Genomic DNA, 60,948 nt, shown 5'->3' with positions numbered 1-60,948 from the left:
GCCTTCCTCTAGTCCACGTGAAGAAAGCAGAGAGTTTTGAGCATTCAGCTACTCACCCCAAAGCCCATTCTAATGCCTGTCTTCCAGAGCACCTCTTTACGAAGGCTGCCCAACTGCTGCCTCCTCCACTGCTGAAAGCCTTTCTTGGGTAACTGTATGACAGAGAGGACCCATCCAGGGAGTTCACTGATCCTCTTTTATTTTCTTTCGTAGAATGATCTTCATCAGACAATAAAACCGCAATAGCTGCATTCCATTCTCTGCTGTCACCTACTCTCATATTTTGATTTCTGAGGGGAAAAAAAACAAACGGTCTTAGGAAGTTAGAGGTCATTCAGCTTGAGCATGCACTAAAGGAAACACTTTATCTTAAAAGAAAGTTAGGTTTCTTGTTCTCCTGTTCTCAGTGGAAAAGGTTCCAAACTGTTGTTACTTTTGCAGTTTGAAAAAAATAATTATATAATTCTCATTAGGCTTTACAAGCATCTCCAGCTCATTTATACTCACTGGCTCAAATCTTAGATTTTACCCTTTTATTACTTAGTTCTCCTTTTGTGTATAACTCTCAAATGCATCGACAGCAACCACACACCTCTTGTCAGCAGACTCCAGTCAGCATCTTTTCAATTTTTTGGTGCCAAGACAAAGGTCAAGTCAAGTGTCCAGGAACTTCTCACTTTTTCTCTGTGGAAAGAAACTAGGAGTTTCTGTGGCTTAAAGCTGGGTTTATTGCAATACAAATACCATTTAGAAAATAATACATTACAAGCAAATAACTGTCAGGTGAAATAGGCAGGTCTACTCAAAGATGTGGAAATTAGTCTGCCTCCCACTCTCTGGTGCTGGCAAGGCAAAAGCCGGGCAAGGCAAGCAGGCAGCCATCTTTCCCCCTACACCACTTCTTACAGGGCAAACAGGGAGCTGTACACGCAGCTCTGACGTCAAGGCATGACGTCCCACACTGGTCAGAAAGCACATCTCTGACGTGGATAACCATTTCACATGAGCTTGTATGATGATATACTTACTTCTTCTATCTCCACCAGCGCATCCTAGGATCACATCCTCTTTTACCATGAAGGAAGATATTAAAAAACTCGCTTCCAGATGAGTACCTCCCCTGGGCCTCAACAGGTCCCTCAGCCACCTTGTAGCTCTTCTGCTGACCCTGATCTCCATCTTCACAAGTTCTTTCCCATGGGACATATGTCAAATGCTTTACTGAAATCAAGGCAGGTCATCTGCACTAGGTTTTGTTTAGAAAATGAATTCTCATTACACACAGACGTTAACATAGTCTGGCAAATCTACCTTTGATAATGTGTGTTCTATTTTATTAAATTTTCCTTTTATCTCATGACTTTAAATATTCTCTTCTAATTTATTTAAAAAACCTTAAACACTAGTGAGATCAAACTAACAGCTCCTGACCGCCTCCCTTCCTACTTCTTAGATGTATCTACTACATTCTACTCCCCCTCCTGCAACACCCAACCCAAAGTTACAGCAGTAAATATAGTGAAGAGTGAAGGGATGATTTCCTGTACCAGCTCTTTCATAGTTTCAGTTCACAAACTACCCTCTGTCTAACTTCAGCACTTTATATTCCTTTAATGTAGCTTCTCCTGCAGTAGAGCATTCCTCATATCTAGCAAGCATTCTGGCTTGACTACCACTTCCAGTATAAACATCTTGATATCAAAGTGCTCCTTTAGTTTTTGGGTTCAGTATGTTTCCTTATCACATAAGGAGCCTACCTCTATCCTCACTCTTTTTAGTAATACGACTTTAAAAAAAAAAAAAAATGTTAAGTGTTAGGTAAGCATTGCTCATCATCAGCCAGTTTGGGGAGTGGTCAACACTATTTAGATCTTTAATCACAGAATCACAGAACGTTTGGGGTTGGAAGGGACCTCTGTGGGTCATCTAGTCCATACCCCCTGCCAAAGCAGGGTCACCTACAGCAGGCTGCACAGGACCTCATTCAGGCGGGTTTTGAATATCTCCAGAGAAGAATCCACCGCCTCCCTGGGCAGCCTGTTCCAGTGTTCCATCACCCTAAGAGGGAAGAAGTTCTTCCTCATGTTCAGATGGAACTTCCTCTGCGTCAGTTTGTGCCCATTGCCCCTTGTCCTGTGGCTGGGCACCACTGCCCCATGAGTCTGGCCCCATGCTCTTGACATCCACCCTTGAGATATTTGTAAGTATATATTAGATCCCCTCTCAGCCTTCTCTTCTTCAGGCTAAACAAGCCGAGCTCGTTCAGCCTTTCCTCATAGGAGAGATGCTGCAGTCCCCTCATCATCCTCGTAGGCCTCCTCTGGACTCTCTCCAGTAGCTCCTCATCTTTCTTGAAGTGGGGAGCCCAGAACCGGACACAGTACTCCAGAAGGGAAAAAAGTGGAATGCATTTACTAATAATCTTCCCCCAATTTCCAACTCCATCTACCCTTTCCCAGTCTTCTTTTCCTAATTACATTCACTCGCTACAATTAGTAATTTTAATACAAATAAATTCTAGTCTCCAGTTCTCCTACTAGCAATTTTCTGCATATCATCCTTTAGTAATGACAAATCTCACTGTACTTCTGCCAAATAAAGACTAGATGCCTCAGCATCAATGTTTCACGACATAATCTATGGACTCATGACTGGTATATACTTTCTAGTATATTTTTGGTAGATCTCAAAGTGATTTGCAAAGAAGGTTAGTGCGGCTGAGTCGATTTCACTGACGGAGAAACTAAGAAAGCAACTTGCTGAAGGCTGGATAGCAGATGAGTAGCAAAGCCAAAAAGAGCACACAAGTCACCCACCTTTGCAAGTGTCAACCAGCCAATACCAGACTCCAAAATTATTTGTAAATGATACTGTCACAAAGTAATTTGCTAAACAAATGTATACATGAGTTTATTACTTTTGAACCATTACTAAGTACAAATACATGTGGATGCCTATCTATTTCCCTATAGAGATTAAAAGCCTCTCTCCATCAACCATGCCAGGCAGTGAGCTCTCATTGTCCTCGACAAGCATTACGACAGTGCAGTATCCTACAAGGCCAAATCCTATGATGACTGCTATTTGGTAAACTTATAAATAACTTTAATATTTCTAAGATAATTCATAATTACTTTGGCAATTCCACTTAAGTATGCTAGGTAATTTATCGTTAGAAAGCTGGTTGGTAACACAATCAAAATTTAGTCTAATCAAGGTGAAATTTTGTCAGGTTTTCTCCATAGGAGACAAAATGGGAGAACTTTCCAGGACGCTATCATAATGCTTGATGGCTTTTTCATGCTTCAAAAGTTTTTCTTCAGGAAGACTTCCTCTGAATTCACTTGTGTAATCCCGATTCAGATTGTTGTATCTGGGAGGTAGGATAAGGAAGGAAAATACTGAAATAATTGTCCTTTCTGGTATTAGCTTCACCCATTTTTTATTAGGTAATATTTTGCAAGTTACAGTGCCTTCTGATTCCTGGACTTCTAAGCAGCCAAAACAATATGACAGTGATATGCGTTTTTCTAGAACCTTTCAGAACTTCATGATGAGAAGTGCCAAATGGCATGCAGGTGTTAATAATAGTTGTACTGCGTAATTTTAACACATCTTAAAAAGAAACATGTTTTTTTCCTCAGAGAAATTTTAGTATATTTTTTCTAATTCAGAGTTTAAAAGCCCGATTTCCCCTCACCCCTAAATCAGTGTTTATCTGAATAGTCCTCACCCTTTTTTCTCCCCTGCGGGAGAATTCTTATTCAGCACAAAATGAAACAATTACATTTGGCCTCAAAAAATATATTTCATGTAGATTTTGGTTGCCTTACTGAAAAACGAGGTACCTTGATTTTGAAGTGAAATCATAGAATCACAGAAATACCAATTTGAAATAAATTTTGGGGTTTTTTTAAGGAAGACTGGAGGTCAACAAATTTCCTCTTAAAAATCTGTTAATTTGTGGTGAAATTATTTGTGGAGTTGAACTCAAATTTATGGCCACTTTTTGGCAGCCAAAACCTTTTAGCTTTCTGCAGTAAATGTCACAAATGAAAATTTCATTTCACAGAAGCATAAAATCCTATTTTATAGAAGGAAGGCAATGTACATGTAGGAGAAACATTTCTAATCAGAACTCAGGTCACATTTAAAACAGAATCAAGAACTAGCCACTGGAATAAATGGACACTTGTGTCTCAGGTTACATTGAAATGGACAAGAGGTTACAGTAATCTTTGGTGCTACAAAGCTAGTGCTATATGTAACAGAAAAAGCAGTATTTTTCTCAAGAGTTCTAGAAGCACACTGCCCTTGGAAATTTTCTGTTATTGCCATTATCAAATGACTACTTCGTTAAGGTTTCTGACGTATTTCCATAAAACTGCAGCCCACTGTCTACGAGACAATGCCACTTGTTCATGACCCTTCCCACTCGCGGTGGTACAGGTTGCTTCCATCCCTGTTCTTGACTACGAGTATTACTTAAAACACTGACAAGATAAAGTGAACTGTGATTAAATATTCTGGAATACAGGAGGCAGACTAACTTTCAAACCACCCTGGATGTAAGAGGGCACTGCAGTGGTGAGTTTCTTGCATTTTACAGGCAATATACAGGCATTAAACATGGGGTCTAGAGGTGGCATAAAATTGCTTCCTGTGGGGGAGCTAACTGAGCAATTCCATTGTCTCAAGCAGAAAGTTGCTTTTCTCTCATTGCGCAGTAGAGTATCAGAAAATATTTCAGGGTTATTCTGCTGAATCTACTCCGTACAGTATTAACCAGTAGCCATCTGCTGTGGAGGTCAGTTCCATGACCAAGACATCTTGGTGCTGTGATCTAAACTCCACGCCAACACATTTATGTCCTTCTGTAAAGAACAGGATGTTCTTCTTTCTTCAAGGCATTTTAATATTAATAACACCCTTTAAATACTTAAGGCTAATTACATCAGGTTTTTTTTTAACCTTAGCACATAATTATTGCTGTGAAATCTCTCTCCTCGAGGCAGATGAAAAATACTAAAGTCTGAACCCTGAATGATAACGTGATCTATCACTACCTATTCTTTATTACACACTAGGTTACAGGTTTTGCAAGACTCTCTACCCACATCTACAAATGAAACATCAAGCTTTCATTTTCTCACGCATACCTGTGTGCAATGGTCCAGAACCCCAGGGTGTTCACCATCATTAAGGAAGCCAAGAAGAAGAAGAATCTCTCCAATTTACCTTCATGCAGCAAGTGTGGAAACCAGTTGCCTGGCAAAGCAGATATTTGAAGCAGAATTAATTTACCTTGCAGGTTGAGATGTGGCTCATATGAAAGACAGGGAGATAACTTTGTGTAAGACACAATCACAGCAGGTGCTTTGAACCCTCGCCTGTAGCTATTTATACAGACTTAATTCTCACAGCATCTCTGTTTTTTTTGAGTCTACAGTGTACTTTGCTCCTGCTTCACAGACAGGCAACAGACATCTAGAGAGGCTAAAGAACTTTCCTAACAAATGTGAAGTGTACTGGAAAACCTAAGTCTGCACAGCTCCTACAGTAATGATTGGGCCATCTTCCCTCTATATTATGCTGTGCACATAGCTAAGTGAATGTCAAGAGTGAAAATTTTAGGAAGAGCTAGAACTAAGGTGGTCCATAGAAATCCTTATTCACATCTCTCATGCTTTTAATAGGCCCTTCTTAAGGAGAAAAACAAAAAAAACCAGAAAAGAGCAACACATAAAAAGCATTTCTTCAGTGCCTTGGATGGTGCTCCATTACCAAGATTCTACCTGACATTTTACTTTATGTTTCTTTAGGCCTTTAGCCGTGAGTCTGCAATGTGTCCTTGTCTTGCACACAGCGTTTATTTGCATGAATCAGGCCTTTTTCTACCAAGGCTTCTGGCACTAGTATCTGGGACATTTTGGCAGCTTAAACTCCGTTCAGCAGAGGATGGTACCACCTATATACACCAAGAGCCTTCCCTGTTTGTATTCTTCTGTGCATTAGTTTGCAGCTGTATTGCTTCCAATGTTGTCCATTGAAATCAGTCTGCAAACAAGCTTAGGTGGTAAATGATAGCTATGGAAATAAAGATGCTTAAAAAGAAAGTCAGCCCCAGTCAGTCTGCATTTGAAGACAATCAGCACCTGAAGTACCATAATCAGCTACAGCAAAAACACGAAAACCAAGGTGAAAAAGGAGTTACACTAGATACAGAATATCAGAGAGAGCTCTGTAGTGCTGTAATGGCCCTTTACATTATTTGGGAATACAGGATATTTATTGTCTTTGAAAAAGAAAGAGAGAGACTGTCTTCATTAGCAAGTAGTAAAGTGCAATAGCGGCAAATACAGAGTGTGAAACAGCTGGCGCGGAGAATGTGATGTCCACACTGTACACAGCTCTGGGGGTTCACAACAGACCGGTTCCCACTAACAGCAGGGACACATCAGGCATGAGCGTTTTTTTGGTTTAATCCCATCCAAAAGGAATGCAGGTTCTTTTGCTCCAAGATCACTATGTGATGCAAATCAGAGATGATCAGGAGATTCATATCAAAAGACATTCCTGATCTGTACTAAAACACCAGCATCAACGTGCCCAAAATCACCTTTCTTTACTCCCTCCAAGTCTGGTATCAAATCCTACCCATCTAAATGGAGTGGCTGCTCCCCACCTGAATGACCTAAAATGGAGAGAAGCAAAAACAGCCACCTTTGCCATAGCTGTGCTGTACAAACCTGACAGCCTTAACCAATCCTTTGGCCACTAATTCCCTCTTTAGCCTTCCAATGCCATTCTTATCTTGTCAAAATTTTCTAATTAGAGAGAAAGAGCAGTTCCACAGCCCAGGAGAGCCAGCAGTCAGACGATTACAGCCCACCTCCCAATATACATATATTTACATTTTTCTGTTTCCTCCATTTCTTAGAGTTGTAAACACACTTCTTTTCAAAGCAGTTACTTTTAGCTCTCCTGGGATTAACGGAGAGCAGCTGCCGTCAGTGCCGCAGCTTTCCCCAATCTCCTCCGCAGCTCGCTCTGTGCCACGCTGCCTTTCCGCCCGCCGCAGAGCAGCACCACCTCACCTCTGCCTGCGCGGTTCCTTTCGCTGCGTTGTCTCAGAGCGAGTTTTAAAACGTATCATTTAACGTTGTCAGTTGACTGAGCTCCTAGGTGCTATAACTTCATTTTAGCAGCTTATAAACTTTTACTGTCATAATTCACAATCAGGTAGTTTTTCATTTCACATCCCCCAGTGGCCAATATAAGTCACGGAGAGAGCACGTGCATCTGATGAAAGGGAACGCACGCATGGGGTTCGGCGCTACAGCTTGTCAAAGCAGAGTTCACACTGCCTGCTAGGTTATTTACATCGGCTTAGGCTAACTATGTGAGCAGCAGGAGCTTCCTAATGGAACGGTGTTTACAATGGAACCTGAACAGAAAATACGTACTTAAAAATAGCACTGAGCAATAAAAAAAAAAAAAAAAAAAGGAATATAGCATCTTCTAAAAGAACAGAGTAAAATGGACCTCTGAAACTGTCTCAATGCTAGCAAAGGCTCCACATTGAAGTGTTGAAAGTGGGAATGGTTGGTTTTGTCAGGGTGGAAAGGCAGCCCAGCAAGCAGGAGATCTGGGTTCTGCCCCCACTTCACCACCAGTCTCCTCCATGGCTGGGTCAAAGATCATTGCTCTGTCTCCTCTCTGCTCTTCTTTTTTTCGTAATTACCAGTGTTTAAACAGTGAGGCAGGATAACGACACAAAGCCTTTGGAAAATCCCGCTTTATAAATGAGCAACAGCATAGGCAAGGTCAAAATTAGACTGGGCATGGTAAGACTCCAGTTCCCATAGCGCGTGCTCGCTCGCTCTCTCTCTCTAGTTCACTGCTCTACCCAAAGCAAGAGGTAGGAGCAAGGCTTTCTTTTTCTTTCAGCGAGGGGGCACAAGATTTGTCAGGGATGCCCTTCTCTACAGAGAAACAGGGGTGGCAGCAGTCCTAGAGATACCCAGGCTGTTATCCTACTATCAATACACATTTTCATCCGCGGATACAGCAAAGATTAATGCAACCATTTCCCATTTTCAGCCAAAAACATTTACTTCTCACATTTTTTTTTCCTTCTTCTTTTTCCTTTTTAAACGGAAGCTAGCTTTCCATGAAAGAGAAGATCTGGACTACACATACTTCTACTTACACTCACTGCACAGAGAATCCTCTGCAGATAGGAAGCCTTGGGAGAACAGCCATTGGTGTTAAAACATCAACCATGTGTTTCAGGCAGTGAAACTCCCTTTAGATGCCCTCACCCCACTAACACCTTCCACAAGCCGTCTGCAGACTCCAGCACCTTCCACTGACGGGGTTTGGGGTCCATACTTTCAGGACTTTGCTCTCTGCCTGGAACTTATTGGGCCAGTTTGTTTTTGCTGGAGTAAGACACTCCGGGCACTACTGTCCAGCACTTTCTCATCCTTGAATCAGCATGCAATATGCTAACAATTCACTTTCCCCCACAAGACACTGCCTTTGGGTTCTGTCAATCCTTTACTTTTCTATGGAGATTGCCAACAGAAGTGCCAATTACAAGGTTGGTTTGTCACATAGATAATTGCTCACTGGGAATTAACTTTCTACAACAAGCTCCTGATTTCCATTTTTATTCCGACAATGGAAATACTTTGTAGCATGAATCACCACAGAGAATAAGAAGTTTCCTTTAGCTGTGCATATTGTAAAGGGTCTTTTCTCACTGGTTAGAAGTGAATCGGCTATACATTTCATAGCAAATTTAGAATAAATTAGAAGATTAAGTGTAGGCAGACCCAGTTCCTCAAGCCTGCTATACCAATAGCCATTGAAATAAAATGCTTGCTAAACTTCCACTGACATTTTTCAGTCCTTTCAATTTTGCATCAAAAATGCTCAGGTAGCACAAGAAGGAGCAATATTATACAACACCAAGAGAAAACACCTGATTCTACCAACACAGGCAGAAAAGTAGGTGAAGCAGAGATTAGGACATGGAAAACACCACTTTCCTCTGCTGCTTCTGGTGGACGACCGAGAGTGACAAACTGCTGGCAACACTAGCCGTGAAAGAAGACTTGGAGAGGGCTGTAAGCCAGACTTTGACATCTCCTAGTGCATTCAAAGATATCTGTTACTATGATGGCACCCTTGGAGCTCTCAAGGGATTCGCAACAAAGCCCAAAGCTGCGTAAGAAGGTATTGAGTTTGTTTACTGAATAACACCATCATATTTCAGTATTGTGAAAACACAGAAGACAAAGCAAAATAGTCACATTTCAGAAGTTAGTCTGTTCTGTATGATTCCAGCACTTTTACAGCTATCCTGCAATCTAGACTACAATTATAGAAAAATTTAATTCATATCTTAGAAAATGATTGTATCGCCTTCCATCATTTCATCAAGGTAGTGGGTGTATATTTAGTGTTAAATCATATCCAGATCAAAGTCTCAGTCTGCCTCTAATCTTTATTAGCTAAGTAGGCACCAGTGGACATCACCATCTGGACTGTAAGAAATATCCTTTAGCTTTAGCTTTATCATCTTTGGTATTTAAACATCACACAAGGCTCCAAACTAAAAAAAAAACAACAACAACAACAAAAAACCAAAACAAAACACAAAAAAACCCCAGTTCTCTAAATACAAGCAGGAAAACTGTGCCTGGGGCAGCTTCGTTCCTCTAACTTTTTTTTTTTTCCTTCTTCTTACATATTTACATTAATATTTTTAGAGAAATGTATTCTGAAATGATTGGCATAGGAGGACAGGTTTTGTCTTGCATCTTCTTCCTTTAAAATGTTAGGAGAGGTAAGAGATCCAAAAGAAAGCAGTTTCCCAGCTTGTACTGAAAATATCACTGTCACCCGTCATCTGTTTGCACTCGTCAGATTTTTTAAAAAGTCTTATTTTATCACATTCACACCATCCTCCATAGATGCGTTAAAAATGATTAATGCAGCTTTGACTGTGACTGATATCTGATCAACTTTGCCAATAAAAACCCAAATAAAATTCTAAACTAGTGACATGAAATAGGATATAAAAATGTTTACATTTTGTCAACACCCTCTGTGCTTCAGCACTTCAAAATACACACTGGAGGATCGACTTCCCTGTATCCTGAATTGGTTTATGGCAAACATGGTGTCATTGCTTCGAGATGGGAGAACCAGAAATAGTCTTGGCTCAGGTTTTAGTGAAACAGGAATCATGGGACAAGACAAAAGCATCCATAACCCAAGAGTCACACACTAGGCTTTGTTAAATCTTACAAAACCATTACATAAACACTATCATCTTTCAGCAAAAGAGAAGGAACTTCGGACTTCCAATAAAAATAAATTAGTTCAGCTTTCTAGGGGAAAAAATTCTGATTAGTTTGCTTTACCCCCAGTTCCATAAATGGTCCAGACACTGAATGTTTTCCAAGCTCTTTAAACAAAGCTAAAAAAAATACCAAATGCGAGTAATGAAAGCTTAATTTGTGCCATTTGACCTTAATTAGACCCAAGAGAGGTCACAATTTCATTCTCTGAAGTGCTGTCTTCTTTAGAAGGTTCAACATGTAACCATCAGGTTTTACAAATTAAAAAATTATTGTTTTACTGATTGTAAGTTTTTTGTCACAAGCAACAAAGAACAATCTAAGAAACACAGCGGAAGAGTTTGGAAAAAATACAGATGAAACCAGAGAATTTTGTATATAATATTTCCTATCAAATTAGTAGAAAAAACAAAACCAAGCCTAAATGCCTCTCGTTTTGTTATAGTCTATACCCAGTTCCAGAATTCTGATCCCAAACCTACTCAGATTTACAAGTCAGCAGGATAAATTCTAGCTGGCATGAGTAGAGGAATACTCTAAGTCTTCAGCCTGAAGCATCACAACATAAATGAAGATATAGGAATATCTCCATTATTTGCAAGCTGTGAATTGCAAGAATTGTGGTAACTTGGAATAATTAATCTCATTCAACCAGGGAACACTGGGAAAGAGATACCCAGTGAGATTCCACTTATTTTTAGAAATAAAATGTGAGAGCCCAATAATATGTTCTTTACATCCCAATAGAGAAAGTAATCTCTAATGCTTCTAACTAGAGCAACAGAGCAAATGGCAAACATTTTTCACTATATTTTCTCTAAAGCTTTTCAAGTTTTCCAGAGGACTTCCCCTGTTTAGGGGCTTATTCAGTCCCATTACAGCATCTTAATCCAAATACAGACTGCCACTGAATCCCTTGGAAATTTAAGAGTGACTTTTGCTGAAGATAATGGTGCGGTCAATTCCATCTACGGGAATGGCATCTCTGACAAAACTAAACAAAGACAGAAGTCGTAGCCACCCTTCCCCCCCCCCCCCCCCCCCCCCAAGCTAAGTAGAGAGTTTTGCCAGCCAGCTTCATAGAAGTGAGGAGTATTTTAGCCAGGAAACTTTTTCAGTTTGCTCAGAAATCTTGAGCAAAAAGGGTTAGAACATGGCAGCTGCAGTCTGTGGAGAATTTGGGAAGTTCAGGCTTTTTGGTCCCAGCCAGGAAAAGAATTTGAAGGCTCTGATAAAACAGTATTTCTGGCAAGAAATGAAAATTTTCTTTTTTGAATCAATGAAGTGTTTTCATACATTCTTGCAGAAAAAGAATAAGTCACTTTGATATAAAAATCAGACAAAAACCTACTGAATTTGAAACTGAATGCAAAAACTGATTTCCTCTATTGCTTTGTGCAAAAATATTCCATAAAGGAATAAATTACATATATATTGGCGCAACATAGTCAAAATGTTTTGATACTGACATTATGCTTAATTATTTTATAAATATGTAATTACACCCAAAGTCAAGTTGCAGTAAAATATGTCAATTTTACTAAAATGAAATATTTCAACCTTATCAAAATTAATAATTTCCATACTTTTGGGGAAAGGGGAAAGAAAAAAGTCAGCAACACAGTCTTTCTTGAAGTGTTAGTTTCACTGAACCCATATTATCTGGTGAAAAAAAAAAAAAGCTATTCCACTGGGGGACATTCAGAGAACTCTGCTCTCCACACTGGATGCCTTGGTACTTAATAGTGCTTTGCCCGATTCATCTGGGTAAGCATTCCTGCTTCTTACCCATCTCTAGGTGATGCTTTTATACCTCATAATAAAATTTTAATTGAATTTTTAACTTAAAAACAGCACTGCATGTCAGAGAATCATTTTTTTGTTCAGATCTTGCAAGCAGGAATTAAAATTTCTTATCTTACTTTCAAGAAAACCCAAAACTCAACCATAAGCAGTTACAAAATTCTGCAGCCATGGTAATTGCAACAGCGTCATGCATTAGGGCCAGCAGTTGTGCTCTATAAGAGAACAGTTTTCTGTAATGCGGTAACAAAGCAGCTCATCATCCAAAGCATCTTTAGCAGTACTGCTTCAAGCAAATGGAAAAAAAGGGATCTGTCCTTTAGTTCAAGAACTCAAGTGCTTTACTTTTTAAATTTACTTCTGAAACAAGTCCTTTCTGTATTGAACAAAGACTCATCAGCAAAGGAAAAAAGACTTGAAGAAACCCTTGGCCTATCTTGAAAGTCAGAAACCCAGAAAAGTCTCCTGTTCAGGGCTTACACTAAATACTCCTCAACAGGCTGAATCCAAAATAACTCCTTTTGAAACAGTAAATTCTCTGGGAATTAGCACATTCATCTGCAAAAGGGTAAACCCACAGTGAGACCATATTGTCACAGAATTTGGTTCTTCCAGCAGCTGGGCAAAGGGAGAGGCATAAAGAAGGCATGAGACAAATAGTGTGTTTAGGGCAACAGATTCCCTAGACAGATTTGAAACACTCAACCCTACCTCCTTTCCCCTTCAACACCGTTGAACAGGAAGAAAAGCATGTTATCCGTTCTTTGAAGCACTAGTCTTGCTCTAGTGGCCAGAGGCTTCTACATAAGCATGGCTAATAGCAACGTACTTCTTCATGAACATAAAAAGGTGCTTCGTAGACAGTTTATTTTCTTGTCTTCCAGAACAGAAGTATAGAGATTGGAAGTGAAGGCTTTCTGCAAGATGTCATCCTCTAATTACTCCAACTATCAAAACTAAGATGACTCATTAAAATTGGATGAATACAGCTGGAAGGCTATTTCCTATCTTAATTCCATCTTAATTGTGAGAGCAAATCAATAAAACTTTGGCGTCCCCTTTAATTCTGCTGCCTAGTTCTCCAAATCAATGTTATAAGAAAACTGCTCGGGAACACCGGTCATGAGTGTATTCTTACCTTGAGTGCCTGCGTGGGCTGTCTGAACAAAGAAAGCTCCCATAAAGCAGCCAGCTCCATTAAAGAGAGTTAAAAAATGCATGGAAATCCCTCTAATTCTTTCTGGCACAAGCCGGAATGAAAGTAAGGAACCTTAGAAAATAAGCAGATACAGTTATAACTTAAAAAAAAAGTAAATTATGGTAGAAGATAGATAAGTGTCTCTAATAGCGACTATCTGTATTTTACACGGAGAATGTAGTTGCTGCAGAAGGGCAATCAGAAATGTTAGCATGTACCTATTCACAAAGGATTATCTAAAATGTTTAAATGAATCTCAGTAACAAACCATTCCACATTAAACTATTAATATTTCACAAGTATGGAAAAATCTTTCACCCAGACAGTTGCTCTCACCTTTTAAAACCTCAGGCATAGCAAGGAAAGAGAGACACCACCAGAGTCAGCGAACGTGAAGGCAGCAGATGCGATATTTAACTGCAAGACAGTGGGACCTCCTATGCCAGAGCTAACTCATTACGGCCACTAGTAAATACTTCCAAAATCCAGAGCTCTACCTTAACTTGGACAGTTACGCTGCTTTCACTTAAGGCTGGCCAATGCTCCTCTTCCCCAGACAGCAGCCTCCAGAGTCACTGGCTAATTTTTAAGACATTGTCCTTCACTTTCTTGCCAGAAGACTAAACCAGAAGCAGCAACAGCCTTGGCAGCGAGGGGGAGCTGTGGCATGCTGTTGTAGCATGGATGACTATAAATAATCCCAACAGTTGTAATCTAGCTAAACTAGGTTACAGTAAGTCTTTATGATAGCTGTTCTTTTTGTATAACTTTCCCTGATTATCAAAACCTCTTGTTTCCCAATTTTACACCTTGAGTCCTCATCCACACTTGTTCTCCAAGACCCAGTGTCTCCCAGACTGCTTTATTAGTTGAGTTTGAATGACCTCCAGCTTGAGAAACTTGTCAGCAGAGGATCCTATTTGGATGCTGAGTTGCCTGAAGCATCTCTGAATACAAATGAAAACTTGCAATCACCGTCTTCCACCCTTTTTAATTTGGATGCCCAAATGAGAGCTTTGGAAACATATTAAAGAAAAGGAAGAAAATACCACAGGCAGTGTTTTTTCCTCATTCACAATAGGAACCGAAAGCCTGAGGGCAGGAGAAAGCAGGTGAGCCCAGGACACCATCTGTAGATGCAACAGGACAGTCTGAAACATTGTACAGTCCACGTCCTAGCTAATTTGATTCATTAAGAGCCTAAAAAGTTTTTGGTTACTCCTCCCTTCTAAAAGCACGGGTGCAAAACATGCATCTTGGCCAAATTCAGCCTGGGTAATTGCATCCTACTTACCTAAATTACCCCTGCCGCTTCAACTGCGCGCTCCGTTCCTCGCGTCTCCCACGGCACTGCTATTAAACAGCTGCTGCATTTCACCCTGAAGACCACTGCGTTTCATCGGTGGGTGAAGCGATCCCCCATATATTCCTTCACTAACAGGGCTGTTTGCTACGAGCCTTCCCATTTCTCAGTGCTTTGAGACATCTTGGTGGGTAGACGACACTGTTGCAGCACTTCAGCGATCACTGCAAATCTGCTAAGCCTTTGGAGGGCAAAGCAGTTGGTGCGCCGGGCAGCTTGGACACTGGCAGCATGACACAGCTGCTGTGGCCAGCAGGCTGGCTTCCCACCATCAGAAATCTCCTGCACTGCAGGGGCAAGTGCCTGAAATGCCTGCTAATACTGTCCCACAGGATGGAGTTATTTTGCAGGTTTTTATGGTGGTATTTTTGGCGGGTTTGTGGTGGTTTTTGTGGTTTGGGGTTTTTACTTTGGTTTTTGTGTGGGTTTTTTTTTCCTCTTTTTCTTTTAAATCATTGGGTTTTAGAAGAGTAATTTCATATTTTAAACCAAGCTAGGGTTGCAAATTTGAGCTGTCAAAAGCCTATGAGATCTTACATTCTAACGTTGTGAAGGAGAGCAATTATTTTACCATTATGTTATTTTATCTTTTAAAGTCTACCTCAGTGCTAGGGACACATTAAATGCTGATATTATTTATTCTAAGAGATGCTTATGCCACGAAGTAGGTGATTATATAAAACTCCTATCAACAAGATAATAAAATATACTGTATAGACACAACTGTAAGTATCAGGGCTCAAATGTAGATAAAGAGTTCAATATGCCAAATTTAGCTCCTCTACCCGAGCACTTCAGAAATGAGATATCTCCTCGCTTCCCTCTGATTACAAGCGTGAACATTTCTGTCTTCAACTTAGATCACGTACTTTCAAGTCAAGTAAATTATTATAATTGAATTTGACCTTCTGCATAACAAAGGCAGTTAAAATGCCAAGAAAGGTGAAACAACTATTTAAGTGTCTAGGCTGTCATTACCATCCATGGAGATCCACTGAATGGTTCCTGAACAGCAATTCAGTTCAAACTGAAGTAGAAACCTAGAGCTCAGTTCAGGAGATGGAATGCAGATGCCCAGCGCTGCCTGAAATGCTCTAGTGCACCTTTAACCATCCGCACGGAGCCGCCCGATAAGGCACAGGACCTACGGGAGAACTATGCCTTTCTCTAGCAGCAGCTGGAGGCCACACAGGTACCGTAAAGAGCCTCCTTGCCCCACGTGCATAGCTTAGATGCTCCATCACAAACGGTGTCAGACACCTAAGTGTGGGCAAATGAATGGAGGCCTGCATCCCCACTGACTACAGTAGTAACCTACTACTTCAGGTACCTATCTTTATTTTTCTACATGCAAGTCCCAACTTCACTTAGCCCCATTTCCCTGGGTTCTTGAATCGCACCTGTAACTGCAGCTCTTAGCAAGATGCTTAATCCTATTTAAACAGGGAAGACAACTTTTCTTCCTAAGACATTCTAATGACAATCCTTTAAAAAGATTTAAAAAAAAAAAAAAAAAAGGAAAAAAAAACGCCCCAAGATGAAGCTTTAATTCTTTTCTGAAGGCTAATGTCATCTTTCAGTCATTGGACTTCTGTTGTGTCCCAGAGTGTAAGATTAAAGAGCCTTATTTTACCAGCAATATTATTCTCATGCAGAAGCATGAGAAGACTGTAAGCTAACCACCTCCTAACCTTTTTTTTTGTTAAGCTAAACAGAGAAGGTCACAGTTTTCAGTTACACTTAGCCTGTAACCTAGAAACCACATTACCTGCCTAGAAACCTGTCTCAGTTAAGTACTTGAGAGCTATCGGATGAAGAGGCATTATGAAAGTGCTAAGTATTTAAAACTGGGGAAAATTACCTTTTTAGTGACAGACCGTGACCCAAAGCTCTCTGTAGTCTTAGAGTGTAAGAATGAAGCTGAGACACTGAAGTTATTTCCTGCTCTTAAATAAAAATCTGAACATTTCTGGGGTTGTACCAGAACAATAGACACTCAACCTGTAGAATTAAATGCCTGCAGAGATCAGCCAGTCAATTACTTTACCTGTGTCTCTAAGTGAATGTTGATTTGATTATTTTTGTAATACTAACTTTTCTTTTTTAAAGTTCTGCAAGCTAAAACACTAGTAAGGACTCTGCATGCTCCTCAGAAGAAAATAAGCCTCAGGAATGTCAGCGTAGATGTGGAAAGGTAAATTATGGAAGGGAGAGAAGGTTCAGACTCACAATCAAGAGTGCGTCTACATAATTCATGGACAGAGGTGTGCCTGTACTCTGCAAAGAGAAGTGTTTATCTCTGGTTCCATGCCACAAGCTAAGGCATGACGCTCTGTGCAGGCATGTTCGCGTGACTCCCAGTTGGAGCACAAAGATCTGGCATCTGCCTACAATATTCTCCAGGTTAGACTGCCAGTTGAATTGTGTTACCTGCCTGCATATGCTCTGTGCCACTGAAAAACACGTAATAATTCTATTAGTTGGGTCCACACATGACAAGGGTTAAGATAAATTGCTTCATCTTGCTTTGACTTTGGCCTCAAAAGTGCTCATAGACCGTAGCCACAGCTCAGCTGTCATGTGCATACTTGTTCTGTCTCAAGAAAATCATCACAGAAGAGTTCAGGTCAGCAGGGTCCTCAGGAGCTCATCCAGTCCAGCCCCAGCCTGAAGCAGGTTCAGCTTCAAGACCAGCCACACATCTGAGCCCCAAGTTCCACCACTGTGATCGTCCCCCCCACCGAAGGGTGGGTTACGCACCCCAGGGACCCGACTGGGCTGTGTTACCTTCCAGTTAATTTGGAACAACATCACTGCTCACTCTGAGTTACAGCCAGCAAGACAAATTATGCTGCTCTGAAGCAGGTAAAGCACAGATCTGCTCATTAAGCCCGTGGAAGAGAGCCAGGGATAAAATATCAGATGACAGTAATTATTTTTAGGGAGCTGATATCATTCTCTGGGAATCAGGACACTCTTGCTTTAGCCTATTGGATTTTACTTACAGGAGGGAGTTACCAAGGCTTCAGCTACTCCAAGTAGGATGTACTGAGGAGCTAAGTGGAAGCAAGGCATGGAGGAGACCAGGAGAACCTCCTCGGAAAGCGTCTGCTCCACCTGAGGGAAATGCTTTCGGTGTATTTCAGAGAAGCCAGCAACCATCACGGAAAGTGCAGCAGATAACTGACCTACAACTGGGTAAAGAGCACAGAGAGCATTCATCAAGGCTGTAGTTACAGGATCATCAGGTATTTAGAATGAAGTCCTAGTAGATGCGAAAGAAGCCCCCCCTTACTCCCCCCATACATCCCCTCTGGACATATAAACATGAGTAAAGAGTGCTACACCACAAACCTAACGCTAAATATATGGCAAAGGGACACCAGCTCAGCACAGAAAGAATTTAGGGATGCAGAATAACTGAGAGAGGAAAAACTTTGCTGAAGAGCAAAGTCACAAAGAAGAACTTTTCTTGAAGGTTAGGGGAGGTAAGTATGGAAGAGAGAAAGAAAAGGCAGCAGCCCTTCCAGATATCACAAGAAACTGGGTAGGAACAAGACTACCACGTAGGGGAAAATTCTCCTATTCAAGCAACAAGAAGTTTCTCAAATATACACACACACCATATGCTTTATCCATTTGTCTTCTATACAAAAAGAAGTAGTGCGGGCAATAAAGTATAGCATTGTTAAGGCTGTAGGCCATAGTATACGGGAGAGAAAGATCAGCAGTGCATATCACACCTCAGGAGATCAAACTTTCCTACATTTTCCCCTTTTCTTCCACTATAGAGTTCCCCTGAACTAGTTTTGAAAGTTTGTTGGATACGGCATTTTCTGGACTGTTTAACATTTTCGGATGAGATGAGCTGCATTATTGGAAGGGATAACCTCCAGCTTTCTAAGCATTTACACATAAGCCATGGGACTGCAGTTGCCTCCTGCCTTCTTCAGCTGTCCTGAAGAAGCATCACCGCATGATCCATAACACAGGGGATGCACAACACGTTTCAGTATATTACCAACACGCAATGCGTGGAGTCTTACCACCTGCCCCAGCGGTGAGGCACAAGTGCACGCGCTGCACCAGCACACAGGGCAGGAAAAAACACCCCTTGCCTCATAATGCAAGATAAAAGCTTCTAAAAAACTCAGATGTGTTTTAAATACCGCACACTTCACCACACATTGCAGAGAGGATACTATTTAAATGTATTATTTTATATTTCTTGATGTGGACCATACGGAATGGCTGTAGCCTCTCAGAAAACAAGAAACACAAAGAAAGCAAAATTTTCAAGTAAGTTTCCTGAACTTGAAACATTTACACTTCTGATGTTTTGAGCTCCCATTGATTTTGACAAAGTTTGTGGTTCCTCAGCATTTCTAAGCTGTAACGTAAGTAAAGGTGTGAGAATTTGGTTTCTTTTGCCAGCTTTGGCTCACATACCTGGACTGTGTTTTTCCAGTTGTCTTACAAAGCCTCATCTCACTTCATGACTGGAAATTGTTACACTTACTAGATGTGATATCAACAGTCCAAGACTTCTGTTTCATAATACATTTATAACACACATAAAGTTTTTCTCTTTGGGTGTCAGCACAGAAGAGGCAGAAAATTCACGTAGCGAAGTGGCCTTAGCCTTGTTCTGTTTGCGCACGCATTGTGCTGCTTCTGGTTTTGCATGCGGCTGTGTTTAGTGTCTCAGGAGCAAACTCTCACACCCTTCCACCAGCACAGTTTTCCTGCATTTTCACAACTTGAAATGTCCTCCCCACCTGCCTAACCTGAGGCTTGGAAGCCGTTTTGCTGTTAAGGCCATTCTAGTGCTTAATAAGAACATCAGTGAATTATTGCTTGAAAATTGATCACGGGAGGGAATTCAACAGCAGTTTCTAGCCAATGCACCTTATCAAGGCCAGGTATAAAGCCCTCAAGGAGCTTCTTGTAATCTACCAACGCAAGATTTCTCCTGGTGAAAAATTACGTTAGTATTAAAGAAACCTCAAGCAGTTCAATATTACTACACAGTGCTATATTTTAAGCATTTTCCTTACTAAAAGCCAAAACATTTCAGAAAAAGTAACCTCTGAATGCCCAACAATGGTAATATTTCTTTTAAGACATTATGTGGCAGAGGAAGAAACTGAAAGCCTTGGAAACCTGGTTTTCCTCCCACCTCTTCTCCCTGTAGTCCTCTAAAACAAGCAGTTTGGAATGACCATCTGACAGTTTGGTTTTACAGGAGAACAGGCTGGTTTAGGAACACCTGGGACTGATTCTAGGACGAGGTTGTTTATATTATCTAGAGACTAAGGTTGTATTGGACCTTTGTGATTTACCCAACCTCATCTTCCGAGTAAAACAGTTCCAAAAGCTTTCCTGAAACTAATACGTGTTCAGAATAGAACATCTTTTAGGGAGAAATGGTCATCATCAACTCCTAAATCCCTGACATAGACATCAGACTAGAGGCTTGATTTTGTGTACTGTATGGAGAGCTATTCACCACATCACTCTTGGATGGAGTAAATCCATGACTAATAAGACATTTCAGTATAATCAGGCATTAAGAACATTAGAGCAAGAACTTCTATGGCTCAGGTACTTCAGCTAGAGCCTCTTGCCTGTAGCTGATGGACAACTACCCATCAGACACACACATTAAGTTCTCTGCTGAATGTTCTATACTACTGATTAAATCAAGTAGCATAAAATATATTAAAAAAACCAAAGCAACTATGAAACTGGGAAAACCTCTAAGTTTACCAAATACTCATGTTTTTCATAAGGAGGTCCAGATATTCAATATATTTGGGACACAATCTAAATTCACTTTAAGATTTTAATGTTTTTTAGATCATACCTAATTTATTAATAAATCAACAACTACAGAGAAAGGAACATAGATTAGAGTTTTCATGTAGATCCTTTTCACAGAGCAATTGGATATTTCAGTTCTATATTGTCTGTATGGTTTGTCCTCAAAATCTGTTATGCTTAACATACTGAAAATTTCCAGAAGACTATTTAAATTTCTTCCTCTTTCAAGACTTGAATTAAAATATAGTTATAGGCTGGCTTAACACCAACAGCCTATTTATACTTCTAATTTTGTTCCTGAAAATAACTGTGAACCTAATTAACTGTTGGCAAAAATATCGGCACTTAGAGGTCTACCATATTTGCAGGTGCAGTCATAGACTTGGATATCTAAAGCCATCACCTGTACTCACAGGTATTTTTGTGCCTCGGGTAATTTATCACCTCTAACAGGCGGCTATTTTAATAAATGAAGCTATTAAGAATAAACCACTGCATATATTCTACTGCTGCTCAACATAACAGGATAGAACATTAATACTAACTTGAAATTTCCATGGTTTTAAGGAAAATTGTTATCTGAATGTGCTTTTTGTGTTTTAATGCAGATGTTATTTTAAAAACTAGGGTAATTGCAACCTGCTGCGTTATATGTGTCTGGTTTGTATAAAACTTAATAACACTCTTAATTAGGCTAATTTAGTCAGATTAATACCTCTGTGTGTGTCAGTACTCACTGTGCTGCCTGCCACGGGGCACTGAATTAATAGTAGCACACTGAGAAAATAGTCATTTATAAATATTTTTTTTCTGAGGTTCGTAATGCAGGCTGGAAGATTAAAAAAATGTAGGAAGTTTAATGAGAGTATCTGTGAAAGGGAACAGTTTTAAGTGAATCCAGAATGCAAGCTGCTTTTCTGGTGGTACTAGATGTAGCTGATATCAGAAGAGGTTGGCAGAGGACCCCTCCAGATCCTGGAACATAGGAGGTTTTGGGGTAGGGGATAATTAAAAAAAAAAAAAAAAAAAAAAAAAAAAAAATCACATCAGTGTCAACAGAAGGTGGCCCAATCCTACTTAAGCCATCATTACTTCTAGGCTATGAATTTCTCTGAAATTAGTGTCAATTTGCAACCCTGAGCTTATTACGCTCACTGTTGCAAACGTTGGGACTCACAACAGAGAAGACTTCTTTGTACCACTTCTATGAGAAAGAGATAATACTTCACCTCTGGAGATCCCTCTTTGCTTTACTTTAAGTGAGTGTACAATAAGGTATGTTTCAGTTTAGTATTTTAATAAATAAAATTACTAAACACCTGGACATTTATCCCATACTAGATATTCCAATGAAAGTGATATTGCTAGAGAGGAAAGCTGTACCTCTCCAAGTAACCTTCCATCTGTGTTCAGCCTGCTCAACGGGACCAGCAGTCCAGTGATAGCCACCCTTTTGTTTTACATAGTTGTCTGCATGTTTTCTTTTGTTTGCCAGTTGTAAAAACATCTATTGCAGACACAGAACTAGACTAGATACTTGTATTTCACTTGTGATGCAATTGCATAGTCTCGAATAAATGGTGCTAGTGATAACACAGCTTCCCTCCTATGTGCTGGAGTCCTAATGTCGACGCAGTTATAGCATAAAAGTATCAGAAAAAAAGAAAGCCTTTGTTCATAACTTAGTTATTTAAATCCAAATTCACCATTTTGAGCAACAAATGTTTCTCCAGTATCAGAAAGCAACTAACTGAAGGACTCTCCCATCCCCAAAATAGACTTTCAAAGTAAATTAACTTTCCAAAAATTAACAGATTAAAAAAAAAATATAGAAGATAACCAAGGCAGAGTAAGCCTCAGGCCTAAATGGTTACTACCGTTCCTCTCACCAATTCCTTAGGATGACTCCTAACTATTTGTGAGTATGTCTCAAAATTTTTTATTCATCAGAAGAGTCTCAGACTCTGTCCTACACAAAAGCTCTGCATTTTTTCTTGATATCCAGTATCTTTTTTCAGGACTGTCTTTTCAACAATTCCTTTGAAACATATTCACCTCGAGCGTCTTCCCAAAACAAGTCCATCTTAACATTTATAGTCAGAAATAGTTGTACAGGATCATCTGTCAGCTACTGAAAAATCTCTTTCAAAACCTGAATACATATTAAAACTGTATAAACACATGTATTTTATACATACCAATGTAAATTGTTGCATAATGTCCACTGCTCTTGGAACTAAACAGGCAGGAATTAATGCATTCCAAAATAGGAACAAGAATCAGTAGTGGCACGATGCTTATCACATTCATTGCTGCAACTGGCAAGACAAATCCACTGAAATGCAAGTTGGAATTCATGGTTTGGAGATAATATCCTGAAGGAATCTGGATTGAAGAACAAAACCCCACTCCATCAGTATACTGGGTACCATGCATGGATAAGGTTTTTACTATAATTGGAAACTTCTCCAATTCTTTTCCTTCTGAAGAAGTCACAGTAAATCAAATACCTGCTGGCCAAACGAAATGGCCATTCACGACAAAAGCCTTTCAGATAGTGACATTCTCGTTCTCTGCCAGAATGTAACATTTTCCTTCTATTTCATCTGCTCCCGAGTTTAACAAATCCAAGCATCAGTCCATGAGCTTATTTGATCATCCCTAGTTAGAGCTATCAGCCAATATACCAACTGGTTCTGTCTGATACATTAGTCACTTCTCACAGGCAGTTTTTAACAGAAGAGAATTTTAGAATAGCAAGATGCAGAGTTATTTCAAATTTCTGATTGCGTGCTCAAGGTGGGAGTAATTTTTCCGACGCTCTTGTTAGCACATGGCTTTAAAAGCCACAGTGAATGAAGATTTGGCCACAGTCTTACAACTAGCTTAATCTAACTGACAGCCATAGCAGCTATATAGAGGACTTTTTACTTCTGGGAATTGAAAACAGAACAAATAACCAGAAGAGGAACCAACCAGTAGCACTCATAGTATGAAGTTAAGTAGTATGTAGCACTCGCAGTATGAAGTTATGTAGATTTGTATGAGTGTCTCTCACTTCAAAAGCAAATAATTCCTCCTGCTTATCTGAGGCTCTACAGAAGATCTGCTGAGTTTAGTTAACAGAAAGAAAAAAAATCACAATGGCTTTGACCAACAGATTTTTCAGTTTGTTTTTTTTTAAGGAAGATTGATTAACTAAGCATTCGAATTTCATGTGCAGCAGGGAGTTATAATCCACTCCATTTTACAGACTGATGGGAAAAAGAAAGAGAGGTAATGAGCAATTCACACACTACAGTCATGACAGAGCTGGATGTAGAACTGTTTTCTTTATTTCTGTTTTTAGAGTAGTTCTGGATTCCCACAGCATTCCACATGGCTCTTCAACGTGGCTGTTAATGCCAAATACAGGTAGAATGTCTGAAAATTAATCTGTAGTTAGTAACTGAGATCATGTAGGGTTTCTCATCAATGTGTAACAGAACAAGTTCTTCCCTTGGAAAGAAAGGGCATTGTTTGTCTGTAAGTGGCGTTTCTTTGATCAAACAGTGCACGTACAGAATCATGTTAACATTCAACCTAAGCTTAGAGACAGAATATCTTGCCCATCTACACTATCCGCTTATTCAAAGACAAATTCTCCTTCTTGAAGGAACAAAAGAAAGTTGTCCTTAGGTGACATGTGACCATATCTGGAAAAAAGGAGTTATTGTACTTCATCCAGGAGTAGCACTGAAGACCACCAGAGATCTCCGCAAAGGAGGAAGACATGCGCAGAAGGGTCTGAAAAGGAGCCAAGAAGAATGACACCACATAGCTGCACAACTTACGTAGATCAACATTTATATGCATTAGAAAAGTAGAATATGCATTAATTTAATGTCTAAATGTAACAAAAAGATCGGCTGTGAGTGTGCTTGATTTGTGGAAAGTCCACAGAGCACCCAGGCCTGAATAGAACAATCTCTCTCCTGAGTGTGTGAAAATTGGCTTATTGCACACCAGGTAAAAGAATCCACTTTTCGGACAACAAATGGTTATAATCAACCCTACTCAGTAAGATCTTGTTCAGCGCTGAAGAATTATTCAAATGCTAGCTCCTAATAAAAATATTTTTCAGCTATTCCACCTGCAAAAGCTGTAAGTTGTAAAAGGGTGAACAAATGGCAACAGAACTATGAAAGATCAGAATTGAGCCAAATTTTGTTGGCTCCTTCTTTCCACCGCCTATTGCAAATCAGAGTTGACTACTTAATAGGAATCAAAATATCATCAACATGAATCATAGGCACTGAAATCTGTTAACCTAATAATATGGAGAAAATACTACTAATCTTTACAAAAAACATACTGATCTATCACCTAGTCTAAGAAGGAGCCTTAAACTCATTGGAAATTCTGCCAAAGGAATAAAAGTCTTGTCTTTTGGCAGTGCAAATACTTCTATCTTTTCTAGATATATACCTGATTATTACAACCCTGATTAATGATGTCTGGTTCATTTCCATCTGGTCACTAATGCGTAGCCTCACCCATATGTGCACGTTTGTTGGTTTGGGATTTTTTTTTTTTTCATTTGCTTGGGATTTTTTGTGCTTTGCTGGGGAGGGGGAGGTAGGAAACAGGAGAAAGAAACAGGCAGATGGATGAGAATGTAGGATGATGGCAAGAGGAGTATATGTTACATATTTGTAAGAATTTCCTTAAGCAGCCTTTTAACACCAATAAGTGAAAATGAATTTCTGAGCCAGCTCATAAATTTGCTATTCCAGTTGCCAAAAGGTAAGCTACCTCAAACTGCTGCTTAGCCAGGATAATCCAGGCAGAAATGAATCTGAAGGAATCATGTCAGCTTAAAGAGTTGCTTGACACATTTACATTTATATACCATGCAGGCACTCCGAAGTGGAAGGACACACACACAGCCTGACAGAGGGGCTGTGAAAGGACTGCTGCTTTCCACACATGGAAACCCACCCATTCCCAGTGTAGGTACACCGGCCACATAATGCAGATAAAACAGCAGAAGAAATATGCAACATAATGTGCAAAAGAGCAAATAAAGGTTTTCCACCTCTCCCAAAAAGTGAGTGAACATTTACAAAATTGGAAAATTACATTTTTTCAGAAGAATGCTGAGCCTGAGTCTCTGATAACTGTAACATGGCAGCGTGAGGTGCACAGGACTCTAGCTCTAGATGTCCTACTACCCAATAAGGGTTCAGAGAAATTGGTAGCAAGCAGTCACATAAGCTCCTTAATGAGTCTTGACCAAGTCAGTTTTACTTATTTGGTGAGATAAGAGAATACAGCAAGGTATATTCTCAGGTAATTATAACTACTCCTCAAGGTTGTTTTGCTGATAAAGCAAGTTAAGAAAAAAAGCCACGCCTAGAGCCATAGTAATAAGCAAATGTCATAGCATATTTCAAGATTTTTGTTTAAAAGCTGTGTACCCACCTGCATAATACATGTTCTGTATAGAATTTGGAAAGCAAAGAATGGGAAGAGCCTGGCAAGCGACTTCGTGCTTTCCACCTGAGTCTCACTGTACTGACCGCCGTAGTTTTCCTTGGTATGATCCAGCCAGTTTGTCACGCCTCCGCTAAAGTAGCGGTATCGCACGCAGCACGTTCTCAGTGCACTAGCAATTACCCCAAAAGTCGTCAGCAGGGAACTATCTGCAAACAGAGACATTAGACATTGGTGTGATTTTACTTGCTGCCAAAATAAACAAGGCAAAGCACTTTGGGAGGGAAAACACAACCTGATATATTCATCTTTCTGTCTTTTTGGGGAGGGGAAAGGCAGTAATGTTCTGCATTTGTTCCAAAACATTCTTTTTTGGAAGCCAGTTGGTTCACAACCTAACTGTTATAAAAGCAATCCAGCCCCACATCCACAGAGAAAAGTGCCTTTTGCTACCAGTTATTTAACACACCACAACAATTTGTTGCTGTGGTTGAGCGGGTAAAGCATTAACTTTCCTTTGCTTTTGCTTTCTATTGATTGAATGAGGTGAGTTTTCAATTCAAGACAGTACTGAAATATTGCATATCTACTGAAGTCCAGCAGCAAGGGAAGGGTAGTAGTAAAGTGAGAAGGAAAGAGAGCTCAAAAGAGGGCTGATGAGACAGGAGAATTTTCATGGCTGCATTTCAAAGCCAGAAATATTATCTCAGGACTTCCAAGTAGCATGCTGTGGCAGAGGAGAAGTTTCCAACCTAGTATTTGGCATATGAAAACATGCTCACTGGTTCCTGGATTGAGGAAGTGCTAACTTGTTCTCAGACTCAGAGGAAATGGGATCAAAATGAGGACAAAACTGTTAGCTTCAGTCTGGGGAATGCAGATTCATTTACCTCTGGTAAGTTGCCACCCATGCAAAGAGGGGTTATAGCACTTCTCTGCTTTTCTTGAGAGTGTTAAGGCACTATGATAATTTGGGTATCTATAAATAAATACTTTCCAAAAACTAAGGTGAACTAAGACTGCAGAGGGAAAACGGATCCCTGCTACAGAGAGAGGTGATTCTGCCCCTCTACTCTGCTCTGGTGAGACCTCACCTGGAGTCCTGCGTCCAGCTCTGGAGCCCTCAGCACAAGAAGGACATGGAACTGTTGGAGCGGGTCCAAAGAAGGGCTACAAAAATGATCCGAGGGCTGGAGCACCTCTCCTATGAGGACAGGCTGAGAGAGTTGGGCTTGTTCAGCCTGGAGAAGAGAAGGCTGCAGGGAGACCTGATTGCAGCCTTTCAGTACTTAAAGGGAGCCTATAGGAAAGATGGGGACAATCTTTTTAGTAGAGACAACAGTGATAGGATGAGGGCTAATGGTTTTAAACTAAAACAGGGTAGGTTTAGGCTAGATATCAGGAAGAAATTCTTTACAATGAGGGTGGTGAAACACTGGAACGGGTTGCCCAGAGAGGTAGTGGAGGCCCCATCACTGGAAACATTCAAGACCAGGTTGGACAGGGCTCTGAGCAACCTGATCTAGTTAGTGGTGTCCCTGCTCGCTGCGGGGGGTTGGACTAGATGACCTCTAGGGGTCCCTTCTAAACCAAAACTTTCTATGATTCTATACCTACGGTATAGAAATTATTTTCTTGAAATTTCCACTGACACCTGTTGGAAGCACTTGCTCTAGAGTACTAAGACAGGGCATTTTAGCTAACCAGGATTTAAAACTCACTGACTGTTCAGCGCTAACCTGTAGACTGTTGAAACTACTAAATAAAATCTGAAATAGCATATCAAAGCCTGAACAGAGAGCTAGTATAGTTTTTATTGTTCTGTATGACTGTACTAGGCAACTATTCTTAGCACTCATTGTAAGTTATCTTTAAGTTCAGGATCTAGACTATTTCAAGACTGAATCTGAAGACTAAAAGAAAAATGAGTGACCTGACTAAGAAGCTAACCTGAAAACAAGCAGGACTTGGGGCTCTTGTCATGGCAGAGTTATATTCAGAACTAAAAAAAGTTGCACAAAAGTCAGTATCAGCTCAACTCATTGACAGAGCTAGTAATTACACGTTTTAGGTCAGAGAAGTGATAATCTTTTGCTTTGCCCTACGCTAGAGATTGGCCATTCACAAAGGAATGAAAAGCAGTAATATCGTTTGAGCCCAGTCTGTCAAATAAGAAGATGCACAGAGTGCCCCAAGACAAGACCAGCAGACAGCTCAAAGCAACAACGTGGCTGTGTGCTGGTTTATCTGACCTAGTCTCAAAGATTTTCATGGCTATCTCCTTCCCTTTGGAATGGAAGATGTTGGTCAGACTCTTCTTTTCTACTCTCACTGAAAAAAAGACTAAAATAGACAACAAATCCTGACATTTCCCTGCCTTTCCTAATGGAACAGCTGAGGCCCTCATTAATGTAATTTTAGTAAACTCCTAGGAAACATTTTGTAGCAGGCAAAACAGACAAATACATTATTTAGCTGTGTTTCTCAGCACAGAATTCCAGTAGATTTTAAGATCTAGTAAGCCAGGAAGACAAAGCTGCTTGAAGTTGTAGTTCAAAAAGCAACTCGAATGATACATAGATTTAATTGATATCAAGAGGATTTTGCCAATGATGTAGTTGGAATAAGTATCTCATCCCTTCTTTAAAAAAAAAAAAAAAAAGAAAAAAGAAGTAAACCCCCGCAGAATCCCATAGTGGTGAATTGTTCAGATTATAAATCTGATCAGCTAGTAAGAGACATGTTCAAAAGCATAAATATTTGTATCAGTGCATTTTGCATGGATCAACATCATGCACTCTATACTTGTATTTCTAATGTTTTCTTAAAAAAAAAAATCTACCTGTATAGATACTTAATTGTAATTTTCAGAAAGTGATTTTCCTTCTCCTTTATACTTCAGCCCTTGGCTCTAATGTTCTGGTACTTTGACCTTGATCTAATCATGAATATCTATGCTACTTAATTACAATAAAAAGCCTACATTGCACCCTAGATGGTAGATATACTTTTTTCCTCATCTCTGGTCACCTGCCTGTCCTCAAAATTATAGCAGTGGGAAGAAATGCAAATGAAGTCCATGCTTGACAGCTAAACATAATTGAATGCATGATCCACATTTGAAGAGTTACCTTAAAATAAAAAAGGCAGCATATAAAAAAATCATTTAAGGTCACCTATGGATTTGAATTACAGTTCTGAAGAATTTCCAATTTCTTCATCTCACTGGAAGGTACAAAGAATATTATATTTTATTTTGACTAAGGAGATAAAAAACTTTGCAGATATTAGTGTAGAGATTGGCATTGTGAGAAGACCTGGAAAATACAAGATAAATCAAATAACACTCACAGGGAAAAACACCTGATACAAAAAAAAAAAAATATTCTGCTGGTTTTCTTCATGGCCAAGATAAATACAAATTTGTGTTATTCCACTTAATAGAATTAAACTAGTTAGATGATAAACTACAGATTTAGTCCATATGAAACAGTCCAGCTCAGGAGTGGATACTAAAGAATCTTTCTGCTACCTGGGTTGCAAAACCTATAGTGAGCCCCAGCAAGCCAGACAGCCACCATTCTCTCCTTAAGAAGCTAGCTAATTTGATGCTAGTCTTTGCAGACCTCGGTTGCACATTATCGTGATGTTTTTGGGGTGTTGTGGAGGGGGTGCATTTCTTTCCATTTTCTTTTCCCAAGCACTTGATTTAAGCATTCATTCCCTCACTGCTGATATATTTTTGCTTGGATTATATTTATAATAATAAGACTGCAACAACAACTTGCTTTCGGTTTCTGGATTCTGTTGGAAAAAGAATAGCAAGGTTTGGGCACTGACAGTCTCATTCAAGTCACCTAGGGTCCACTTACATTTCTGTGCTTGGTCAGTGGAGAGGGATAGTTGCCATCAAAGGATTTTGAAGAGCTCAAGTACTATACTTGTGAGGCCACAGAAGTGTAAGAACTTTTTAAAAATATCTCCACAGTCTGCACAGGAACTATTTAGAACTGTTCAGTATTTCTAGTTATTTCAAATGTGTAAAACTACTTGATGTTGTATAAGCAAGCGCGTCAAAATAACAATAAGCATCAGACATTCTGCAAGATAAGGGCATTATAGAACAACTTTGCTACTAGGTGCATGTGCGTGTTTAACTGACTAACCACACTGCTTGGCTGCTCAGGTACAAGTTTAGGAGAAGCAATGGAGTACGCTTAATGTGGAAAATACAAGTGCGCCTTGTGCCTTAGCATAGGCATAAACTCTGCTTCAACTGACCAAAACACATTTGGCATAGGTTGAACAAACACGGCAAAATAAAGTCCCCCAGCAGCATGCACACAATAACTCTTCCTGCAGAGGCAAATGCTTTGACATGTTTTGACATGACAGAAAATGTACATAAGTTTACCAGTGACTGCTTTCCACCTTTTCAGTCTATCCAGAATCTCCAGGTCTATCTTTACAGAGGATGGATGTTGTCTCTCATGCTCGGACCTTGTAGAGTTACCCAAGTACCTCCAACCAAACAGGGTGTTGTTGTGGAAGAACTACTTTAGATATGCAAGTTGATCACCTCTGTGAATATAATCTCTAAAGATATTTCCTAAGATATAGTTGCCTCTTACCTGTTTTGGGTTTGTAAATCATTTCACCACGCAGCATGTGAATTGTGATCATTGCCATAAGGATGGACACAAACGGGATAAGAAAACCAAGGTTCCTGGCCACAGACTGCTGGATATAAGAAATGCTGACAAAGACAACTGCTGAATTTAAGTTAATCAGCCAATAAAACCTAGCACACACAAACAAGAGAGAGAAGAGTGGAGAGGCTGAATAATAGAAGGTTTTACAGAAGATTAAAACATTAAAGGCATGGCAAGTACAGCAAGCATGGACAACATCAGTACCATGCACACATTGACACAGCAATTAGCATCAAATTTCACTTAGATGTCTCAGTTCTGAGAGGTGTATGATTAAAGTAACCGTACTAAGGCAGTAGAGCTGAACAAATTATCAGTATAGTACTGGAAATATTCTTGTGCTTCAGACTAATTAAATACATCAGCATTTACCATTTACACATTTAATATCTGATAATGAAAGTTTTGTGTATGCAATATCAGCAAATCACATACTTCAGGCTTAAGAAAGAAATGTCTTAATGCCACCATCCCTTCTTTAAGAAATATCAGAATCTGATTTATCAGAAGGTATGGCTTTTCCATTAGTTGCAAGACCCAGCTTGAATTCTTGTTGGCTTCTGGAAATATCATAAGGAAGTTCCCCAAAATAATTTGCTCCAAGACTGCCTTTGGCAGTAGAGGTGCTTCCCAAGTAAGCGCTGAGCCCTCCTATGCACACAAGATATTGGAATGAAAATCACATACTCCTGGAAGCAGATGGCATATCACTAGTGATAGGCTTACCGCAGTTTGGAAGCCCTAAGAACAGCACATTAAATATGCTTTAAGGAATTACAAGGATAGCAAAAAGCAACCCAAAAAATGAAAAAATGCCAAAACAAAGCATTTCCCTGATAGGTTGAAAAAGGATAGCTACTAATTTTATTTATTCTAGCAGATAAATTTATATCTGTACAGTTAGGACTGTATTGTCGCCAGACTTTTTTCACTGGATTCTGACTCCTTACATAAGATCTTACATTGCTAGTTCTTATAACACCCAGCTTTTCTGAGAATTAGTTAACTGTACAAGTATTCATGAAAGTGAAACATAAAACATACTGCTTAATCTTTTATGGCATCACTCTTCTCACAACATGACTGACCAATTTTTACCCCATTGTTCATAATTATACTTGTTTCAGTTATAACCCCTCTAACTCCTTTTAAATTCTGAGGTGCTCCACTTACACTATTCTTCAGGTAATTTGTGTTGTCTTTTTGTTTTCAGCAGAGTTTTAACCAAGGTTTCACTTAAAACACAACTACCACACAAAACAAGGGTTTGAGGCTACAGAACAGACACAAATATTCTGCATCTCAGTGTAGAGAGATTGGATTTAGGGAGGATCTGCTTTGGTGAAGTCACAGTTTCCAAAATACTAACTGTTGAGGTCAGTATGATACTTCAAATGAAGAGCCAGAGTCAGTCATTCAGCAGTTTCTGCTTCAGATTTGACTCTGGCTTACAGACCTAGCCTTTGAAATGTTAAGGTGAGCATTTTAAGTTTAGTTAAACTTTCAAGTTCAAAATTGGCTCTAAAGACAGAAACGGTATTTTAAACAAAGAAGAAGGATCAATAATGTAGTAGTACCACCTCAATATATCATAGATTACATTTTTTAAGCAACTGCAAGAGGAGATTCCTTCACCTTTGCTGTAACCTTAGTGAAATGGTTTCATTCAAAGGTGAAATATGCATTGATACATAGGTACATAGCTTAACACATGTTGCTTGAGGAAGCAAAGCCTGCTTTCTTGTCTTATGTCACTTCTACCTCATGTATGCCACTGGACTTGAATAATTACTTCTCCTAATTATTCTCCTAATACTAATACTTCTCCTAATATTCTAGAAGGTCTAGAAATACCTTCTCAACATCAAAAAAAAAAAATTTTAAAATGTTGTAGAAGACCAGTTACTCCTTAACAACCCAACTCACAAGCTTTCCAGCTTGATCACTCCTCAGCCCCAAATGAGCAGGTAGGGCACAAGCGAGGTATCAGCCTACTATTGCAGTAATCTGTGTCAGCAATCAAATCAAAGCAAAATGTTTTGAGCTGAAAATCCTATGAGAAGGATTGCAAGTCTCTCTTGACACCTAGAAGACTTCCGTAACCTCCTTCATTCATTTAAAATGACTTCTAGGTGGCCTGACGTACTTGCCAAAACAAACCACAGTCATATTGCAGCTTACAGTACTGAAATGCCTGCTGCACTCCTTTCACTTGTTCTGACATTGCCCATTACATCGCATCTAGCTAGTGCCAAGAAAGCAAAACCTTTATCATGTCAGAAGTATGGGCCTTGGTAATGCTGCTCAGGTCTGCTCAGTTACAAAGACCACACTCCCTCACCCTGTAAGGGATGGGAAATGACCATGGGGCTGTGCAGCAGTAGGCATGGGAACACGCTCATGCAGCTTCCCTCACAGGACCCAGGGCAAGTGACAGAAGAAAAATCACGTACTCCACCAGGGTAAACTCAGTGCTGCCAAGAGCCACACAGCAGCAGCTCTCCTGGAACCAACAAGGACATGCTGAAGTCACACCAAAACACGTCCAATGTTCCAAACCAATTACTGCTTCCTGTAAGTGATTTACATTTTCAGGAGACAATACTCATCAGAATCACAGACTTTTCCCGTCCACTGAAAGCAGTCTCTAGGCACTTTGGAATTATGTTACTCTGTGATGATGGTATAGTTGGAGATATTTTGTACATGTTGACCCCTGTTCAACTAAAGCTTTTAAAAAAATACAGTTATGCAACCGGGTCAACTAGAACTTGTGTAAAAGCTTTGAAATAATTCCTAACCAGTAATTTTAAATTTAGAAGTTTCAGCAACTGTTTTCCAAACTTTCTAAAGAAGTGTGCCTGAGCCACCTGAAGTCCTGACACTCTTCATGACTCTACATCTGTTTCACTGGAAGTAGGAACCTCCACAGAAAACCCTTGAGAACAGGAGAGTGCTTTTGTTTTTCACCACCATATAGAAACGTACTGTAAGACTGAAATGTAAAGCTCCTGTCCTCTAGCAGAAATGAGAAGAAAAAAAACCAACATGTTTTAGCAAACCCTGTGGACCAAACAAGACAGATACACTAACCTTAATGCACACATCAGAATTTTGGGATTTGCTCATATCATACCGACACAGCAGCAGATCAGAACCTACACAAACAGAAACACACCTTGCTGGCTTTCATACATCACAGCTATCTAATATTGCAATATTTAGACTTGCATTATGTAAAGTCTCTCAGAGATCCGAGTGGAGCATAGCTGAATTAGTTAAATACATCACATGGGATATCGTGTCTGACTTTGCAGGGAACAGCTCCTTCCTGGAGCTTCAGCACTCCAATGTCTCCTCGCAATGAGAGCCAAATGCCAGATTAGGAGGTTCATTTCAAGAACGCAGTCCAGATACAGTTCTAAATGCTACTGTCACCCCCCCCCAAAAAAAACCCATAATAATCTTATTATAACATTTTACAGAAATGTATTCATTGTGATAACTTCAAAGTAATAACACGCAAGTGACATCTTATTTAAAAGTACTGTTTATGTTTATACAGTGTTCAAAAAGTTTTTATTTAATGCAACAATTCAGTTGAACCTGCTGAATGAAACAATCCGAGATCAAGTCAAATATAGAAAATACTATAAAATTGATCTTTTTTTCACTTTTTGGATTAATTTTGAAGATTCAGTAGATTTCTTGTCACTTGACATATTATTTGCCTTTATTTATTAAGCATGCCTAGCTCTTGCAATTTAAGTTTTGATTTATCTAGACTCAGACCCAGATATTCCATGTCTGGACCAGTATCCAAGCCATAGATTTTTCTGTACTACTGCTTTGTAGGAGCAGGTTAATTTTTTCAGAATTCTGTGGAGTTCTCTCCAAAGACAAGCTGGGGAAAAAAAAAAAAAATCCCAAAAGGGCAGAAAAACATTTTAAAAAGTCAAAGTAAAGTTTCTCCAGGATAATAGCAGAAGCTGATCTGCAGTATATAGAAAGAAAAACTTTTTAGAAGAGTTACGAAGGAAGGAAAGAGAAATACTATAGGTCCCATGTTATCTGCATTTTTTTTACAGTAGATCAGTAAGAAAAGACACAACACTACTAACTCTGATCCCTAGTCTAGATTGTACCCTTTGTTCTCATTCTCTGCTCTCATAGACAAGATTTACTTCTCCTGTTGCAAAAATAGTACCAGTCCATAAACTTAACCTTAGAAAAACAGAAGTCCTTTGGGATTAGTTCAGCAGAATCCAAGTCCCTTCTTCACTTAGTGTTGGGATATTCTGTTTATTTAAAAGGTCAGACTCATAGCTCCTACTAGGGGTTAGAACCAGGCCCTAGATGTACAAAGCAATCTTCTTCAAGGATTGAATTAGACAATGGGTAATTACAGAGTCTTTTAAGCCATTATTTAACCCAGTAATTCTGATTGTTTAAATAGAACTTGGCTGAGAAGATAGACTCAAATGCACCAAGAGTACACAACCACCTCATTTTACATTATTTTAAAATTACATCCTGTGACAAGCACCTACCAAGACAAAATTATTATATTCTGAGATGTTTTGATGAGATTAAGAATGCTAAGAATGAAAACCCGATTTTTTAAATCTTGAGATTCTAATCAAACAGCCCCTCCACAGATGCCACTGCAAAAAATTTAAAATTTTTTTTAATCACACACATGCCTGTCTTGATATTTCCAAAGTCCCAACAACTGACCCGTCTGGATTCCCCCTAGGAACTTTTTATCCGTATTACATCTTCTTTGTAATCAACACTGAGAAATGTCACTTTGATTAAACACAATTCTGAATGGCTAAGACCAGAGTACAATAAATTCTCCAGAGCTATCTTTCAGACCAACTGATTGCTCTCCAGTCTTAATCCCCTGGAGTCTTATTTAATCAGAACGATGTTGCTAATTAAGGATTAAAACTCAGAATAGAGTAAAAAGGAAGGAGGGTTTTTTTTCCTCTGCTATGGGCAGGTCAAGGAGGCAGAATCTGCTCTAAAGAACTAAACAGTCTCATCCACCTTTGCTAAAGCTGCCTTATTCACTGAAGTTTGGATTTAATTCATGTTGCTTTGATATTAACATAATTGGAGGAAAAAAGAATAGCCAGGAAATCCATTTCCAAAGCAAGAGAGAGCTGATTCACCAAGATCTTAAACTGATTCTTCAGCTTTGCATTGTCAATATGCAAATATGCTCAGTTTTGATTTTAATAACTGTGCATGTACAGCGAAAGAAGAGAAAAGAGGGCAGGTAAGGACTTATTTCACTTTGCCTCAGAGCAGGAATCTGAAGGCTCCGACTGCAATTTCTTTGATCCTTAGTCCACAGTTTAACCAGAAGGTATAGGTGAATGTATGTAGTACTCGGTATGGTGCTACACAAATGGTAAATAAAGGCAAACATGTAATAAAAAATGATGACCTCTCTGACACACTAAGCTATAAATAGTTAATACGAAAAAAATTGAATTTTAAGAACAGTTTTAGGAGCAATTTCTCCTCAAAGTTTTCTTAAACACTTTTAAATACTCAGACAAATACACACATCAAGTGGTTTATATGATGCTAAAACTTCAGAGCTGAAACAATACACCAGATGCCTGCCACTTAGCTTAGCAATTACAGACTACTAGCAACCCCTAGTTCCAGCAAACCAGCAGACTCTGCTGCTTACAGTCATTGCTAAAAACTTACTGTGATGTAAATGCTAGTATTTCATTGAAGTTACATAGGGGGTAACAGCAAAATACCCTAAAACGATAGCCATGTTAAACATAGAAAACAAAATGGAATATGTTGTTCTAACAGCAACTACATTGTCACGTCTTTGCCCATTTGGGCAAACCAGTTCATCCTATTTCTGACTAAAAATTTCTGTAGGAGGCCGAAATAGACGATCACCTACTGGTCCTAGGAAAAAGAAAAATTTAGGAAAAGTTTCTACAGGAACTCTTCCAAAATTTAAATGTTTTGCAGTTAAAAACAAAACGTGAAACCCACCATCTGTAGAATGTGCCTTGTAAGACAGCAGCAAACGTCAAGGAAATGCTCTATTATCCCCAACAGATATTTAGCTGACATTAAGTTACCAACCAGTTGAAAAAAGAAAGAAGTTCCTTCGGTCCACAGTCCTCGAGGTTGTATGCACTTAACGGACAAACTATAGCTCTGACGCCTCCTATTCCCAGACTAGCTGTGAGCAGTGCAAAGTAGAATACTATTTTCTGCTCCCTTTTGGTTAGTGTGTGAAGAATATGTCGTCTGTCAATGTAAATATCTTCAAAGGGGAATGCCACAACAGGCAATAGGGCTGTGCCTGGAATTGGAAAGAAAAACATTATTTGAAATTGATTAGAATCAGAATGATGAGTAAGATTTATATGTTTTTTTAAGCAGTTATGTTGAAAAGGCAGGTGAAAAATCAAAGATACACAACAGAGGAGTACAAAGAGGGAGAGTCTTGATTCTGTAGAGAGGCAGAACCTTTCTGGCTGTCACTATATATAGCAAGGCAAGACCACTAAGAGCCTCCAAGAAAGCAATCTTCCTCTGAAATGCTTGTAAGGATTCAAGTTCTTCAATCAACTGAAGAGCTCGCTCTGGAAATGTAGCTCTTCTCACTGGCCTTCCCCATTGCCTGTGCATAGAGGGCAGCAGCTCTCAACTGGCCAGGCGGGCACCAGTTAAAACAAGTAGCTCCACCTCAGGAACCACAGATTAACTAAGACAAAAGCCCATCCCATCGTGGAGTGTAGCCTTTTTTTGCATCTTCTTTAAACCCCAGAAATCTAGTGACAATCCTAATTTAACACACAAATTCTCAAAACTTTTGTGGGAAGATTCCTTTTTTCTGCTGCAGCTTCATGGAAAATACATGATTTTCAGAAACTTTACCTATAGAAGCACTGCCATGAATTGCATTTACCACCTCTAGTCTGCAAAGCAACTCTTTCAGACTTAATCAGCTACAGATACTCCAAGTTGTAATTGGAAACAAAACTCAAAAAATACTGATGTGTCAACAACGCCAACATTAGCTATGGCTGAGACTGCGGTTGTGCGTCAAACCCCAATGCGTCAGGAATGTTTAATAATCCATCTTCAAAAAAAAAAAAATTCTGGTTAAAACAATACCTGACTACAACAAATTCTGCTTATGGCACCAGTCTTCTACTTTAACATACGCATTGAAAAGTCAAGTGGCAGAAGGGGATTCCAAACAACAAGCCCATGGGACAGACAGTGGAACATAATAGCAATCATTTTTCCAGGTTGCTCGCACAATGGTTTTGCAATTAGCTCGAGAATATTTCAGGAATGACTGATTTTTTCCTTACTTTGTTGCATGTCTGAACAACAACGTGGCTGGCTATTGCAGAAATCAGGCTTGCTAATGTTGAACAACTGGTCCAAGTACAAAGTATTTCTACCAGCTTAGTTTAAGTCGACAGAATAATCACCAGCTGTGAGATGCACTAATTGCTACAGAACAGTCATAGTTAGTTTGAACAGTGCTTTTACATAAAAGATCTCCAGAATAACACATGGGGAAGATTCAGAATGTGCTAACAGAAAGTAGGCTCTCAATACAGGTATTAGGATATAACTTCTCTACTTAAGGCAAGGTTTGTTTACGCCAGTATGTGCTTAAATACATCTTTCCCTCTTGTCCAAATACAATAGTCGTATACTTTTACATACAATAAAATCTGACTGCCAACAGCTGGGAAACAGTTTCCGAGCTCTCTCTCTGACTAAAGCCTTGCATTTGCCCCAAACCTTCTATGCTTGTTAAAGGGACCGATTTTAAAAGTCGAGCATCCACGTTCTGAATAGCTAAGGCACCTTAGAGGAGTCAAGTTTATGCACCAACTATCCACAAGATGTACATGCAAACATTCCTTATTTTTGTTCAAAGCACTGTCTCACAACAGCACGTAGGCCAAAGTACTGCAGTGCATTTTGTAGAGGAGGAACTAAGTAACTGGCTGCTAGAGAAGGTGGCCACGAGGCTGAAGGAAATTGTTAGATTTCAAACACAATGCTCAGTAACGCGTTTCTGCAACAGAGTTACTATACTACCAAATAGTCACCAGGGTGTCACCTACCTAGGAAGTGCAGAAACATGCAGACGCAGACAAGCTTGATCCTCCCCACGAGGCATTCGGCAAGCCAACCAGCCAGCACCGGCGTCAGCATGGAGGTGCCCACGAAGCACATATTGACAATGGCTGCCTGGTAGTTGCGATAGCCAAGTTTGACAGTGCAGAAGAGGATCATGTTGCAGACAATGCCAAAGAACGTGAATCTCTCACACAGCTCCACCAGCAGCACACAAATAGCCTCTTGGAGCTTCTTCTCAGACTGAGATAGGTTTCCAGCACGGTTGCTTCTCCCAGGTAACGGTCTTTGCTCCTTAGCAGCAGCGTGGTTCAGAAGTTGCTTCTCTTGCATCTCTCTTCTGTCTGCACCAGGCATGCTTGTCTTTTTTGAGTACAACTGAGTACAGCAACTTAAGTTACAGGTACACTTCTGTTCTCTTCCACTGTAATTAGCAAACTGGTAAGACTCTCGTTTTGAATTCCACACTTCACTACTACAATTTCTTAGGGCACCTGTCACTTTTGTGACATTACATATAGGATCAAAGAGTATATATTAAAAAAAAAAAAACAACAAACAAAAAAACAAAGAGCTCTATCAACATTTCAGCTTCTGAATTTCACAACACTCAGGAACTCAATCTGTTTATTTAATTACCCCATTAAGGGGTGAACAAGATTTTTCTCCAGAATTATATTACCTGTTGAATTATGTGAATCCAATACAGTATGTGCAACTCTATCTATATGTTAAAGATAAAGGTTTAAATACACAGGGAAGCTAACATTTTCATCAGAATACAAATAACAGATCGAGAAAATAATTTGGTTAAAATAATCTTATACTTTAATTAGGCAACAAGTGAAAAAATGCAAGCAGAGATAAAGAGAAGGTGGGTTTTTTTAAGATTAACAATATCTAATAATTATTACATTTCTTGTTATTTTTGGTTGAAATTCAGATAAAGTTAATTATAAAAATAAGTAATGCTACTATATTTAAGTTAGAAAAGCGAGTTTTAACAGAAAATAAGTTGAATGTATTAGCAAAAAAAAAAAGCAATCCAAAAGCAAGCTCAAGCAGAACTGTTTCCCTAGCCAGATACTGTGCCACAGCTACAATGCATCATAAGGGGCAGGGACAAGGCAATGGGCTGTCTCATATCAACCAAAAGCAATCACCAGCTTGAAAATAAATTAGGAAGAGCCAAACTTACAGTACTTTATAATGCTCCTGATGTCTTATCCACAGAGGAGTTTGCAGGTTTCCCAGATCAGTTTCTCCATTTTGTTGAGCTCCTTAATATCGCCAACACCTGTTCAAAGCACTCCCAACCAAGAATAAGAAGCATTCTGCTTTTATTTTTCACAAACACAAATGCATGCACATGTTACAAGGCAGAGGTAAATCAGGCCTGCTTCTCTGAACAGAGCTCTCCATGCCTCAGGTTGCATTTTTTGAGACATAGGCTCTGCTGTTTCCATCTGTCCGTGTAACTACTCAAATTTTGCCTCTTCCAATCTATTTAGTATATGAGAACTCCTACGTCCCAAAACAAATGTACAATAATATATAACCAGTATGGATAAATCTAGATTCCAAGATTACCACCACAAAACAAAAAAATCTCTGAATGTTACTGTCAAGTTTTGGTTTCCTTCCCTAGCTCGTTTCTAAAGCCACTGTGACTTACACACAAAGCCTAGAAGCTCTGAAGCTTAGATTTAAGTAGTAATAGATTGCTTCCTAAAATAATTCTGAAATACATTTCTTCTAATCTAGTATGAGTCTAAAGCAAGAAACCAGACACCAAAGAATTTATAGTTTTCAGAGACATCCAGTTAGGGATGAAAAAAGCTGTGACTTGTAGCATGCCAAAAACTACTTCTGATCTATCATAATTTGGACAAAATAACCAGAGAAATCCAAATTAGAAATGACTTGTAACTCAGCTTAGCTTCTCCATCACAGCCTAATGAAGCCACTCTCAAATCGAAACAGGAGACACAATAGTATTTTGACTAAAAGGCCTATATATCTCCTATTGCATGAAGATACTGTTATCTAACTGTTCATAAAGAGGGCTTTTTTTTTTTAAGGAAATATGACCTTATTTTACAACCAGATAGAAAACATCAGGGTAAATACATTCTAGCTCCCATAGATCTTTCAACATAAAATAGTCCCTTTACTTAAACTTTTTTTCTTTAAATAGAGCAAAGTTTACCTGTTCCCATGGGTGCTAGCAATTCAAAGTGAATCATATCATGGGAACTAGCTGGGATGGCTGTATCTTAGTCCTCATGTGGTTTCATTTACCCTAATTTTGGGTTACAAGCTAGGAAAAAGAAATGACTGGCTGAGCCTTCTAAATACCACAGAAAGCAGGAGGTGGGTGACTATCATTGTTGCTTTTGAATTGCCTTTGCATGCGACTAATCTGGGTGTGGTGGTTATGCCAGCTACAGATCACAATCAGTAAATGAGTTAACACGCTCAATGCCATGAGAATATACAACTTCATGCCACAATATGACCTTTATTTTCTTTTTTTTTTTTTTAATCAATTCTGCAGCAATTATAGGTGGTCTATCTAATTCTTTGATGTGGTTTTAGTTGAATTCTAGTTGAATCACCTGGCATTTACTTGGCTTATTCTTCACACACAAGGTAGTAGGACTGCATAAAGCCAGATAAAAAACTCTATTATTTGTATTAACACATGTAAAGCTGTATATACACTGAAGCAGCTAGAAATAGCTGCACCAAATAACTGTTATTTCAAAATCCAGCCCTTCTTCTGGCAGTACCTCTATCTGCCAGTAAGGACTTTGTATTTTTTTTAAACAAATCTTCTTTAAAGGACAGTCAGATCCTGCAGAAAGGTTCATAAAAATACTTGCTCTCAAATGACAATGTCAGCTCACTAGAGGTCTGGCCATTAATAAAAGAGTTGCTATTTGATAGCCTATCAACCAAGGCAAAAGGTTACTTCTGCTCGTACTGGAACCTACAAATTAGCATTAGGCAATGAATTAAGCTGGATAGGTTGTAACTGAAATTTTCTCTTAATTTTCTCTGACAAGTGACAGTTGCTGTCAGTGTTATTATATTTATACATATATTATGTTTATTGAAATTGAAGAGGCAGACCTTCAGTGTCCAGCACAACAGTTCTTCTGGCTAAAAGGCAGTAGTGGCTCTAGACCTCTGTTTATGTTCTAGAAGGGTCAGCCTCTAATGTTTCAGCAAATTTAAATCATCTTTACTCTTACTCTTTTACAGAACATGTGAGAGGTGTTACCCTTCATCATAGCAGCAGCTGTGGTTCCTGCTAAATATCTGGGGGGGGGAAAGCATAATTGTTATGGACAGATTGACAGTGCAACACAACAATTTTGAAGCTGTAAATAAAAAAATACATGGGTCAAATCTTTCTAGTTAGCACCAGGATTCCCATTAACTTCCACGGGTTGAGAAGTTGGCTCAGTGACCACTGACCTGAGGACTGCAGCTTCAAAGACATTCGAAAGGCAGAGCAAAAGCTCTGGGGGAAAGCATTGCCAAAGAGGGGCAAACATGCCTACGGTCTGCTGCCTGATGGTGTGTATAAACACAGGTCCAAGGTGGTAGGCTGAGCAGGCAGCCACAGTAAAGAAACACAGCTCAAAGCAGGATGGCAGGCAGGGAGAAAGTAGGAAGACGCTGCCAGTCAAGTTTGGAGGAATGCTTCCGGCACCGACTGTCTTGCTACAGCTCCAAGTGACTAACTTCTTAGAAAAGTTACAAGGTTAGTGACAGTAAACAGAGATGTGGTAAAAGCACAGACTAAGACTAGGCTTTATGCTTTTCAAAATCACCACTTTGATTTACTTCTCTTATGCATATGAGCAATGCTGAATTTAACACGTAACAGCAGTTACCAGCCTAAGTTTGACCCCTGCGGGACGCCCTTCAGCAAGGGCAGCCAGCATCGCTCTCTGCAGGTACTGCTCATGCATGCTTTCGTCTAGGGCAATGCGTGGCCTCAGAGAAAGAGTCAGACACTCTGGTATTAGGTATATCCTTCTCTTTTTAACTTCCCTGCAGTTACATCTATAGTAGGGGAAAAATCAACAAAAGCAAATTACCAGTCTTTTGAGGCACAAAACAGAAGTACTAGAAGCTGTGGTTTTGTACAGCTTGGAGATAACCTGCCACTTGTGAATGTGCTTCACAGGACTTCCAAGTAGCTGAGGACTGTTTAATTGTAGCAGGGATAAAACAAATGTTCATATTAAAAAAAATAGATTTCACTTCTAGTATGAACTTTGTCTTTTTCTGTCAACATTTTTTGCTCCTTTTTGTCCCCTTTTTCTCATCTTGAAGTGTCACTTTGGACAATGTCTTATTTCCTATGTCCTATATCCTATTTCACACTTCTTCTATTTAAAATGTTACCTCAGACAACCATTTTCGCTATTTCAGCACTGCCTGTCCCTGCAGTCTCAGAGTACTCTGGCTGCTGTGCAGATAGCCCTGAATCAGAACTGAGACAGAATGTAACAGTGCTGCTTTTGGAGGTCACAGCGTTTGAAACCTGTCTCTGCTGCTTCTGAAGAACTTCATCAGCGTCAGTAAAAATGCTGCCTAATATTTCTCAGACCACATACCCAAAGAACAAATACTCACAAAACTCAAGTGCTCTGTAAACCATGTAAAAGGTCAATGAAGAAACTGAAATGTAGTAACTGGGAGATTGAGAAAGCTTGTATGTGAAATCTGTTCGACTAGCAAATCCACTCCAATAAAACTGTTTTATATTTTGTAAATATCTATTACATATTATAAAAGTACACTTTGAAGGCTGAAAAATAGCATCTATGAAACAATGAGTTCTTAAAATTACTGATTATATGAGAAATTTTCTGGGAAGTTCTGGGACTATGATATCACATGCTGTTTGAATAATTTTGTCCTCCCTTTGGTAAGTATTCTTGCAAAACCTTCCACACTTTAGCTGGATGTAACCGGGAACCTTAGCCCAGTTCTGCCTTGCTGCAGGACAGATGTAACGCCTGTTTTGTTCCATGGCAACTTTTGTTGTGAAAGTGCAAGACCAGGGCGAGACTTCTAATTCAGCAAAAAGCTGTATTTTAAGAAGTACATTTGTTTATTTTTCCTTGTGTAATCATAATTAAAAACAATGTCGGAAGGTCATTTTCATCTTCATTCTGCCAAAAGGTAACATACCAAGAAAAAAAATCAAATCCTTCTCTCAAGAATGCCCAAGAGGTCCCGGTGGAGAGTGCAGGCAGGACCTCTTCTGCAAAAAGCTTTCTTTTTTCTGCTTGTCCTGTGAAAGACTGCTGTAGCCATTTCTCCCTGAGTCCTACTTTTTCTCCAGTGTACTTTTTTCTCTATCTTTCTCCTATTCAGGCAGAATAGCTTTTTCCACAGCACCTAAGCAAGTGCAAGTACAAGAAAGTACAAGATACGGACATCCCGGAGCGAGCCCAGTGAAGGGCCATGAAGATGATGAGGGGATTGAAACATCTCACATATGAGAAGAAGGTGAGAGAGCTGGGACTGTTCAGCCTGGAGAAGAGAAGGCTCCAGGGGATGTTATTAATGTATGTAAATACCTGAAGGAAGGGTGCAAAGAAGACGGAGCCAGGTTCTTTTTCAGTGGTCCCCAGTTACAGGACAAGAGACAATGGGCACAAACCGAAACACAGGGAACTCAATTTAAACATAAATAAAAACTTCTGGGTTTGTCAAACACCAGAAGAAGTTCCTCAGAGAGACTGCGAAGTCTCCATACTTGGAGATATTCAAGGATGACTGGATGCAGCGCTGAGCAACCTGCTGCAGGTGACTCTGCTTTCAGTAAGTGGGGTGGACCAGACAATTGCTAGAGGTGCCTTCCAACCTCAACTATTTTGTGACTCTGAGCAGCAACAGTAAATGCTTTGCTAAAGCAGAATCTAAGCAAGAAGATGATGAAGGTGATAGAGGAAAAAAAAAAAAGTTTCTTTCCCAGTTGCTGGGTATGCCCTGTATGAGTGAGAAAGGTTTGCTAATTTACTTTTATAAATTTTTTTTCAGGGAGATGGTTTTAAAATTGCTGATCCTCAAAACTTGATATAAATGAGAATTATTTTGGCATGATTACTCTATTCCTTCAAACTGCACATGTTTTATTTTGGGGATTTCGTTCAAACATATATAATTATCTATGCTAAGCAGTTTTTCATATGTTCTAAGGCTTTTGTCTTATTGCACCTAGTTGACGGTTTTATAATTCAGGAGTAATTGAATTGCAATTATTTTTCATGATGCATGGTACAGTTTTATATCACGTTGTTGGCAGATATTCTTTATGATGTCGTTTGGTCTAATGGGAAAATTAGAAGTAGCTCTATCATATAGAGAGATGGCTTTTTTGTGTCATATTATAGTTTGTAGATGGCACTCGGGATATTTTCTTTTGACATATAGATTTTTAGGTACAGACTGAAATGAGATTCTAAAGCAGGGCTCACAGTTGAGACAATATTATCTGTACATCCAAGATGATTTCAACTATTCTCCCATAGTGACAGTTCATTTATATTCAAGTCCATTTAGTGGACTGTGGTTAGTACTCTAAAATACATATATAAGTACTATATGATTGTGGAGTTTCTGCTCTAAATTCATCCCTGATCCAACATAACTGGTTTCAGAGAAGCCATGAAAAGATGTCAGCATCTTTTTTAGAAGCAAATATTCGTCAGAACAGAGGATTGACAGTAGATCTCCCACCTCACCGAAGAGCCTTCCAACCACCGCAGTACCCAGATTGTCTCTCAACCTCTCCTGCTGGAGCTGTAACACATGGTGTAAAGCTTTCTGAGATGCAGGGAAGCTGACTTTGTAACCTAGAGATTAGGGCTGGCCTCCTGGAATTTGGGGAGAGGCAAATTCAAGGCTCTGTATCAATGAATAGCTAATTATGTCTGTAACACAGATAGTCTTCAACAGACAGGAGTGAGCACTATCTGAGAAGAGCACAGTTTGCACATTGGATGTAGGAGAATGGTAGAAAATTAGAGCTGAATGCTAGAGCCAGCAGAGCATCCTTTTACAAAGGGAAAACAAATATTTGAAAGTTTCTAGTTTTGTCCGCAAAATAATATCTGGAATCTCACAAATTTTCATAGGTTGGCTCAATGATCATATGAAACCCAGATCATCTGTCCATATAAAATTCTCATTAACAGACGTTGGCATAAAAGTTGATAACAGAAAGTTTCAGATAGCCATCTTGAAACCTTTTTTATTTCCGCCATCCGCTCATACACATTTCAGCCTTGTAAACTGGTACAGGAAAGAGCATAACATAACTTTATTTATTCAGCTGCAAACTTGAATGTCCACAAGCTGAAAACTGCATGAGTTACTGCAGACCCCGTGTACAGAATCTTTGTGTGGGTTGATTGAGGGAAAACTGGCAGAATTGAAAATGCTTCTTGTAGCGGCCAATATTTTCTTATAAAAATTGCTTTTTCATGGATTTTTCATATTTATGAAAGGTGTCGGCTTTGCCAGCAGGTCAAGGGGGGTGATTCTTTCACTCTACTCAGCATGGATGAGGGGACGTCTGGAGTACTGGTACAACGTCCTCTATTGTCAGCAATTTGCTTAAAATGAATGAAACTGAAGTTACACTCCTAATCTGGGGATATGCACAGTAGAATTGTTTCAAAATTAGCTCTTATTCTTGCAGTTAAGACAGGTACATTGAAATTTTGTACCAAGCATGATCCAAACACAGATATTTTTTGTTGTTGTTGTTAAGGGTTTCGGGATAGATCTTCTAGATGTGGATCTGAACTGAAACCATGAGTTTAACAGGTCTGGGCAAGTTTGGATCCTGATGTGATCTCCCAAGTGTAGGCACTTCTTTAAGCTTACTTTAATGTTTGACTTTTGATGTAGAAGCCACATGCTTCTTCTAAAGTGAAAAGCCACTTGCTGCTTCTTTTTTTCTCTGGCACACAACTATGTTAGGGCCTCAGTGTCACCTGCATTTAACTATTGTAACGCCCTTTGACTGATATCCCAGCACAGCGAACCAGCAAGCTACAAGTAGTACAAAATGCTACTGCTAGCATCTAATGCAGCATAAGGAAGGGCATCTGTGTAGCTGCAGTTGTACTTCTAATTATGGAAATATGAAGCCACAGGTCTCTTAGGATACTACAGACAATACAATCCAGGCTGTGTTCTTACTTTATTTTCTCCAGTCTTTTGAAACCTGTGTGAAGAAAAATGAGTTTGAATAAGAATTCTAAATCTAACATCACTGGGAATGAGGCTCATCCCTAATTTGAAATAGGCAGGTCATTAGGAGTTTCCCTCTTGCTAAGGAGAATTGTATCATGTTACTTCCACATGTTTAGATGTAGATGTATATGCATGCTAATAATCGGCCTTCTTTTTACTTGTCTTCTCCCTGTATGGCATAGTGAGACCACAAAAGTAACCAAAGGCCATTCTCATCATATGGCTGTTTGAAGCATATTGGTCTGCAGACATACATGTCCACATTTTGTTCCAATCAGCTCTTCTGAATTCTGATTTTCAAATGCAGATGACAAACACTCAATATTTTGGTAATAATTCTTGGAAATTCCACATACAGCTTCTGAAAGCACAGTCTGTGTGCAGCATCAGGTCACATAAACTTCCTTATTTAGTTTCCAGGGAAGTCAGCCAGTGCTTGGGATAGCACACCATGTTCAGTCAGTGGCACGGGCCATAAACTCTCAGTCTTCTCTTCCTTGTTGTTCCTTTTTCCAGTACTCTTGTACCAGAAGTTGAAAAAGGGGCTGCACAGAGGCTTAGCTCTCACCATATCTGCCTCCAGGATTTCTACAGCCTCCACATGTTAGTCCACTTGCACAAAGGAACCTTAGCAAAAGGCAGAATCCTTGGTCCAAAGATGAGTCTCAGTGTCAGAATGGTTTGTCTTACCAGCACCTCCAGTCTTGACATCAATCTGCAAAAGTTATGGCTGCCTGGTGCCCATGGAAAGGCACGGTATGTAGTCAGGCACCAATCTTCTGGCACTGATGTTTCCAACTCATCAGCTGATCGCTCAGGATTTTCACTAATGCTGTACTAAAATGCTGTCACTGAATCCATCTAGTACTTTCTTCCTATTGTCCTTCAAAGAGATGTAATGGAGAGGATGAGTACAATATACATAGGCAAAAAGAGAAGGAAACCTTGTATTTACTCATTTTATCTGTGGCTTTCATTAGTTAGCTGGAGTAAGACACAGTTTTAAACGACCATACAGTTTATAATAAAGCACCCTGAGCTGTCTTTCAATACTACTGGTTTATTACTGGAGACAAGACAGATTAGTCTCTGTTACACGTTATAACTGATTTGGCTATCATTTCAAACAAAGCATGCTGTTTTATTAAAAGCTGTTCAGTTCCTTGTTTTAAAATGATCAATACATAGAAAAAGCAGAGGGACACCAGCCACCAACTTAGCAGAGACTGAAATCAGTACATTGCTATTAAAAAAAAAGAAAAAGATTTCTGAGAACACAGCTAAGGAATCATTATTGCAGAAGCATGATTTTAAAGGCCCACTGACACTCTCATTCAAGGGTGCTCAGCTCCATCAGGAAGGTGCTTTTGAAAATCGATAGACATTATGAGACTCTGAGGGTGTTCAACGGCTTGCACTGATGACAGGTGAGAGTAAGGAAATATATTTTCTTAATGTGTAAGTGTGGGCAACTTCTATATTTAACTTCTCTAAACGTCTTGCCATTGAACATGGCAGGTGAAAAAAACCCTGATAATTAACTTGAACTTAAACATAGTGGATTAACTTTTTCAACTTCACTTACTGCTTACCCTGACTGATTTTGACTGCAACAGATTAAAGAAGGATCACATAATCCTTCTCACTGATGGAATTGGTGGGTGCTGTGATGTCTGTCCCAGGGTAGTGATGTCTTCAGCTGCAAAGGTTTATGAAGGGAAGGTTTGCCAGTACCTCAAACGCTGAGATCAATCCGTCGTGTAACTTTATAGCTGGCTGTACTTCTGGGCCTCTAATATTCAGTGGTGCAAATATACTTTTTCCTGACTAGTTATGTCAGTTTAAAGACATCACTGAATTTCCAAAAGTACAGTTACTCCTACCTAAATTCCGGTGTATGAGATCTGATTTTGTGCTTGCAAACACTGTTTTCAATTCCTGCTTTAAAAATACGCTGCAACCATCAACGACTGTTACCCCTGCCATTCAGCGCTCACGCAGAATGCTTGTCATGTTCAATACACGGGCTGTCTGTAATATCTGTCTGTGCAGTCTTCAAAGCACAGAATCAATTTCAGAGAATAAAAACCTGAATAATTATTATTATTAACTTTGTTCATATTTGATACGTCTTTAAGCTTAGGAGTTGTTGTTTTTTAAACACTGGACTTTAAATTTAACTCCTAATCGCTGGTGTGTGAACTTTAGGACAGCACTACAATTGCTTAGATGGATTACACAGCATGTGAAAATAATCCTCCCCCATTCTGAGACACTGAAAAATTCATTTTTCAGAGAGGTGCGCTTGAACGTGCGATTCCAAAACAATCTAATCATCAGACCAAATAACTTAATCAAAGATAGCAATTCAAAGCTTTTAGTGCAAATGCGTCACAAATGCTTACACTTAGAAATTCTCTTTGTAAGGTTGTGTTTACAGACTCTGCCACAATAGGTAAAAGAACAAAAATATCTTTGATGATTTTAGCAGAGAAAAGGGTAGTACTGAAAAAGAGATGAGAAAGAATGGGATGCAAGACACTGTTGAAAAATAATTGATACTGTTACAGGAAGAAAGGCTAAACTCGAAAAGAAAGACAGAGGGAATAATAATGAAATAAATTTGGTATTGGGTGTTCACATTTTACAATTAGATACCCAAGCGTTAGTACATCAGTAAAGTTTTGTCACATTCATGCTACACGTTGACCTGAAACTGCATTTGACTACATTTGAGTTTCTCAGCTTTCCTCCCTGTTGCTTTCTCCTTGACAGACTTTCTGAAGATCTTAGATACGAAACCTCTTTGTGAGACGTACATCAAGTAATTGTATTTGTGGCAGAAGAGATGAAGGTGGAGGAATGCGAGCCAGGTTTTGGTTATCACACCAGGACCTGGCAGGAAATGAAAAGCAAAGGGACACCCTAATGTCCTCACCAAGTTCCTCTGGCCAAGTTGGAACGGTGAAGGAGCATCCTGAGTGCGCGGTAATGCACAAGTGGAGCACACAGGGTACGCTGTTTAACAACGACACAGCCACATCACCAAAACGCTTGCCTTTCTCCATCTGTAACAGTGGGCATGAATTTTGGAGGGAAGACCTCAGGTTGTAACAGAAAAAAGTCTGGAAGTGGCCCAAGAAATCAGTCTGCACACATGTAAAAGGAACTGATACCTAAGCACCCTGCAGAGTTTTAGTAAGGATTATATTTAGTTTTTACTGCCATGGTACCTCTCTATCTGCTGTACACAATTCCCTTCAGTCCTCTTGCCCAAACAAAACACCACAAACATACTTGAAAGAACAGTACGACTCTAAGACAAGTACTTTAAAAATAGTAAGTGTTAAATTTCGGATGACCTGTGCAGATCTGTTCAGTCTTTTATTTTTTTCTGCTGTATTGTGAATAGTCTTTAATTAAAAAATAAAATTTGTTCATAATCTCAAAGCACAAGATGGATTTACTCTGGGGATTACTGCCATGAAATGAGAGTTTCTGTAAAACTCAGCTTTGCTTTTTGCAGAGTTTAGAACGTGTGCAGTGGATGAAGTAGAGGTACAGACTACTACTAACCCCAAGTGCTAAGCTAAGGAAATCAGGTCGAATTCCACCTTTTCCTTCCAGTCTCCACCTTTTTTCTTTTTCTGTAACTTCCACCACATCCTCTCCATTTTTACGCCCTGCTGCTATTTTTACTTATCTCCAACTTAACCTGGCCTTTATTCACTCTTTTCTATCCCTGCACACTCTTATTATTCCTCTGCAGAGAGCAGCAGGAACTGAGATTTCTATATCATTATTCCTCTTCACCCTGTTCCCAGACTCCTTTTTGTTATCACTGCTTTTTTCTTCATTCTCCCTTTCTACAGTTTTGCTGCCTTTTCTTTGAGGGGGATGGAGAGGTAAAGAAAGATGTAAAAAAAACAGAAGCTGGTGAGAATTTATTTTCTTAGATTATGTCAGTTCTTTAAACATTGAACAATTACACCACATGGGTCCAGATTAACAAAAAATCCATCAGATTCATGCTTGTCAGGCCAGACTTGTGCAAAACTTGCCCACCCTGCTGTCTGCCACTCCCATGGCAGCCTGCTGCCTGGACTGCCTTCAAGTCAGGAGTGACAGGTGCTCCAGAGCCTACATCTCTATAACCACCTACCAGGGCTGGGACCCTCAGGCCAACGGCTGGAACACACCAGCATAGGTCTTTCCATCGCTGAGAACTTAAAAATGTTTGGATGTTCTTTCAAAGGTGCCACAAACACAATTTTGAAATATTGACTAACTCCATGAAGTTGAATTATTATTTTTTTAGCCCTCTCCACCCTGCAGGCTGCATGGGGGCTAGCTGGGACAATTGGGAAATGGCATTTTCCTCCTCCACGTTCCAGTGCCCAGAGCCTCAGCAGCTTCTGATTATATTTTCCTCCATTTTACCTCCATTTTCCTCCATTCCCAAGTTATCTTTTCCTCCATTTTACCAGTTGGAGGAAGGGGATCAGCTAGAAATAAATGCATTATGGGTATCCACTCTTGTCTTTGTGGCTGGTGCCCACCATGAGGGTTTTGGGTTTTATGCCAATGGGACTTTCTTCAATGATTATAACCTGTTAGAGAGGGATGGGACCCACCTGTCTAGAAAAGGTGAGAGCATCTTTGGCAGCAGGCTAGCCAACCTGGTGTGGAGGGCTTTAAACTGAAGGACTTGGGAGGTGGGGGGCAAAGTCACAATGCTCAAGCCATCCCATCTGGCTGGGGATTAAGAATGGCTAATCAGAGCAGTGACAAATCGTCCTCAGCTGTGTCCCAAGCTGAGAAGCAAAAGACCAACAACCTTAAGGGTGCACATGGACACGGCAGAACCTCTTGCACCCCTCCAGGGAAACCAGCATGCTCGAGTTCCTCCCTGAAATGTCTGTACACCAATGCATGCAGCATGGACAATTAGCAGGAAGAATTAGAGATCTGTGTGTGGTCGCAGGGCCATGATCCCACTGCAATTACAGAGACATGGTGGGACAGCTCGCATGACTGGAATGCTGTCATGCATGGCTACACACTCTTTAGGAAAGACAGGCCAACAAGGTGAGGTGGTGGAACTGCTCTGTATGTGAGGGAGCAGCTGGAATGTATTGAGCTCTGCCTGAACGTGGATAAAGAATGAGTTGAGAGCTTATGGGTTAGAATTAAGGGACAGGCTAATATAGGTGACATCATTGTGGGTGTGTACTACAGGCCACCTGACCAGGAAGAGGAAGTTGATGAGGCCTTCTACAGGCAGCTGAAAATCGCCTCACAGTCACAGGCCCTGGTTCTTGGGGGGGACTTCAACCATTCTGATATCTGCTGGAAAGACCACACAGCCAGGCACACACAGTCCAGAAGGTTCCTACAGAGCATTGATGATAAGTCTCTGATGCAAGTGGTGGAGGAGCCAAGGAGGAGAGGTGTTCTGTTGGACCTTGTTCTGTTGGACTGGTTGAGGATGTGAAGGTTGGGGGCAGCCTCAGCTGCCATGACCATGAAATAGTGAACTTCAGGATCCCGTGTGGAGGAAGCAGGGCAATAAGTAGGATCAAAACCTTGGACTTCAGGAGAGCTAATTCTGGCCTCTTCAAGGACCTGCTTGGAGGACTCCCATAGGTCAGGGTTCTAGAAGGTAGGGGGGGTCCAAGAGAGCTGTTCAAACATCACTTCCCCCACACTCAGGAACAGTGCATCCCCATGAGCAAGAAATCTAGCAAAGGAGGCAGGAGACCCATATGGATGAGCAAGGAGCTTCTAGAAGAACTCAGACAGAATAGAAAAGTCTATGGAAGGTGGAAAGAGGGACAGGCCACTTGGGAGGAATACAGGAATGTTGTCAGAGCATGCAGTGATGCAATGAGGACGGCTAAGGTCCACCTGGAATTGAATCTGGCAAGGGATGTCAAAAACAACAAGAAGGGCTTCTTCAAGTACATCAGCAGCATACGGAAGACTAGGGACAATGTGGAGCTGCTGCTGATCAAGGTGGGTGTCCTGGTGATGGAGGATACAGAGAAGGTGGAGTTATTGAATGCTTTCTTTGCTTCAGTCTTTAGTGCTAAGGCCGGCCCTCAGGAATCCCAGGCCCTGGAGGTAAGAGAGGAAGCCTGCAGAGAGGATGACTTTCCCTTGGTCGAGGAGGACTACGTGAGAGATCATTTAAGCAATCTGGATGCCCACAAATCCATGGGTCCCGAAGGAATGCATCCACGAGTGCTGAGAGAGCTGGCAGATGTCATTGCTGAGCCACTCTCCATCATCTTTGAGAGGTCCTGGAGGACAGGAGAGGTGCCCAAGGACTGGAGGAAAGCCAATGTCACTCCAATCTTCAAAAAGGACAAGAAGGAGGACCCAGGGAACTACAGGCCGGTCAGCCTCACCTCCATCCCGGGAAAGGTGATGGAGCAGCTCATCCTGGAGGTCATCATTAAGCAAGTGGAGGAAAAGAAGGTTATCAGGAGTAGTCAACATGGATTCACCAAGAGCAAATCATGCTTGACCAATCTGATAGCTTTCTACAATGGCATAACTGGCTGGGTAGATGAGGGGAGAGCAGTGGATGTTGTCTACCTCGACTTCAGCAAGGCTTTCGACACTGTCTCCCATTACATCCTCCTAGGGAAGCTCAGGAAGAGTGCACTGGATGAGTGGTTGGTGAAGTGGACTGAGAACTGGCTGAATGGCCGAACTCAGAAGGTTGTCATCAGTGGCACTGAGTCTAGTTGGAGGCCTGTAACTAATGGTGTCCCTCGGGGGTCAATACTCAGCCCAGTCTTATTCAACTTCTTCATCAATGACTTGGATGAAGAGTTAGAATGTACCCTCAGCAAGTTTGCTGATGACACAAAACTGGGAGGAATGCTGGATATATCTGGACAGGCCGGAGAGCTGGGTGCAGAGGAACCTGATGAAGTTCAGCAAGGGCAAGTGCAAGGTCCTGCACTTGGGGAGGAACAACTCAATGCACCAGTACAGGGTTGGGCTGACCTGCTGGAGAGCAACTCTATGGAGAGGGACCTGGGTGTCCTGGTGGATGACAGGTTAACCATAAGCCAGCAGCGTGCCCTTGTTGCCAAGAAGACCAATGGCACCCTGGGGTGCATTAAGAACAGTGTGGCCAGCAGGTCGAGGGAGATTCTCCTTCCTCTGGAGTACTGTGTCCAGTTCTGGGCTCCCCACTTCAAGAAAGATGAGGAGCTACTGGAGAGAGTCCAGAGGAGGCCTACGAGGATGATCAGGGGACTGGAGCATCTCTCCTACGAGGAGAGGTTGAGGGAGCTGGGCTTGTTCAGCCTGGAGAAGGCTGCGAGGGGACCTTATAAATACTTACAAATATCTGAAGGGTGGGTGTCAGGAGGATGGGTCCAGACTCTTTTCAGTGGTGCCCAGTGACAGGACAAGGGGCAACGGACACAAACTGAAGCAGAGGAAGTTCCTTCTGAACATGAGGAAGAACTTCTTCACTCTGAGGGTGACAGAGCCCTGGAACAGACTGACCTGTTGTCAGGAGGCTGTGGAGTCTCCTTCTCTGGAGATATTCAAAACCCGCCTGGATGAGGTCCTGTGCAGCCTGCTGTAGGTGACCGTGCTTCAGCAGGGGGTATGGACTAGATGATCCACAGAGGTCCTTTCTAACCCCTGCCATTCTCTGATTTTGTGATTCTGTGATGGCCAGAAGCACTAAAACCAGAAAAAAAATTATGTAGTTTCTGTCTGCAGTCCAGCGCATACTTAGGAGTGGGGAGGGAGTGGAGTATGCTCTGTGTAAAGGGCATCTTCTGAAGATGCCGGTGCTACAAATCCAACAATCCTTCCAGGACATACAAAACTGAGAATTCAGAGGAACATATAGTTACTAAATACAGCCACATATTTAGCATGTTTGGCAAGTGTTTCAAGGGATGAGGAAGGCACTTTTGGCTCCAGTGTCTTTCCATGACTTCAAGTTCACATTCCATGGAAGACTTGCAATGAGTTTATGTCTCCCAGATTACCGTACCTCACTACATCAAAATAAACACTGAATTCAGATTGGTTCTTACATTTACTTGTGGTTGATTGAGCACACAACTTGGTCTGACCCCTTCCAAGAGAAAAGAATCATGCTTCGTTTTGAAAAAAGTGGCAGGGAGATGTTGAATATGAATGCAACTAACAGTTAATACTCAGGCAGCTGACGGGAGAAAAAATAGCAGTTATATAGTCCCACTGCGGAGATGTTACATTTGTAAGATAATCTCCAACACAGCGCTTGCAGCTCTTGTTTGTTCACATACTTCAGAGGAATGTTTTCTAATAATCCAAAGAAGTTTACAGTGTTGTGCTGAGTTGACACCAGCTGAAATCTGGTCAGCAAGCCAGAGATCCCTCATGAAAACAGCTGTATGGCACTTGTGTGTGCTGTGCAAGCGGCTGCTGCTTCCACTTTGGCGATGAAATAATGACATATATTTTTCACAGCGAAAGATTTTGGCAGTCACACGAGCATGCTTTCATGGAGTTTTAAAACCCTGAGCAGATCTAAGCCTGAATCTTAAGTTTTAAAACTTCTTTCTTCTCATAGTCCATAGTGTGGATTTTGCAAGCAACCCTCACCAGGTCTGGCAGAGTTTGCCCTTCTGTGAGAGAAAATGGAATATATCAACCAAGAGTAAGTACAATGTCAAGTCTTTGGCATTGAATAAGGGAAAGAGTTAGGTTTCAGAATATGTGTATGAAAATAGCCATTAATATATTCACTATGATGTATAGTAATGTGTTTAAAATGCATCCTATCAGAGCAACAACTGTTTTTCAACAACTTATTTGTGAATTTTAAAGTATGAATGCGTATCCAGAGGCTCAACCTGATAGTCTCCAAGCGCCTCAGTTTTCACAGGATGCCTCTAACTAGTCACTTCTGAAAACATTGTCTGTTGCTAATTAAGTCTGGCACATTTCTGTCAGATAGGCAGGGAATGTTACTTGCCGCAAGAGAGATGGGTCCATTAGGATGCAGAGAATTTGTGGCTCCCTTGCAAATCAACAGCAGGGCCAAATATAGAATGAAGAATTCTAAATAAGATCAGAGGAGAAACAAAGATCCTAAACAATGACTCCACTGACATAAGGACGAATTCAAAGCCATTACCAATTTAACATCGGCGGGGGGGGGGGGAAAGCCTTTTCAAAATATCCAGCAGTGCAACAGTCAGATCACGGGCTTGAAGTGTGGGGCACACCATTTACAGCCTTTCTGTCACTGGTACCAATGTCATTATGCCAATGTCTGTCTTGCTGGGAGAATAACTTCTGTCCTGAATCCACAGAATTTTTTCAGGCAGTTGTTCTCTAAATTGCTTTGCCTTGCAAAAAAGGCAATTAATTTAAGTGAATCTGATTTTTCCAAAATCTGGCATTAAAATAAGTCTTATGCAGCTGTAATCCTTATTGGAAACCCTTAGCAGGAATTGTTTCTCGCCACCTATTTGGAATCAGAAAACAAATACTATACCCCAAGTACTGCAAGATATTTAGCAGCTTTTTACAATGGCACAGCCTTCTATTCAGTTCTCGGGAGCAGGTTTGTAACATGACAACACTGTGACTTCTGATAGTTAGCAAACATAAAATGGTCTCACTCTGCACAAGAGTTGGATCCTGAGAAATTCTGCTGTGCTCTGTGGTAAGGCTGCTGATGTCACTGCCAGAAACCTTCTACTTTCCTGTCTCAGTGAAATCTTTTTGCCACACTCTTGTCATTGATAATGATACTTTAATGCAGACCATAATGTGCTACCGTTATCCATGGCCACAGGAAAACGTGGTTTGTACCTAAAGCTGCTCACCATCTTTCTGATTTGGACCTTATCTACACTCCGGATCTTTCCCAGTGTAACATTTTGGTTGCCTTTTTTCTCTTTTAAAAACGACAGTGTGCAACGCAGTACAGAATCACCACACATATGCTCCCCTCGCCACACAGGGATGGCTACATCACTGAATGCTGTTTTACAGGGCTGTAACACCAACCAGTAGGTTGTATTACTTTAACTACGGTGGTATATTTGAAGTGGCACAATTTTGGAGCACAGACAAAGCCTTATTTACCACTTGAGGTATAACAGCTGCATAAAAAATTATATTCCATAGATAAATCATCCCATGATGGTGGCAAAATACTACATTTAGCATCTCTCTGTGCCAGTAAGAGACCCAACAAGGCTTCAGACACCTGCTAATGGAAAACAGAGAGGCTGCTTATTTTTATTACCTTCAGATTTTTTTGATACTAAGTTTTGTATTTATCAGGAATTACTGATTTTATTTCCCCTGTGGAAATTCACATTTTGCTGAAAAACAAAGAGAAAAAATTTCCAGTGTTTTCCTGGTTTTTTTCAACAAGCTGTGATACTGAGCTTTTGTATTCTCTAATCCAAACCTGCGCTGACCATATCTTAGGAGACATTATTGTGGAAAGACATTTCGAGCTACGTTGTCTCCACTCCGTATGCATTTTGTGCCACAGAAGGACAGGGCATTTGTCACCTGGCTGCTGCTCCCCGAATGTCAGGTAGGTCCCATATGCAACCAGAAGCCCAGAGTAAATACGGACCTGCTAATGCTGTGGTCGTGTCTATCATTTGGGAACAGCTGGAATGTGATTGGATCTGTTCTTTTTTTGGTGTTTTGTTTTTTTTTTTTTCCAAAAGTTCAAAGGTTGTTGGGGTTTCCTGGAGGTCCAGCTTTCTTTTATCTACCATCTGTCCCACCCATTAGTTGCTTAAGATGATCAGGATTATGAAAATACTGCCCAAGCATGGTTTTGGATATTTGAAAGTGGTTTAGACTATATTCTGTTTTCCTCAACACTGTGAAGTGAGCTGCAGTCATGTGCCAGGTTGGGAAACATAACTTAGCTCTACACTTCCTCTTTTTTAACTCTTTATTTCTTCAGGCTATTCAGTAGTTATGCAAGTACACAGCCTTTATGTGAGAAGGAGAAATAAGTGGGATCAAATTAATATTTCAGCTAGTTATGGAACTTCAGCATGGCAGGACTCCAGAGCAAGCAAGTGCACGGCAGTGGCACGCATTCCTACTGGCTGTGAACACCTTCTGTACAGCTCACACAAACCGTACCAAACCAGCAGAAGGGATATTTTGGATTTCTGGTACATCCAGTATTGCTTCCAGGTCATAAGCATTCCCCTGATTATCCACTGAAAAGTTCTATGCTTCCACTGAGCAGGAGTTTGCCACGTGCATGTTGTCCCCTTCTGTACCTGGATGGGGGTGGCTGGGCCATTCAGGAAGGGACCAGCACAAAGTTCTTGAACTCCACGAGACACCACCACACCATTTCCAGCCGGGCAGTGCACCCAGAAGCTGGTACAACATGTGAGCTTCCTACTAACACAAGGCTTTAAAGTGAGATACACCTTCAGAAAGTGAGGATAATAAGCAGAATTTTGTAAGTGTTTTTACAGCTTTGTTAAAATTTTAGCTCACTATCTTTTTCTACTCAGCTGACTCTTTCTACTTCAGCTGATAGCAAGCACATAGTGCAACTCTAGCCTTGAGACAGAAAAATAGTGACCGGACAGTGAAAAGCTATCAGCCTCAGCAAACCTGCAGATACTATGGTTCACTGACTATCTAAATTGCACTCATACAGCTCTCATCATACGAAATATGCTGGGAAAGTTCAGGGACAGGTTAACCTGCCATTGATTTATGAACTTTATAACTTTTTTTTTGTTTTGCATGTAAGTTTCTAGAAAAGGGTCTGTTTTTATTTTTAAAGCAGTTCTGAAGTAAGCTAGATATCAATGGAAGCTGTCAGATACCGAGTAACAGGATTTTTCTTATCCTTGTTTTGGTTTGGGTGTTTGTTTTTTTTTTTAACAGAATGAGAAGAAATTATTTCTCCAATAAATCCTCATTTGGTGTTTCTAAATGCTGGTCAGGACAAGCCTCCTCCAGGAGTTTAAATTCCTCTAGTCCATTCAGCCTTCTGCCTGTTGGCTGCAGCTACCGACAAAGGCTTATTTAATGAGTGCCAATTGTGACAGTACATTTTGCAATGCTGAAGGACCAAAGGGCGCACAACTTGCTCCGAGAAAAATGCCTCGTCTCAACTGGGGAGAGTGTGAAGCAAAAAAACCCACAACAAAAAAAAAAAACAACCAGTATTTAGGAACTTCTGCCTGATGAAGACTGCAAAATATTTCAGACCTCATTAGAAAAATACAGTTTCCCTGTTCCTCTTGTTTCATACACTGTGCAGGCAATGAACACATACGCTGTCACAGTCGTATTTTATGGGCTCTTTTTTTCCCCCAAACCTTCGTACCTCAGATTTGAACTTTAAACTTGTGACAGTGTTATGTTCATTAGAATAAGAATCACTTGCTATTTCCATTGCAAAGCTCCCCCCCAGAGGTTATCTTAGCTGTTTTATAAATCATATCAGGAGGAAAGTTGGCATAAAGGTTGACAGCTCACTCTAGATAATCATTTCCCCTTCTTTTAAGTGACTGTAAGGAGAAAGAAGCGTGTACCTTGCCAGTTCAGCTTTTAGTGGTCAAGCATCCACATCTAACCACCACCAACACGCTGACTAAATTAGCTTTTAAGTACTTCAGTGAAATGCAGGAAAATCACAATCCTGCTCAGAAGGAGAAAGAATCTCCAACATTCATCAGCTATCAAGCTGCATTTTCTGCACCCTCCCAGGGCAGAGCTCATTACACAGAATGGCATGAACTTCAAAGCCCTCTGACATAGGCTAGCACTTGAAGGGAGGCTGGGGTTTAGATTACTGTTGATTTATCAGCTTCCTCGAGGGTCGGACTGATTAGACTAATGGCTTATATGGGATATGATTTCAGGAGAAAAGTCCTGTATCGTGGGGGTAGACAAATAAAACAAGTTACTTCTTGCAGGAAACAGAAGCTACAACTCCGGGCAGCAGCCTATTAAGTAGAAACTTAAATAGAATAAAACAGGCACCAAAAGAATCCTGGGTTTGGGAGAAAATATCACCTCGTATATTATACTTTTTCTACACACATTAATAAAACTAAACCCTGGGCAGAGAGACTGAAGCAGTCCAGAAACGGTGCCAAATCTTCCCAGGCTGAGTTAGAAGGGAAAAAAATAAAAGCAAGAGAACTGTCCCTTTAACACTGTGCTTCACCATGACCTGATTACAGGCTTTCTGCAATCAATAAGAATCTTCCGCTGTTTCTACTGGACTTTGGAGCCAGCGTGTTTGGAAGAGAAGTGTTCACCATAGCAGGTAAAGTGAGGGGTCACAGGCAGCAGATGTAAAGCCTTTCTTGGAAGTTGGTAGTGATAGTACCAAGTATTAAGAAAGAAAAAAACCTGAGGATACTAACTTAAAATGTAAGTATGAATCATTTGCTAATCACTGCATCTACCCCTGAAATTGTTGTCTGTTATTTAAATAAGGATAATAAGACTGTCCTTTACAAAACGCATAATCCCGAAAGTGTGATCAGTAACTAAGATACAGGAAGCTTATTTTCTCACTGTCTCATAACACGGAATCAGAAGACAAATTCAATTCAGTGCTATTAGGAGGAATAAAATTGAACTCTGAAAAAACAATACCTTTTTACCCAACACATAATTGGACTTTGAAATTAATTTCTCTCGGAAGCCAAAAACTTGACAAGATACAAAAAATTACTGGATATTCACACAGACAATGAAAATTAT

General features: G+C 40.2%; 1 protein-coding gene and 1 long non-coding RNA gene across 2 annotated transcripts in view; one reads left to right on the top strand and one right to left on the bottom strand.

Annotated features, from left to right (window-relative positions):
* Positions 1 to 552: 552 nt before the first annotated feature.
* SLC15A5 (solute carrier family 15 member 5) lies at positions 553 to 39,258 on the bottom strand. The gene is made up of 9 exons (XM_009943023.2): positions 38,889 to 39,258; positions 36,874 to 37,096; positions 30,667 to 30,836; positions 26,024 to 26,244; positions 22,759 to 22,945; positions 17,743 to 17,931; positions 13,315 to 13,446; positions 5,160 to 5,268; positions 553 to 3,373 (listed from the first exon to the last, which is right to left on the bottom strand). Exons 1-9 carry the CDS (start codon positions 39,256 to 39,258, stop codon positions 3,229 to 3,231), a joined length of 1,746 nt encoding a protein of 581 aa, XP_009941325.2. The 3' UTR covers positions 553 to 3,228.
* Positions 39,259 to 60,511: 21,253 nt separating this feature from the next.
* LOC142363763 (uncharacterized) overlaps positions 60,512 to 60,948 on the top strand; it is a 3,620-nt gene continuing 3,183 nt past the window's right edge. The window contains exon 1 of the long non-coding RNA XR_012765933.1: positions 60,512 to 60,612. This is a non-coding gene — a long non-coding RNA (uncharacterized LOC142363763). The remainder of the gene's footprint in view (positions 60,613 to 60,948) is intronic.

Source organism: Opisthocomus hoazin, chromosome 1, assembly GCF_030867145.1.
Source record: "Opisthocomus hoazin isolate bOpiHoa1 chromosome 1, bOpiHoa1.hap1, whole genome shotgun sequence".
Taxonomy (NCBI): Eukaryota; Metazoa; Chordata; class Aves; order Opisthocomiformes; family Opisthocomidae; genus Opisthocomus; species Opisthocomus hoazin.
Note: the sequence above shows the minus strand (reverse complement) of the source record. Positions and strands in the feature narration are given on the sequence as shown.

Excerpts from the sequence above, each read along its gene's own strand:
- SLC15A5 (XM_009943023.2), bottom strand. The coding sequence starts at position 39,258 with ATGCCTGGTGCAGACAGAAGAGAGATGCAAGAGAAGCAACTTCTGAAC. Across the intron at positions 37,097-38,888 it reads CATGTTTCTGCACTTCCTAG|GCACAGCCCTATTGCCTGTT; the intron begins GTAGGTGACACC and ends TTCCAATTCCAG. Across the intron at positions 3,374-5,159 it reads TTCTGGACCATTGCACACAG|ATACAACAATCTGAATCGGG; the intron begins GTATGCGTGAGA and ends CCTACCTCCCAG.